This window comes from Cydia splendana, unplaced genomic scaffold (assembly GCF_910591565.1).
Source record: "Cydia splendana unplaced genomic scaffold, ilCydSple1.2 scaffold_94_ctg1, whole genome shotgun sequence".
Taxonomy (NCBI): domain Eukaryota; kingdom Metazoa; phylum Arthropoda; class Insecta; order Lepidoptera; family Tortricidae; genus Cydia; species Cydia splendana.
This window is the reverse complement of record NW_026946911.1, coordinates 283326-342305: the sequence shown is the minus strand read 5'-3', so window position 1 is coordinate 342305 and position 58980 is coordinate 283326. Positions and strand designations below refer to the sequence as shown.

The following is a 58980-nucleotide window of genomic DNA, read 5'->3' as shown; positions in this document are numbered from 1 at the left end:
AATATGTTTAATTCTTAAGAATGTTTGCTTTAGGGTCGGAAATGTTAAATGTATATGGGTAATGGTGCACGTTTTTAGAATGAGCTATTTAAAAATGATCAAGTCAGGTTGGGTCATCACGGTATCACAATCTTATATGAGAGTTTAAGTTATACAAGTCTACATGCTATGGCTTATTATCGTTGCCAACTTATATATATTTGTTTGTGGTATTAAAATAAAAATATAAGTGGCAGTTACGCCTTTTTAATAAGAAGAGTTTTTTTTTTTTATAATGAAAAATATATTTATATAACATTATATACGATTTCTTAAATCTATATTTCGAATAATAAATGATATTGACAAATAAACAAACATATCGACGCTCGTACGAAAGTACAAACGGACATTACTAAATTACAATTAGTCGTAGCCAAAATGATTTGCATTTCTACAAAATTATCATATAGGTGTTTTATCAATTATCGTTAGGCGCCTAGTCAACAAAAAGAGTATATATTATAATAATAAAGCATGTTATTCAACGCTGACGTTTAAAGTTCACGCTATAACTAATTGAATGATCTACAAAATAAATGCTAATTTTTTTTTACTATTCCAAAAAAATTCTGCCTGACCCTCGAATATACAGTGTGTGTCTGACTATGGGGCTTTAAATCCAGGGCTCGATTCTACTCGCTAAACTGAGCTTCTTTTACTATGGCACCAACCTCGAAATACCGATTTACGTTTTCATACATTTTGGCTGATCAGATGTCGACGTTTTCTATGGAAAAGCCAAAAAAAATTCCCCGATTTTAGGGTTGGTCCCATAGTTAAAGTAGCTCAGTTTAGCGAGTAAAATCAAGCCCTGGATTTAAAACCCCACACCATGTATAGATGGCAATCTTCAAAGCATAATCAAAATACGTATAAAGGTTGATCATGGTTAAAAAATATTTTCCATAACGTTACACCTAGACACATATAAAGTTAATGTGGCTAATTCCGTCATTAAAATACACGTAGAAACATTTAATATTTGACTGGAACAAATTTGTCGTGAAATACGATTAAAAGCGATTGTGGCGTACCTATTTGAAGGCGGATTATTTACTTACTTGGCGGATTACTTAGTTCAATTAACTAACAATAACATTATAGGTATACATAAGTATGTATACCTGTATGTATGTACAAGTAAGTACTTGATATTTAACTTACTATTCGATAATTAAAAGTCTCAGTAATATAAATAAGTACACAGAAGCCGGCAGAATGAAAGCCGGAACAACGGCTCGGCTAATACCTACTGCTGTTTTAAATGAACACATCATGTCTAAGAACTATCACACACATTTTCCACTCACATCACTGATAACAATTTGAACTTAATATACAATAAAAATACATATTGACAAGTCAAAACACGTGTCAGCCGTCGGACGTTTAATTTTATACTATGATTACTATGAGAATTTGCATTTCCTGCCACGGAGAGGTGGCGCGACTGTCGCGTAGACATAGCGGCAGCGGCGCAAGCGAATCGTTTGACCCGCGCAATTTGATTTAGTCGATGGTTATAATTATTATTAATACATAGTATACATACATTAATAGTTACATAAATCATTAATCAGTAATAGTGAAATGTGTTATATATTTAGGAAAGAGAAAACTTACCCGAAGCCACGCAGTGAAACTCGTCAGAAGACCGCTGTTGGCCTGAAATAGAAATAAAAATAAGTAATCAAATTTCAATAAGCGAATCGTGTGATGACATAACAATAAAGGCCATTAATGATACTTATGTTCTAACATATAAAAGTAACCTAAAGCGGGTTGAGGATGAGAATATTATTATGTACATAGGTACAAACATACTTTTAAATCTTTTAGTGTACATATAAGTATTCAGGTTGTCTTTTACGACGTTTTCTTTGACCAAATAGCTCATCAACTAACCTGAATCATCAGACATAAGCGAAGTTTTCGAAGCAATTCTTTTCGATCTTCTGCTAGCAGAAGTTGAATCTCCTTGACGTTTCATCTGAAAGCATTCAAATTTATGTAACAATTTGCAGAGACAAATGAATCGCGAAGCGACAAATTCGCACCAACGCAACAATTTGCTCCGTATCTTCGTCCGGAACTACGATGCACAACAAATCGTGTTTATGAACAAAACCGGGCAAGTGCGAGTCGGATTCGCGCACGAAGGGTTCCATACCATAATGCAAAAAACGGCAAAAAAAACGGTCACCCATCCAAGTACTGACCCCGCCCGACGTTGCTTAACTTCGGTCAAAAATCACGTTTGTTGTATGGGAGCCCCACTTAAATCTTTATTTTATTGTTTTTAGTATTTGTTGTTATAGCGGCAACAAAAATACATTATCTGTGAAAATTTCAACAGTCTAGCTATCACAGTTCGTGAGATACAGCTTGGTGACGGACAGACGGACGGACGGACGGACGGACGGACGGACGGACGGACGGACGGACAGCGGAGTCTTAGTAATAGGGTCCCGTTTTACCCTTTGGGTATGGAACCCTAAAAATTTGCATGGTATTTTGCGAGCCTTTCGCGATCGTGAAAGGCTTTCAAAAACGCAATCATTTTCACACGTGAAGGCGCAGCCAGTATGTGACTTTTACATAGGTAGGAATCAATATTCTACAGTACCTATACAAAGTAAAAAACTGCAACACCAGACACGAAGCACCTATGATAACCATCGTGGTATGGATGCACGCGTTCGGTGGCGCAGCAAATCACCAAATCAAGGTCATCGAGCGCAATGTATGAATTACCTTGATTTGTTGCTCTTTTAGTTTGCGGCCTACAGTTTTTAAACAACTTTTACCATAACTAAACATACGACAATCATTCATTATAATAGTTACCAACCAAAATATATATACATGTTACCTGGAAACGTACTTTAACATATAGATTATAGGTATCAAATACATAAACACGATTAGCTCACGCCTCACGCTAAATAACGTTCATAAGATCGCCGCGCCGTCATTGAAAAAATGATGAGGACTATACATAATTTAAGTAAGTAAATAAACACGATTATTTATATTAGAACTATATGGAGTAAAAGAAGGTTTCATAATCAAAACTACATAATTACTCTAATAAGTCGATACTTAGGACTCTTAGGAGGCACATACCATTCAGTGTTAGTATGGCAAACTAATGTTAAATCAAGCAAAGGTTATTTCATTTATAAGAAAATAGATAGGTAAGTATGTCGGCGTTTGAACGTAAGATCCGGCGGATCGTGAAAGTATTTATCTACGGTCATATCGTGAAATGTGAAAATCATCTTCTATGCTATGCGGAGCCCCTATTTCTAGGTAGTTAGTCCTTTGAGTATCTGAACACTCTCTCATAGGTAAGTAACTTTACGATTTGTCGAATCTTACGATCAACCGCGAATATATACATACCTATATCACACATACATGGGATACATGTTATCTACTTATTGATAAGATTTTAAATAAAAGTTTAACGTACCTTGACAGTGAAATAACAGCTTTCTGAAGTTATCCTGAAACAGTTTAGTTTTTATAGAATATATTTTCAAATAATTGTACCTACCCAAGTATTGTTTTGTGAAAAACAAAATGGCGATGGCGTCGAAAAACTTTTTTCAAATAAAATAAATTATAACTCTATCATGAAAGCTAACCCAAGAACACTATGTATTTCAATTTGTACTTCGTAATTGTAATAAACAGAATGTATTAATTATAACAACGAAATCAAGCTATTAATAATTATTAAAGATATTATTTTACAAATTGTTCGAAATTGATGATTTTCTTTTGTTTTTTCGTAACGATTAGTTTTAAACATGAAATTGCATTCAATATCTGTATATAAACTAACATCTATTGTATTTTTAATTCACCAAACAATACTGTAAATGAATTATTTGTAGTTTTTTCACGTTTAAAGCGTCACTATTAATATATATTAATTAATTTATAAATAAATGCAAGCTCACCTGCACAAATCGCCGCAAGAACTAAAGAAAAGTTTTTTTTTAACAAACTTTTCGACGCCTGGACTTGGGCTACAAGAAACAGCCCAAATTTAAAGCTTGCCATAAACGGTCACATGTGACAAAATAATTCGTATTGTGAATTTTTATGCTTTCTTTTACTATGTGAATATAGCTTGTCAAGCAAATCATGTCAGTAGAACAGGCGCGAAATTCAAATTTTCTATGGGACGATATCCCTTCGTGCCTACATTTTTCAAATTTGCCGCCTTTTTCTACTGACAAGATCTGCTTGACCAAGTATAAATATTCTAATTTCTTTAGTTTTTTAACATCAGACTAATTCCATCTAATTCGTTATTAACGAAAGTAAATGCCTGAGTTGCTTGAAAAACATATCTTTTGCTTTTAAAAATTGAACAGATTTCTTAATTATTTATGGATCGTATCATTAAGGCCCCTGTACACAATGGGCCAACGTGGGCCAGTCTGGGGGACGCATATATGCGTTATGGCTCCTCTACACGTTGGCCCAACCTATTGGTCCAATATGTTGGGACAACGTGTAGAGGGGGTATTGATGTCGGTTGGCTTATTGCTATCTCATTCTACCGCATGGCTGCCTCCCTTGGATTGGCCGGCGTTGGCCCATCGTGTAGAGGAGCCATTAGAGGGAGCAAGTGATATTGCTATCTCATTCTATCACATGGCTGCGTCCCTTGGACTGCCCGACGCTGTCCCATTGTGTACAGGAGCCTTTAGATTCAATCCAAATTTTCGTGTTGCATCTCTTTCCTTTAACATACAAAACAAAAGGGATACAACACGAATATTTACATTATACACTAAACACAGTCATGTAAAGTGTCGTCATCTGATAATATACGAATACGGGTATACATAAACAAAATAGCCACAACCCAAGTGTTTCAAGTGGGTATTAATGAAAAATTAAACAATGATATCGATTAACAATAATAACTCTCAAGACTATTCTGTTTAAATTTGGTATTTATTATGCTTGCAAGATTCAAATATGTCAAATGACAAAAGGCGTACATATTAAGGCCTCTGTACACAATGGGCCAGCGTGGGCCATTCTGGGGGACGCATTTATGCGTTGGAGGGAGCAGGTGATATTGCTATCTCATTCTACCGCATGGCTGCGTCCCTTGGACTGGCCGGCGATGGCCCATTGTGTACAGGGGCCTTTACATTTAACCGGTCGCCGGGCATTTTTTATACGAATGACGGACGGATTTCCGCCTCAATACGCAGGTTGTATTGAAGGATTTGAAAAGAGTTACAATATATATTTCTGGTAAACTTTTTTAAACTAAGTATATAATTAAAGCTGGTCAAGCAAATCTTGTCAGTAAAAAAAGGTGCGAAATTCCAATTCTCTATGCGACGATATCCCTTGGCACCTACATTTTTAAAATTTGCCGCCTTTTTCTACTGACAAGATCTGCTTGACCAACTATAATTTGTAGTAAACTTTTTCGAACGAATTATATATATTTTTTTGTTAATGAATGGGAAGCTTTCACTTTATCGATGGTGTTTCTACTTGAAAAAAAAAAAGTCACAGTGTGTTTACTAATACTAATACGTTTAAAAAAAAACTACATTTTACGAATATATTTTATTAATATTTCCCTAAATATAACTTTAAAAACGCATTATTTAGATTACATTATTATTTAGAAACAAATTTGCGTATCGATAAACGAATATAATCGATTATACTGGCAACACTGAAGGTATAATGTGTCAATGTCAATTGGTGTGAAGCTAAATAATTAACATGGAATTAACCGAACACTTGTTACATTAAAATATAGGATTGTTTCTCTGCTGTAAGTATAACAAAATGATTTAATGTTTGTAAATTTTATTGTTGTACGTTAAAATTATAACAAAACACTATATGCAAGTTTAAAACCTAACCTAACCTATTAGTGGTATTGTTTTTACAAAGTTATTTTGTGTCTTTTCAGGTATCTCGATGGATGATTGATGATGGACAGCGTCTTTCGTGACTATATAAACCAATACGGAAACGGAACCGACATTTGCGCCTGCATTTGTGACAGCAGAAGTACGAAGCCAGCAACTTCTGAAGATTGTGCCTTTTTTCTAGCTTTCGGGCTAGGTCTTAGATATCAGATGTTTATTTGATGATTGTGATATTAAAACCAAGACACAAGCTGAGCCCTCCAACACGTATATCCACAATTCAACTGGATAACCTCCACTTCGTGTCGTGTGACTGCAACCTTCAAAAAACAAAGTTTGGTTTTGCGAGCTTTTAACATTAAAATGTTCCATAGTCCGGACAACAATTGGAGTTGCCATTGCCAGACATGGCAAGGAAAGGAGAAGGACCAAAAGTGAAAGCCAACCTGCTAAATATATTTGCAATTGTCTTCAATTGCATTGCGGGCATTGCAGCCTAAATAAGCACATGCACACTATGTGGAAACGTGACATGGGGCGGTGCAGACTCTGTATGGAGACATAGGAGACGCCCTTGCATATCCTCACAGAGTGCCCTTGCCTAATGCGTACTCGTGACTTAATCCTAGGCGGACACATATTGCGCCCAAAGCAGTTAGAAGATCCTGTAGCTGTTTGAAGAAAAAGAAGAAGAATTCCCTTTAAATGACAGTTTATGACTACCATATGTGATATTTTCAATTAAAAGGTATCACATTGTTGGTTGTCGATAAGGTTTATTTCAAATTGAAGCTTTATGGAAATAGCGCTTTGTTGAGAACCGACAATAAGTATCCTTAAGATTCAAAATGGCATATATGTGTGTGCATAAGTGTGATTATTTTATATTACACCTCTCACAATGTAATGATGAGCTTAGCAATTAAACTCATAAAATTATGTAAATGGTTTATTGATGTCACAACTGATCACTGACATGCATTAAATATAAATTACTGTGTAAATGAAAAGGTCATAATAAATAAAAAAGTATGCCATAAGCAATTTGTTTCATTCATCATAATGGATATGAATGTTTTATTTTATATATTTAGTTTTATTGCCACAAATTAAAATTATATGTAAAATGTTATACTACAATAGTCAAGAAGTAGGTATATAAAAATGCTGTATTGATAAAATAAAGGATATAAAAAGTGATATATGTATACAATCAAATACATACATTAACTGATTTGTAACCGATCACAGAACCGATCACAAATCTTGCAAGTTAAATTTGATCCACTTCCCGGTTTCCGAATGAGCTGAAATTTTACATGCATATATAAATCGGATGACAATGCAATATCATAGTACCATTGAGCTGATCTGATGATGGAGACAGGAGGTGGCCATAGGAACTCTGTGATGAAACAACGCAACCTCATTGTGTTTGGGGTTTTTAGAATTGTCTCGATGAGTATTAGTTGTTTGTCGAAAGAAAAGTACAGTCAGCGATAAATAAAAAAATGTAATTTTTGCCAAAAACTTTTAATCAGTGTACTTAGTGCTAATGACGTAAATGAAAAAAGTTTTTCAATGGATCAGTATCGGGTTGTTTGATAGTACTTCCATCAAGTCTATATAGTGGATCGCCACAATTTTATTTTGCCAATTTTCACTTTTGATAAGAACTACCTATACATAGGCGTAACTATTCATTAAAATAAATTAAATTTACTTTAATGTAATTTTTATGCACATAAGTTTGTTTTACCTATAATTTATCAATTGTATGGGTTAAATCTTTTTTTTATGTGGAAATTTTCTAAACGCATGTTCTGTATATCATTTGATTTTTATTAAAACTAATGATAGGCGTGGCTCACTTCCGCCACGCGCGGAGTGCTGCGATTTCGTCGCGTCGCTATAAATACTACTACAAGTACACGCGGGTCATGCGGCCCACACCAATTTTGGTGTCTAGCCATAGTAGTTGCCGCGCTCCGACTCGGAACGGACGCCTAGCGCCTGGTCGCAGTGCTCGCGCTTGCGCCGCCTATCGGTCATATCTGTCGTAATAGACGCGTTTTGTTAGGGAGTGAATCTTCTGTACCTAGTACAGTCGGCGTCAAATACATGTTTACACTTTTGCACATTACTCCAATTTGTAATAAAGCGAAAAATGTAAACATATATTTGACGTAGAATGTACTATTATTTAATTTTATTCTGTGCTTATGATAACAATGTGTAATTTTCATATAACATTCTCATATATATTACTATCTACTTTTCCGATAGCAGTTTGATATTGTACGGCATTCAATTCTAACCTAACCTAACCCTCTTTTCAGGCACTAATACGTTTATGTGAGGGTCGCAGTTCTAACCTAACCTAACCCACTTTTTTGGTAGCAGTACGTATCTGTGAAAGTCGCAGTTCTAACTTAACCTAACCCACTTTTCTGGTAATAGTTCGTATTTGTGAGAGTCTCAATTCCAACCTAACCTAACCCACCTTTTTAATAGCAGTCTGTTTCTGTAAAGGTCGCAGTTCTAACCTAACCTAACCCACTTTTCTGGTAGCAGTTCGTTCCCGTAAGAGTCACAGTTCTAACCTAACCTAACCCACTTTTCTAGTAGCATTTCTTTTCTGTAACGGTTGCAGTTCTAACCTAACCTAACCCACTTTTCTGATTGCAAAACGATTTTGCAAGGATCGCAGTTCTACAGTGACCTAAACAATTATTCAGATACCAACACGTTTATCCAAAGATCGCAGTTCTAATCTTACCTACTTTTTGGTAAACCATTTTTGTGTAGGTCACAGTTTTAATTAGTATATTTTGTGAGTGTCGCAGTTTTAACCAAACCTAACCCACTTTTCAAATGAAAATTCAGTTTGCATGTATGTCGAAGGTCAACCTTCTATAGTTGTAAGTAGGGCTTGCAATTCGAATATTCGAATATTCGAATTTGTCGAATATTCGGCCTGTTTTGATATTCGAATATTCGGCCGCTCAGGTTTCGAATATTCGAATATTTTTTATTACTATAAAAAATCTATTTAATCCGCTGCAGTTACAGTTTCTGTGTGTTTTCCGGGTATTTACAGATAATGAGTAATGGTAGGTACCCAAATACGAAGGAAATAATATTTTTACTGTATTCCTCTCGATAGACTTCGTGAATACAGTGAAACCTAACTCAATTTGAAAGAAAACGAAATCAAAAAGTATGTTATTTTTACGGTGCATAAGTTTTAAGTTAAAGGGTCATTCTGTTTATTAAGACTAAACCTTGCCCTCACTTATCGCAATTCTCAAATTTGATCATACCAAACCTGCCCAAGTGCCCAACTAGGTAATCTAACTATGCACCTTTAGCTGACAAATAATCCAGTAGTCAACTAACTTTTTCCCTTAAATATTCCAATATTATATAATTAAGCCGACCATTAATTAAGGCCTCTGAGTGACTACAAGTTAATTTAAATCAGAAAATAATTACCTACTAAAAAAAATTTCTTACATACCTAGGTTTGGTTTAGATGATTAAAGTTATATTATTTCACTCAACGGCGCATTTATAATAAAAGTTTTATCTAGAAATATTGAATACGTCTTATTTTGGCGTTTTACTTGTTTTTATAAATGTGGGCATCTCATAGTAGGATGATAAAATCTAGTCAATTAAGTGGATTTCTGCAAAATATCATTAGTTTTAGCAATATGTGAAATAAGCTTTTGAATAAAACGATAATAAACCGATTTCTCGTTCTTTTTCTTATTTTTTATAATATTCGAATAATTATTCGAATATTCGAATATGTCGTCAGAAAAAGTCGAATATTCGAATACCTGAAAGTTTCGAATATTTGCAAGCCCTAATGAAGATACAAAACGGTACTTATTAGAAAACTCTTCTGACACTCTAGCGTGGAGTCATTATAAAATACCGCAATAATGAAAAAGTTTCAAAGTTGTAATATACACAGAACATTCGAATTCCAAATTATTGTTTGTACATTGTATATTTTTAAGGTATTACTTGTAAACATGTAAAAAAAATGTATGAATTTTATTTTATTGTATCTTTTAAGGTATTTTTGTAAATATGAAACAAAAAAAAAAAATGTTAAAAGTGTGATCATAAATAATAAAAAAATTTTTACGTAATCATTTTGTTTTTTTTTGTCTACTATATCTGAGTTGTTTAAATAGTAATCATCTTTCTGAATATTACCATTTAAAGTCCATCCGTTAACATATCAACACTCACCCACACACATACACACATACACATAGATTACGATATTTAATAATGATTCACTTTTATCATCCTTTCACCACCATTGTCGCAGGTCCTAGTGGGTGTGGTAAAACGCAATTTATTACAAACTTTTTGAATAACTCCAAAGAGATATGTAATGTTGAATTTGATGAAATTATTTGGTGTTATAATGAAATGCAACCTCTCTACGATCTGGAAAATTAAAATTATAGTCAAGGAATACCAGATTTTTCAATTTTTGATGGGAAGAAACCTAAACTTCTTATTATAGATGATTTGATGAGAGAATCAGATGGACGAATCGTTGACATTTTTACGAAAGGTAGTCATCATAGAAACTTAAGTGTTTTTTATATTACACAAAACGTATTTCATCAAGGTAGAGGTCAACGTGATATTTCATTGAATACAAGCTACATTGTATTTTTTAAAAATCCCAGGGATAAAACTCAAATACGCTACCTGTCACGACAAGTTTACCCAGAAAACTCAAAGTTTGTGGACGAAGCCTACAAAGATGCTACAAAGGAGGCTCATGGTTACCTCGTGATTGACCTGAAACAAAATACAAATGACATATGCCGTTTTAAAACAAAAATATTTCCGTTTGATGGGCATTGCACAGTGTATGTACCTAAAAAGGGGTTTAAATATGATAAAAATCACCATATTTTAGTCAGTTCTACATGACGCATGCAAGAGTAAACACATATAAACATTTACTTGAAGCATTGCAGTTGCTTAAACCCAAATATCGTACTGCGTTACTTAAATCTTGTGACGATGAAGAGATCAACATTATTTGTGAGTGCATTTATAACGTCCTAAATGGGAAAATTCCATTAGAAAAAAAAGAAAAGACGAAACTAAAAAAATATAAAGATATTTTAAGAAAATTAGTTTCGAAAGGGAAACATAAAATAAGAAAAACTGTTATAATTCAAAAAGGAGGTGCATTTCTACCTATTATTTTAGGTGCAGTTTTAAGTGCTTTAGTGAACTCTTTATCATAAACAAAATGGAAAACACAAAAAAAATGTTATTAGTTGAATCCGATTTTATTGAAAGGCTGAAACGGAATGAGAGTCCACTCGAAAATTCCTCATCTCGGCTAGATGGAGAGATGCAAAAAATCCTTAAAAGTAAAATGAATGATCGCGAAAAGTGGACGTTATATTCTCAAGCATTACAAAGATTTCTACATTTTATTGAAACAGATCGAAAACCGTTTAGAATACCCATCGTGATGGAGGGGGTAGATCAAGTCATCAACGAAAGTAATGATATTATAAAAACAAAAGTGAACAAAAAGGAGGAGATTGAAAATAATGAGTCAGTTACAGATAATGTAACTGAAGCAGCCACACCGTCATCGTTTAATACACCACCTGGCGAAATGAATCAAGAACTAATGCCAATTAGTCCGTCAAAAATTATAAACATATTACCTAAATCTTTTGAAAAAAAAGCTCGAACGTTGTTAGATTACATTGTTTCAAGTAAACCGAAAATTTGGTGGAAACAGACTGGTGAAGTTGTTATAAATAACCAAACCATTCAAAATAGTAATATTACTGATTTGGTAAGCGACACCGTTAGATGTCTTAAACGTCCTAAGCCAATTGGATGGGAAGTGTTTGCTTTACTTTTAAAAGATATCGAAGTTCCTAGGTCATGTTCCTAGGTAATCCTACAAATTTAGCATTTATTAATGGTACTCCTTTGATTGAACCCTTTACCCCCTCCACATCTGTGAAGACGAGAGCCTCAACAGATAAAGATAATAACACTTCTACGCCTCTTGCTACACGGGAGCAAAAGCGATCTGGAAAGAAAATAGAGTGGGAAAGATGGACTCCTTATTAGATATTAACAGAATCTATTATGACGTCTCTAATCCAGCTGGCTATAGCAGTTTAAATAATTTATCAAAGGAAATGAAAGGTCAAATGAACAAAGAGGAAGTGAAAAAATGGTTACAATCTCAAGATACGCACACGCTGCATAAACCTATTCATAGACGATTTACTAGAAATAAATACATTCTCTCGAACTTTAATGAACTTTGGCAAGCTGATTTAAGTGATATGAGTATTTATAGTCAATATAATGATGGGTACAAATATATTCTTTGTGTTATTGATGTGTTCAGTAAATATGCTTTTGCAAGAGCCATGAAGAAGAAGGATTCAGCAACTGTTAAACAATGTTTTGAAAGCATATTTACTGAAGCCAACTCTGTTCCCCGTCACATCCAATCTGATAAAGGTACAGAATTTGTTTCAAAGGCGGTTAGAGATTACTTTAAGAGCAAAAATATTAATTATTATACCACTAATAACCCCGACATTAAAGCAAGTATAGTAGAAAGGTTTCAAAGAACACTTAAAATGAAAATGTGGCGTTACTTCACTCATAAGAATACATATAACTACACAAATATATTACAAGATCTTCTACATTCTTAAAACCATAGCTATCATTCTAGCATTAAAATGCGCCCAGTTGATGTTAGCTCTAATAATATTATGACTGTTTGGTGTAATTTATATGATCGCAAAAAAGATAGGCAAATTTCGTTAGAAACTAAAAAACTAAATGTAGGTGATCATGTTAGAATCACTAAATATAAGCATGTGTTTCAAAAAGGTTATGAAAGTAATTGGAGTGATGAAATATTTATTATTGATTCGATTATTAACAGATCGCCACGAGTTGTTTATACAATAAAGGATTTAGAAGGTGAACCCATCATTGGTACATTTTATTCTAAAGAATTACAAAATGTAACTTACCTCCCCTCCAACGAGTATAAAATTGATAAAATAATACGCTCGCGTCGAGTTGCTGGCAGAAAGGAAATACTAGTTAAGTGGCAAGGTTATCCTAATAAATTTAATTCTTGGATACCTGAATCAAACTTAAAGAAAATATGAGTGAAAATAGTTTTTATCTAACTTTGTTAAGTAATAGTTCATCAGATTACTACACGGATAACACGACTGCACATTTCTTAACTAAATTACCAAAGACCATTAAATTGGATGGAGAATGGGTAGTTGGGTTGGTGGAATTTCAATATCCTTGTTCCATGTATAATGTTCAAGAGCACGAAAACATCATTTATTTAAAGAAAAAGGTGTTATCACCCACCGATAAAACTACAAAAATAGTGGATATAAAAACTCATATACCAGCCACTACATATGATAATATAAATCATTTTCTTCAAGCGTTTAATGAAAACCCACAGTTAAAAAATAACGTAAAATTTCGATATGATGGATTAACAAAACTGGTTGGAATAGCAACAACAAATAAAGAAATAACATCTATCATTACAACTCCGATACTAAGTCTGCAATTGGGTTTTAAACCGAAAACAAATTTAAAACAAAATACATTAGGAAAAAGCCCTGCAAATTTATATCTAGGTTTACCATCTCAAATATTTGTTTATACTGATATAATACATCCACAAGTAGTCGGAGATGTTATTACTTCATTACTCAGAATAATACCTTTAGATCCAACTAAGTTCATTTATGGAGCTTATAAAACTCACATCTTCTCACCCGCTCATTATGTACCAGTTTTACGAAGAGAGTTCGATACCATTGAAATAGATATAAGAACAACGACTGGTGTCAGAGTACCATTTCAATTTGGATCTTCTTGCGTGAAGCTACACTTTCAACGAGTAAAATGATTTACAACAGATCGTCAGTCTCTTGTCCTTACGAACATTATTATTCATACCAAGCCGGCTCTGGGATAGGTATTGTCTATAAGGGAGTTCCATATCAACGAGGACATGGTATAGGCAGTTTTTTGGGTGGACTATTTAGATCAGTGCTCCCTTTGTTATCTAGCGGTTTAAAAACCATTGGAAAAGAAACCTTAGGGGCAGGGGTTGGTTTGTTATCTGATATGGTAAATTCTCGTCCTATGGATAGTTCCATTCGATCACGATTTAAGGAAGCGAGCGCTAACCTAAAAAGAAAGGCTGATGAAAAAATTGATTCTCTCATGTCAGGATCTGGGTATAAAATGTCGAATAAAAGAAGAGAACCGCTCATTACTCGAAAAGCATCGCGACGAAGAGGAAGTAGAAATAATAATAAAAATAACGATATATTTTCAAGTTAAATAATGTAATTTCTACACAGTCATTCATGTGAATGTGCAAAATCTGAATTAGATATATTTGCCCTTCCATCAACTCAAACAAGTATTGAAAGCGGACATTGGATTCATTACAAACCAATTTCATCTTTAAGTGATGATGGCCCCATTGAATTTCAAGTACCTGGATCAGGAGATGACTACATTGATCTATCACACACAATGTTACATATTACTGCTAAAGTATTGAATCAAGATGGGACAAAATTAAAAGCAGATGCCGGAGTTGGACCCACCAATAACTGGCTACATTCCCTTTTCAACCAACTTGATGTATATTTAAATCAAAAACTCATATCACCCCCAAACAATACATATGCTTACCGTGCTTATATGGAAAATCTTCTCAACTATGGACCGGTAGCCAAAAAAAACCATCTTACTTGTGGGTTATGGTATGAGGATACCCCAGATTTTATGGATACCGTTAACGCCAACAACAAAGGATTTCAGAAAAGACTAGAATTTATCAAAGAGAGTAAGGAAGTGGAAATGATTGGACATTTGCATGGCGATATATTTAACCAAGAGAAATTCTTGATAAATGGTGTTGAATTGCGTATTAAGTTAGTCCGATCAAAAGAATCGTTTAATTTAATTTGTCATCAATATAAAAAACTTAAAGTACAAATAACAGATGCTAGTCTCATTGTTAGAAGAACAAAAATCAATCCTAGCGTTTTGTTAGCTCATCAAAAAGTATTGGCAACAACGACTGCTAAGTACCCCATTACGAGAGCAGAAGTTAAGGTTCTCACAATACCAACAGGGGTCCAGGGTAAAACATTGGATAATATATTTCTCGGACAAATTCCTAAACGCTGTATTATTGGATTTGTATCAAATTCAGGTTTTAATGGAAATTTAGCTTTGAATCCATTTAATTTTCAAAATTATAATATGAATTCATTTAGTTTGTTTGTAGATGGTCATGAAATTCCTTCTAAAACATTACAACCGTCATTTAGTTCTGGTTTAATAGCGGCGGCATATCACACCTTATTTTCTGGAACTGGTATTCATTTTCACAACGAAGGTAATGGAATAAGTAGAACAGATTATGGTGGAGGATATTGTTTGTTATGTTTTGATTTAACCCCTGATTTATCTGATAGTTCAACTTCACACTGGAATCTTGTTAGACATGGAAGTGTTCGGATAGAAGTACGCTTTGATTCGGCTCTAACTAGCACCATTAATTGTATCGTGTATGCAGAATTTGACAACATTATTGAAATAAACAAAAACCGTGATGTATCTGTAGATTATAATAGTTGAAAAACATAATTATATAAATACAATGTTTTCTTTCGTTTACTTTATTTTGTTGTAGTCATTGTTTGCAGCATCATCAAGACATAAATTGTTATTAATTAAGTAATTATGGATACTAATGAGATTCAATTTTGTATGAAGAAATTAAACCCACTTTTTGAATCAAATGTTTTTGCTGCTAACAAAATACCTATTTGGGTCGATCTACCTGTCTTTATTGTTAGTAATTTGGACCCTGACACGAAACCAGGCTCCCACTGGGTTGCCATACACATTGATGTTACTGGTATAGGAGAATATTTTGATTCCTTCGGACGGAAGCCTTCAGGTTACCATAACTTATTTTTAAAAAGAAACACCAGACAATGGTTTTATAACAATAAACCTCTTCAAAACCATTTTACTTCAGTTTGTGGTGAATATTGTCTAGTTTATTTGTATTTTAAATATCATGGAAAAACTATGACAGATATGCTAAGTTTGTTTTCTGATAATTCTGTATGTAATGACCTTATATTAAGGAATATGTTTAAAACATTTTTTGTGAAATAAAATAATACGTGTACTTAAATAAGATTTTTTATTTTTTCATATAATACAAAGACCTTTCTAAACCACACATTTTTTTTTAATTTTATTATTTACAAAATATTTCTTAACATTCTTTGTTACTTAAAAAACGAGACGACACAAAAAAATCTGTTACATGGAAAATGTACTTAAGGAGAGGTAAAAAATGAGAAATACGTTAACACAATCATTAAGCTACTACTATCATTAATAATTATAACTATCACTGTTTCTTATTATCTATAAAATATTTCACACTACTGTCCTTAGAAGCTAATTGCTTTGTTATGTTATAAATAATATTTCGCGTATTTTGTAGCTCCAAATCGTCTTCCAACGCAAAATATTTCAATCTGAAGTCCGCATGCTTCCAGTGTTCCATGGGTGGGACGTTTTTGACTTTATGCATATCATATATCTCGATTTTAATCAAATATGATGCATAGGCCCCGTCGTCTTGTCCGGATGACAAGTTTGCAACACCGTCTGGTGAACTTTTGCTCACATTTGAAGACCGTTTCACAACTTTAGACTGCTTTTTAGATCGTTCAAAGAAGCTATCGATATTGTTTCCTGAACGTTTCTTTGCGATGGCTTGTTTAACTTTGAGACCAAGCGTACCCTCTTCATCGCTTGATTCGTCTTTATTATCATCCGGGTAGTAATAGTTCTTGAAAGTATTTTCAGTGAACTGAAACAATATAAAACAATAATTTACACACTGTCTACAATCTTGATAATTAAAACACAAAGAACACAAGTGAAAACAAAACAAAGTAAGTTACGGTAATAAAAGACATACTTACATCCATTGTTGGGTCTTTCTATAAACACTTAAACACTTCACTGTTGAATTAACACTATATTTCTATATACTGCAGTAGATACAAGGAGCTCTGATACAGAGGACTGCCACGACAGTAATACTTACTCAAACCCATTTCTCTTCGGCTTTTATACTGTGATAGTGAGCAGGATACAGTATCGTCCAAATCATGTCTCAACAGGTTCATCTAATACAGACGCTCTCTTTACTAAAACCCAAATTCAAAAGCATAATAGGAAACAATAAATCCATTGTCAGTATAAAATATAATAGATGTCTACCAATAAAGAAATTATGCTGTTATAACAATGAATACCAACACACAAGAAATGCCGACGTATTAGACTAAATCATGTTGAAACCAGATGACACGTCTCGTTATTTTTTTAAAATCATACAAAGTAACATGTCTCAACAAGTTCATCTAAACAGACGCTCCCTGTACTCAAACCCAAATTATATCCACATAATAATCCATTGTCAGCATAAAATATAATAGACGTCTATCAATAAAGCAATTAAGCTGTTATAACAATGAAAACAAGTACACAAGAAATGCCTCACACGCCTCGTTATTATTTTAATAATACAAAGAAACAAGTAGCTACGAGTTTACTTTCTATCGTGTTACAAAGAACATAAATGGTGTACTGCCATCTCGCCGAAATATTTTTCGCCTAATTTCACTTCCCAACCAACTTATTGCAGTACTTTTAGTTGGCAAACCAATGCTTAGCATATTATTATTTAGCATAATTTTTATTTGAACACAATTTTATTTAGCAGATGTTCATTTTACCACGATTTATTTAGAAAAATAGTTACTAAGCAAATGTTTTATTATACCTAACTATTTATTGTTAAATAACGTTTGCCCAAATTGAAATTTCGCATACTTATTATTGGATCACAACTATATTTAGCATTTTTTTTATGACCCGTAAAACGAAACTGCTCCCAGAGATAGGTAGGTTATGGTTATTTTTTTTAAGACCCTAAAAACGAAATTGCTCCCAGAGATAGGTAGGTTATGGTTATTTTTTTTATGACCCGTAAAACGAAACTGCTCCCAGAGATAGGTAGGTTAGGGTTATTTTTTTTTGATGACCCTAAATACGAAACTGCTCCCAGAGATAGGTCGGTTAGGGTTTTTTTTTTGGTGACCCTAAAAACGAATCTGCTCCCAGAGATAGGTAGGTTAGGGTTATTTTTTTTTTGATGACCCTAAAAACGAATCTGCTCCCAGAGATAGGTAGGTTAGGGTTATTTTTTTTTGGTGACCCTAAAAACGAATCTGCTCCCAGAGATAGGTAGGTTATTCACAATATTAGGCGAAAAATAATTTATGCCTATCAATACATTCGACATAACAATAAAAGACATTTTGAAACATGACCAACTAAATATTTTGCCATACAATAATATTGTAAATAATCATTTGCGACATGTTATATATGCGAAACATTGGTCTGCCGTCTGATAGTTTTGCCAAATGATACTATGGGAAAAATAGTTTGGGTAGTGATAATTTGCCATACAATTTTCGGCCACATATTAGTAAACCAACATAAATATGTATGTGAAAACAAACTATATAGTATTAGATAATGAGACATACTTACATACTAAGTTTAAGAAGATAGAATAGTTTAAGAATAAAAAAGGCTACATTAGGTTGAATTGCATTTATCGCAGACAAAAATAATGAGTTAAAAAATAGGTAAAACTAAATAAAATAACACAATACAATATGCACAATATAGGTAAGTATGTATACGATATGTAGGATGCTTTAGTTTGGATAGGTAAGTTTAGGTATTTAGGTTAAAACATAACTTGAACGAAGACTAGGTGAAAGCAGGTTAGTTTGAAATGAGAAGTTAGGTTGATTTTAGTTAGGTTTGGTAAAAGAAGGCTTAGGTTAGTTTAGGCTACCGACGGATTACTTGTGTAAATTCTAATTAGGTTAGGTTAGGTTAGAACTGTATTCCTTATAAATCGAAATAGCTCCAAGAGGTTGTAAGATAATAAGATAATGCATCGCAAATAAGTACCTTTTGCAAATACCTATCGCTAATACCTATTGCAAATACCTATCGCTAATACGTATCTAGGGCTTGCAAATATTCGAAACTTTCAGGTATTCGAATATTCGACTTTTTCTGACGACATATTCGAATATTCGAATAATTATTCGAATATTATAAAAAATAAGAAAAAGAACGAGAAATCGGTTTATTATCGTTTTATTCAAAAGCTTATTTCACATATTGCTAAAACTAATGATATTTTGCAGAAATCCACTTAATTGACTAGATTTTATCATCCTACTATGAGATGCCCACATTTATAAAAACAAGTAAAACGCCAAAATAAGACGTATTCAATATTTCTAGATAAAACTTTTATTATAAATGCGCCGTTGAGTGAAATAATATAACTTTAATCATCTAAACCAAACCTAGGTATGTAAGATATTTTTTAATACAGTTGCTCACAAAGTGCTACTTTACGTAGCTGTTTAGCGTGCGGAAAGTTGGTTATGTCGAACTAGTGCTTTTTACTTTTCCAATTTTTTAAATTTATACTTGTTCCAATTCACGACTACTTATTGATGAGTGTTAATATTAGTTTCCTTTAAACGTCGTAATCAGCATAAAAACCTACTGTTAATGTAAGAATATGAAAAATATACATATTTCATATTTTAATACTTACCTCTTCATCATTATAACACGTTTATTTTTTAATATTGAATATTGAAAATTCCGTTCTTAATAAGGTGTCTGAATGGAACGGAATAGCTGCCAAACGCCCATAGATATAATATACTTAAAGACGACGTCTAAGCGAGCTGTCACTGTTACCACTTTTGTTTAGTGTACGATTAACAATGTTTTACTTATTTTTTCGCAACTGTATTAAAAAACGTCGTTCGATACACGTGCGGAAATGTCATTCTTCACTCGTCCCGAGTCTTCCCACTCGCCTGCGGCTCGTGGCAAGATATCTCGGTACTCGTGAAGTAATGACATACCTTCCGCACTAGCATCGAAATGTACTATTTTAATACAGTTGCTCACAAAGTGCTACTTTACGTAGCTGTTTAGCGTGCGGAAAGTTGGTTATGTCGAACTAGTGCTTTTTACTTTTCCAATTTTTTTAAATTTATACTTGTTCCAATTCACGACTACTTATTGATGAGTGTTAATATTAGTTTCCTTTAAACGTCGTAATCAGCATAAAAACCTACTGTTAATGTAAGAATATGAAAAATATACATATTTCATATTTTAATACTTACCTCTTCATCATTATAACACGTTTATTTTTTAATATTGAATATTGAAAATTCCGTTCTTAATAAGGTGTCTGAATGGAACGGAATAGCTGCCAAACGCCCATAGATATAATATACTTAAAGACGACGTCTAAGCGAGCTGTCACTGTTACCACTTTTGTTTAGTGTACGATTAACAATGTTTTACTTATTTTTTCGCAACTGTATTAAAAAACGTCGTTCGATACACGTGCGGAAATGTCATTCTTCACTCGTCCCGAGTCTTCCCACTCGCCTGCGGCTCGTGGCAAGATATCTCGGTACTCGTGAAGTAATGACATACCTTCCGCACTAGCATCGAAATGTACTATTTTTTAGTAGGTAATTATTTTCTGATTTAAATTAACTTGTAGTCACTCAGAGGCCTTAATTAATGGTCGGCTTAATTATATAATATTGGAATATTTAAGGGAAAAAGTTAGTTGACTACTGGATTATTCGTCAGCTAAAGGTGCATAGTTAGATTACCTAGTTGGGCAGGTTTGGTATGATCAAATTTGAGAATTGCGATAAGTGCGGGCAAGGTTTAGTCTTAATAAACAGAATGACCCTTTAACTTAAAACTTATGCACCGTAAAAATAACATACTTTTTGATTTCGTTTTCTTTCAAATTGAGTTAGGTTTCACTATATTCACGAAGTCTATCGAGAGGAATACAGTAAAAAATATTATTTCCTTCGTATTTGGGTACCTACCCATTACTCATTCACTGTAAATACCCGGAAAACACACAGAAACTGTAAGTACTGTAACTGCAGCGGATTAAATAGATTTTTTATAGTAATAAAAAATATTCGAATATTCGAAACCTGAGCGGCCGAATATTCGAATATCAAAACAGGCCGAATATTCGACAAATTCGAATATTCGAATATTCGAATTGCAAGCCCTATACGTATCACAAACACCCACAGTATACACACATAAAGAAGCCATGAATGGAGACGTCGGTGGGTGAAGGCAAGGAGGGTCCAGGTAGTATGCCCGGTAACACAATAACGCGCCCGAGTTGAGATCTAACAATAGAAAAGGGTCGATAAGATTTTTTTTTTTAGGTTCAGCAGGGGCGGTGGACCGGCCCTGGGGTGGTCAGGATCGGGGACCACTGAGAGGTGGGGCCAGAATCGGGGAATAGTTTCTACTGGTGGTCCATATCTTAATATAAAATTATTAACTAAACTACGTGCTACACTTACCGTATCTTTACTTCTAAGTGGGTAAGCTTCTACAAATTTGCTCAGCTCGCACTGAATACTTGAATAGTAAGTATATACTTATAATTTTCGTCGTCCTGATCGATCGGTCCCATTAAATCTAGAAATACCTTATCAAATGCCGACGAGGCTGTAGTCGTCACTACCATCGGCTCCACTGTGTGTCGAGAGTGTTTGTGCTTTTGACAAGACTCACACTTTCGCACGAATTCCCTGACATCTTTTTCTATTGATGGCCAGTAGAATCGTCTCTTAATATTGTTAACCATTCTACGTACCCCCGCGTGGCCACTTGTGGGCTACGTAAATGGTAGTCACTAATTATGAATTTTTTTTCGTCATCATCGTATATTCTTTTTACTCCTCTTAATACACATACGTGTGGGCCGGACCACTGTTTACGATTATTTATCTCTTGTATTATCCGTTTGATAAAAAGCTCGTTTTCATCATTTTTAATAATACATATTTAGGTCAGGAAATGAATTCCCAAAAAAGGTTGTAGAGGGAAATGCTAGGAACACAATTTTTGACTCCGTAACTTTGTTTGGAGTAGTTAGGAGGTGAACATATCAAAAGTCCCCGCCCTTAGCCCTGGTGCTGGGGGGGAGGGAGGGGTTTGAAGGTCCCGTTTTTCGGTTTTTTACTTATATCTCGGAAACTATGCGTCCTAGCGACATGATGTTTTCTACAAAATTAAAGCTTATTAAATTTGCTATAAGTTTTACTCATCAAGTTTTTCGATATCTTGTATAGTTTTCGAGATATCCGCTCTTGAATGTTTGTAATAGGCCGTGGCAGGAAGAGGGACCATCTTGTGGCTTAATAGCTTTTCAGCCTGATTTTTTTTGTGATGATGTGCTACATTATTAGTAAGGTCTATACTAAATTTCAGCTTTCAGCTATTCTTATTTTTGAAGAAAAAAATAAAATAAAATAAAAATTTATTCATGAATATTTTCGTTTCCATGGAACGAATTCTTTCGTGCTTTACACGTATGGTACACTTAATCAAGACCTACAATATGTCATTATAAACAAGTTAACACTTCATACAAAAAAGAAAAAAATACATGTGTCAATATTTTTAAATATTTTTTTTATAACTTATTAAACAGACACACCTCCAATTTTTTAATATATTGCATCTTGAGATGGTATGGGGCTCCAGCGAAAGAAGTCTCTCTCAATGCCTACAGGTACAAGTCATTCTTCAATCATCATGAAGCCTGATATCTCTTGTCTTCCTCCCATCGAGGGAGCAGTAAAACAGCATTCCCTCCGAACATTCCACCAAGTTCAGCTGTGGTTAGGAAATGACCTGCCTCCTCAGATGTATGGGTGGAAAATTGAGAACAACTGCCTGGTTCCAATGCACAGTGAGTTAGTAGCTGCACTGGAGGACATTCTGAAAATGATTTTCTGCCGATGCAAGAAAGAAAGACTGTGCCATCGCTAAGTGTGGCTGCAAAAAAGCAAACCTTAAATGTTCCCCAGCATGCCAAAATTGCCAGGGAACTACTTAATGGGTCCCTCAAGTTGACTACGAACATGAAGAAGTACAGGAGGATCCTCTGACCGTTTCGTTACAGGGGTTCGATGGAGAAGAGATAGAAAACGAGGACGATGATGAAGGTCATTCTCACCCCAAGAGAGCAATAACTTAACTCAATGGTGCATACCATACTTTTGTAATGATTAAATTTAAATTATATTGACATAGAAAAAATAATTTTTTCTATGCCAATATACTTTGTTTTCATTTCATGGTTGTGATTTATGAAACTATCCTAAAGCCTGCACGCCTGCCATGCATGTGTCAAAATGTGGCTTTCCATCGAGACGGGTCATTATGTTTCTTGTAGGTACTGGTACAGAAGAAGCATTTCCATCAGAGAAGGGTAAATGCATGCTCTATTTGAATAAGGGACGGTTCCATCAGAGTAGGATCCTTATGTACATGGAGCATAAATACCCTTTTCTGATAAAAGCCACAAATTATGATTTCGAGAAACGATATTATGAACCCGTCCATTATTGATACACATATGCAAGAAGGTTAAATATGACGGATTTGATTACATTTTAATTACATCAAGGGGACTCACCAAGTTTTTAAAATATTTTCGTCATGATGCACCATTATTAAAAGCTTGAATTAAATATATGTTATAGTTTATTAAAAGGGCTATTATTCGCAAAAAAAATTGGAGATGTGTCTGTTTAATAAGTTATAAAAAAAATATCTAAAATTATTGACACATGTATTTTTTTCTTTTTTTGTATTAAGTGTTAACTTGTTTATAATGACATATTGTAGGTCTTAATTAAGTGTACCATACGTGTAAAGCACGAAATAATTCGTTCCATGGAAACGAAAATATTCATGAATATATTTTTATTTTATTTTATTTTTTTCTTCAAAAATAAGAATAGGTGAAAGCTGAAATTTAGTATAGACCTTACTAATGATGTGGCACATCATCACAAAAAAAATCAGGCCGAAAAGCTTTTAAGTCACAAGATGGTCCCTCTTCCTGCCACGGCCTATTACAAACATTCAAGAGCGGATATCTCGAAAACTATACAAGATATCGAAAAACTTGATGAGTAGAACTTGTAGCAAATTTAATAAGCTTTAATTTTGTAGAAAACATCATGTCTCTAGGACGCATAGTTTCCGAGATATAAGTAAAAAACCGAAAAACGGGACCTTCAAACCCCTCCCTCCTCCCCAGCACCAGGGCTAAAGGCGGGGACTTTTGATATGTTCACCTCCTAACTACTCCAAACAAAGTTACGGAGTCAAAAATTGTGTTCCTAACATTTCCCTCTATAACTTCTTATTGCTTGGCCTAATTTGTTTGACGTCAATTTCTTTACAGTAATCACTCAATTCGACTCGCGTAAAGTGTAATCTAAAATCGAGATTTACATATAGTTATTTTTATTTTTATCATAACTGAAACATTCATTCTTGTTTATTATTAATTGTCCTTTCTTTTCTAACTTGCTTACTTCCTCGTCTTTTACTAACATCATTTCTACTGCATTTTCTGGTGGTGGTTCTCCTTATGCGAATTTCATACAATTTTATTGGTCAATTTTCTCTTAATACGTAGATTTACAGCACTTACAACCTTGATGTTTAGGTAGTGCATAATCGTCTGTCGTCGCCAAGTTAAAAATAATGACCAATTATTCAATATTTTTAATTAAAAACCATTTGAAAAATGCGAAGATTTTAGTTAAGCGCTTGTTTGTGTGAGTGATCTTTACACTATCCATGTAAAACAAGATGGCGAGATTCAGTTTAATAATAACCAACATAGATGTCACTTGAACACAGGTGACCTAACTAAGTAGTGTCTAATTTACTCAATAGATGGTAATAACGTAAGGGTATATAATTCACAAAATATGTTGTAATAGTTTAGCTTACAAACCATTTCCGTTAAAATTTGATCCCTACATTAGTACATGTAACTACCTAATCGGAGGTCAGGCCAGATTTGCTTTCTAAGGGTTTCTAGGAATTTTCGTTAATCAATTATCAGTTCAAAACTGGGATTGGTAGTAAGGTGATAATTTTTCAATGATTTTAAATAAAAATTATATATTCATAAATTATAAATGAATTTTCATTGATTTTACAAATTTATAAGATCATAACATTTATAATAAATTATTATTAAGTCCGCGAGAGTGTGAAGGCTACTTATTCCATAGATAAGCTGTGCGTTTTTCTGCATACGTTTTTTTAAACTACCTACCTACCGCTCTATTTTTTTCCCGTTCACCGTAAATTAGACTATTGTACGCAAGAGTATTGTGGTTGTGGTTTACTCGCTGGATTTATTTATACGGACGCCTAAACTAAAACTCATTAACAGGCTTTTATTAGGTCGACCTGTATGTAACTAACTATGTACTTAATGGAATCTAAGGTAACTAATTTAACCATCTTCCAAGGATTGTAGCGTCATGAAAATTGGCAGCTGTATGTAGTTCTGATGACAATACAATAATATGGTACTGTCGAACTGATCTGATGATGGAGACAGGAGGTGGCCATAGGAACTCTCGACCTGTATGTAACTAACTATGTAATGGAATCTAAGGTAACTAATTTAACCATCTTCCAAGGATCGTAGCGTCATGAAAATTTACAGCTGTATGTAGTTCTGCGGGCTCAGCACGGTTCCATTTTTATCGACTATCACTATGCGCGTCCCTTTCGCACTTACATACTTGTTAGAACGTGACAGGCATGGTGACAAGGGATAAAAACACGACCGTGCTAAGCCGCCTGATGACAATACAATAATATGGTACTGTCGAACTGATCTGATGATGGAGACAGGAGGTGGCCATAGGAACTCTGTGATGAAACAACGCAACCTAATTGTGTTAGGGGTTTTTAGAATTTATAATGAGTATTAGTTGTCTGTCGTAAGAAAAGTATAGTCAGCGATAAAAGCTTGTACCAAAAATGAAATTTTTGCCATAAACTTATTTTACATTTTCGGTAAGTACCTAATACATGTCAAGTCATTACGGTAATTAGTTTCTACGTAAGCATTTTTTGTCTTCGGTACCTACCTGCTCTGCTATTATTATTATTATTTTAAAAAGTTTAAGAGAACATGTCGACATTCGTACTTTTTTGGAAAGCTGAGGAACTCATTTCTGTATTTTGTACGCAAAGTGTCATACTTTTTTTTAAAGTAATGCCTTAAAATGTTACAAAGTTTGGGGAAAATTACAAAAACATTGTGACTTCAAATCCTTTTTTTTTGAAAATTTTGGAAAGTTTTGGCAATCTTTTTTTATTTCACGTAATCAGTAGTTTATTGGCTATTAGGTGAATGTTTTTTTACGTCCAAATTTGAGTAGTTTTTTCACAATTACCACTTTTTAGTCGAAAGGCGGGTTTTGTAAACAAAAAACTAAAAACTCATATAACTTGAAAACCAATGAGTTTTGACCCCTGGTTGACTGGACTTAAATCATTGCAAATGACCCATAGAATAACCCCTTTCAAGGAATACGGCGAAGACTAAGACTCCGCTGTCCGTTTGATCGTCCGTCCGTCTTCCGTTGTCGTCCGACAGTTGAAATTTTCATACAAATTATGTATTTAATATTATAGGACATTTATAGGACATTTTTACACAAATTGACTAAGCCCCACGGTAAGCTCAAGAAGGCTTGTGTTGTGGGTACCGACTCAGACAACGATATATATAATATATAAATACTTAAATACGTAGAAAACAACCATGACTCAGGAACAAATATCTGTATCATCATACAAATAAATGCCCTTACCAGGATTCGAACCCGGGACCATCGGCTTCATAGGCAGGGTCACTACCCACTAGGCCAGACCACACCACCATTCCGGGTATTTCTGTTGCCGTTATAACAACAAATACTAAAAACATAATATAATAAATACTTAAGTGGGTCCCATACAACAAACGTGATTCTTTTTCCGTTTTTTGCTTAAGGCCGGCGCCCCACTTCTGCGCACGCTACATCCACGGCCCACGTTTTAATACAAACCGTGGGCAAGCCCACGAAATTTTGTATATGGTCTAAGATCCCACATATATGGTCGACCTTCACCAATACGTCTGATGGATGAAACTTATATTTTATGAAAGAAAATATGTTCCAGAACATAAATAAATAGGGTTGCCTAAAGAAATATGGTCATGGCTATTTTTAATAAATTTTTGAAAAAACATTTTTTCGTCAAATTTCACCGATTTGTCTGACGATCGAGATAAGTTTCAATGGAAAGTATACAACTTGTACAACATAAATCAACTAGGTTGCCTATCTTTTTCCGATCACTATTATGTGGTTGCCGTGTTTAAAGAGGTGATTTTATATCGATAATTGCACTCATCTGTCTGAAGCTTGAATTATACATCAAAATGATGGTAATTTTATTGCAAATAGAATGGTATAGGGTTGCCTGCAAAAATCCGGTCAAAAATAAGGGTTGCCAGGCTTTTAAATAAAATAAGAAGGAAGGACTTTTAGCGATAACTCAAAAACGGCTTAACTAAGCAAGTTTGTTTTAATTTTATTTGAATGAGTTCTTTAGGCACTATTTTCATGATTTTTTTCATATTTTTTGGACCAATGGTTCAAAAGTTAGAAGGAAAAGCCATTTTTTTTCTTTCTAAACGATTGTTTCCGAAATGATTCACTTTATCAATGTTGTTTATATACCCCTATTTATTTTGAATGGTCTATCCAACGACATCCCACACTATAAGTTTGAAACGATAAAAAAATTGTCACACACATTTTGTTTCTTTCAAAGCGATTATTTCCGAAAATATTCACTTAATCAAAAAATGTTCTTCCAAAACCCCTATTAATTTTGGAAGACCTATCCAACGACACCCCACACCATAGGGTTGAAACGAAAAAAAAAATCCTCACATACATTTTGTTTCTTTCGAAGCGATTATTTCCAAAAATATTCACTTTAGCAAAAAAAAATTTTTGAAGAACCTTATTCATTTTAAAATTCATATCAAATGACATATCACAACATAGGTATCAACCGAAGAAAAATAAAAAAATGTATGTATCCATTTTTTTCGCTTCAATCCCATAGTGTGACATGTCGTTGGATAAATATGCAAACAATATAATATATATAAACAAAAAATATGAAAAAAATCATGAGAATAGTGCCTAAAAAACTCATTCAAATAAATTTAAAACAAACTTGATCAGTTAAGCCGTTTATGAGTTATCGATAAAGTCTTCCCTTCTTATTTTATTTAAAATCCTGGCAACCCTTATTTGTGACCGGATTTTCGCAGGCAACCCTATACCATTGTATTTGCAATAAAATTGCCATCATTTTGATGTATAATTCAAGCGTCAGATAGATGAGTGCAATTATCGATATAAAATCACCTCTTTAAACACGGCAACCACATAATAGTGACCGGAAAAAGATGGGCAACCTAGTTTATTTATGTTGTACAAGTTGTATACTTTCCATTGAAACTTATTTCGTTCGTCAGACAAATCGGTGAAATTTGACGAAAAAAAATTTTTTTTCAAAAGTTTATTAAAAATAGCCTTGACCATATTTCTTTAGGCAACCCTATTTACGGGTCATCCATTAATTACGTCACACGAATTTCTAGGTTTTTTTTACCCCTCCCCCCCTCCTTGTCACACTTGGTCACATTTGGCAAACCCCTCCCCCCTGGTGTGACGTCACATCAACGAAATCGGCAAATATTTATTTAATATTTTATCAAAATATTTTTGACAAAAGAAATATTAGTAATTTTATAACCCAAAACTGATTAAGAAATAAAATTAAACGAATAAAAACGATTATCGTTTCTAAGACTTGTTATTTAAATGTATATTGGCGTATAAAATAATTTAAATAAATTTTCGGTTACTGATGAAGTTAAAGTGACGTCACAAAGTTTGTGACTCCTCCCCCTTGTCACAACATGTCACATTTTCTTGACCCACTCCCTCCTCCTAAACGTGTGATGTAATTAATGGATGACCCCTTATTTATGTTCTGGAACATATTTTCTTTCATATTTTCATAGTTTCATCCGTCAGACAGGTTGGTGAAGGTCGACCATATATGTGGGATCTCCTACTAATAGGAACGTGGGTCGTGTACATAGCGTGCGCAGCAGTGGGGCGGCGGCCTAATGGTACGGAACCCTTCGTGCGCGAGTATAAATATGTATAGGAATATATAATATAATCGATAAACGTTTATGGTTTGTCACGATGTGTGACATTCGTATTTAATTCTTTATATTTTTTTGCACCTGGTCCTGTCCTGCAAACTGCATCATGCATATCTACTTCAGATTCTTTTTGACTAGGCTAGGCCGATCATCATTGTTTATTGTGTATTGCATTTCCATGTTGCTACATAAAGGTGTTACAATACAATTTCGAGTACAGTGACATGGACCCTGTAAGGGCACAGCAATTCTTATTCTAAAATAACAAATTAATTCTAGGCATGTCAAACAAATTAAAATAGGTAATAACAAACATTAAAATATATAATAATATGTACATACAGTCGACGTCAAAGATATGTTTACATGTTTGCACCTTACTCCCTTGTAATAAACCGAAAAATGTAAACATATCAAAGACGTCGACTGTACATAGAAAAATTCGCCCTTGCCGCCGTGACCTAGCAGAGGACGCTGGTTCGATTCCACCCCGGGGCACTGGAGGCCTTGGTCACTTTTTCTTAAGCCGCGTCTCGATATCGCGCGGCGGCCGCGCAAGCATTGTTCGACCGCGGCAAATCTGTATTTTGGCTCGCGAGCCATTTTTGGCACCATCTTGAATTATAGCGCGGCAGCCGCGCGCGGCAAGCAATCCGACGATCGACCAGTTTGTACTCAGGAACCATGGACGTACGTCGTCGTGCAGCTGCCGCTTTAATAATTATTTATCATATTGTTCACAAGAAACCAAAACGGAAAGTTCGATGGTGGTAACAACATGGTGGTAACTAGTGGGAATAACCTCCAAGTTACATATGAATGTAAAATTTCAGCTCAATCGGAAATCGGGAAGTAACAGGCCTATTCGGATTTCGAGATAATCACAAGATCTTGCAACGATTTAGAGATCAACTAGATCTACATTAGATATCGACCAGATGTGACTTGGATATCTAAGTCATAACTTGTCGAAATCGTTCAAGAGGACCTCCAGAATCGCGGAAACATCAAAGGTCATTGGGCGTTTTTGACCCGCTTTATGAACTTTCCCGTACAGAGACCAAACTAGTTTTAAAATAGAGAATTTAATCTCACTTTTTTAAATATGTAATTTTTTTTATGTATCAACCGGCAGAAAAAAGTTATTCAACAGTATGTGTACGAGATAGTGTTAGGGTCAGTTGCACCAAACTGTTCGTACCGTTAAAGAGTTCGCTAATTTTTGATGTATGGAAAGTTTCATAGTAAGGCGCCGGGGCGCGCCGGCTGACGTTGATCAGTCTGTCAAATGTGGTTGGTGCAACTGGCCCTTAGTGTTGTGTGTTGTTATTGGAAGAAATAGTATTCAAAACTATTACTGCTCGTGTATACAAGGCCATCGCACTACCGTCGGAAGGGTTTAGGCGGAGTATGTCACTTTCTTACGAGGTCACTTTCGAGCTAGGTCACTTTCTGAGGACGTCACTGTCTGAGGACGTCACATTCTGGGTTTGTCACTTTCTGTGGTCGTCACATTCTGAGTACGTCACTTTCTGAGAACGCCACTTTCTGAAGACGTCACATTCGGAGTTCGTCACTTTCTGAGTACGTCACTTTTTTAGCATGCACGTGCACCGTGCGCCTGCACGAACAATGGATACCAGAAATTATATTAGCGGTACGGTATAAGGCCACTTTTATGTATGACATACAGAATGTTTTTTCAGTGACCATTGAAGGGAAATACGAATCTATAGACGATAACAGGAAACTGTCGTTGCCGTTTGGATTCAGACGCCCGTTATCCTCTATAGATTCATATTTTCCTTCAATGGCGACTGAAAAAACAACCTGTATATGTCATACATAAAAGCGGCCGTATGCCGTACAGCTGATTGCTGGTATCCATTGTTCGTGTAAGTATACGCTTAAATCTTAGTATAAAAAAGTGACGTACTCAGAAAGTAACGCCCACGAAAAGTGGCGTTCTCAGAAAGTGACGTGCTCAGAATGTGACGACCTCAGAAAGTGACGAACTCAGAATGTGACGTCCTCAGAAAGTGACGTCCTTAGAACGTGACCTAACTCGAAAGTGCCCTCTTAAGAAAGTGACATACTCCGCCTAAACCGTCGGAAGCTGTGCACATGCTGCAAGCGTAGTCTATTTTTTATCATGGGCCAGGCATCAAGAAGTGATTGACGCGCCTGCTGCTGCCTTTTTAGACGAATTAACAATTGATTTTGATCAAGCAGAATAAAAATATTGTTTTTTTAGAACTGGATTTTATTTTTGTTCCTATTGATATTAAACAATATAACAACAGCAACGTAATCTAACAGCAGCTATTCAAAGTATATTTGAAATAATTCCAATAGTTCTGACTTAATTCATTGCAAAAATGCTATAATGATGAGAAATGATTTTTATTTTTTTCTCAATTCTCCCATGTCTTGCAAGAATGCGACTCATACCAGTGGGTAGCAGATACATTTACCTACATACCTAGCCCTATTTCGTTTGTGTACGCTGTGGGTCATATGTCCGAACAAAACGCCCAATGACCTTTGACATATCTACCTTACAAATATCTTTAAATTATCCGTATTGTAACTTGTTGAAGTCTAGTAGAAATCTAATTCATTTTCCGAATCGAGCCGTAAGCCTAAATTTAGCTTTCAAGATTTGACCTAGATACACTAACTAACATACATAGTAACAGGGCAAATTTAATTAATTGTTTTTTTTTATATAAGTTTTAGTGTTTTGTTATAAAGTTGTATAAATTGTAAGATTCATTAAAATTACTAATTATTAGAAACAGATTTAATGAAATAGAGTTGAATAATTTCTATAATTTAATAAATTTAAAAGTAACGTGATTGATAGTTGACCTTTGTAAATAGAAGGTAGTTGGAAGAAAGAATAAAAGACGACTGGCATGGCGGTTAACGGGCATTCGGTTACGGGCAGAGGTGAAGGGAGGACGATTGTGAAGTGAGGTGATTGGAGATTGAACTGTAACGGAATATTGTGATCAGGAAATATATTGCTGTTATGGAAGAAGGAATTTTTATTACAGATCAGAAGTGGTAAGTACCTACAAGTCAGTATGGTATTCCTGAATGTATTATATTATGTAGGTATTAATATTAGAACTGATTGATTTAAATCTTAATTGCCCAATTAAGTTGTTACAATAGTAACAGTGGTGTAAAATTATTATAATTATATACCTATACATATATTAGTAACACTTATATTGGTTGTTGTTTAGTTGAAATTAATTATCATTTCGTATATCCTATGTTAGGAAGTTTATGTTTAACGGGCGCTTAGAAACAAAGACACCGTTAATTTTATCAAGAACAAAATAATTGGGTAAACCCATTTCGGCCTAGTCGTTCACTCGAGAGCATTATACTGCAAGTTTTCTCTTCAAGACCAACAGTTAGGTTCTTTTAGTGTTTGCTGTAATGACTATCCATAATATAATTAAAGCATTCATTACATCGCGGGTAGCGTGAAACCTTTGGAACACCGTTTTATTTTGAATAGTTCGGATACCTTTATGATTATTTACAGGTGTAGATCGGATTCTTTTAGTCTATGTATGTACCGCTTATTTGGTTACAACTTTTACCATATTTTCAATATATTACTTATCAATACGTCAGTATTATATGTATAGCGGGGTTAAGTGTTTTCGAAATTATAAACTACTCAGACTGTAAATAAGTAGGAATGATACTTTTACTGGTAGTTACCGACCCGCCGACCTAGCCGGAGTTACAATCGCTGTCGCTTCGACAACGAAAAGCATTATGTATCTATATCACTCTTCCATATTAGCGCGACAGTGACAGTTGCGTTCCGATCGCTACGGAGCGTAAGCGATTGGCATCTTGGCTACGCGGCCCGTTTCGTATTCCGGATCCCGTTTCGAATATCGGATCCATCTCGCGTTCCTGGATTTGGGTCCGTGCCGGATACTGGAACCGTGCCGGATGCATACCTGATTTGTGCCGGATGAGTTCCGGATTTTTACCGGATCCGTCCCGGACTGGTGCCGGATCCGTGCCGGATTGGTACCGGATCTGTGCCGGATTAATACCGCATGTATATCATTTGCCGGATTCGTGCCGGATCTGAACCGGATGCGTGCCGGATTGGTATCGGATCAGTGCTGGATCCCAAATTTGTTCTAGATTCCGTTTCTGTACCAGTTTTAGAATTTTCTCGTTTCGAAAAGCCTGTGTTCCGGATCCGTACCGGGATACGGATCTGTTTTGGATTTAAGATCTGTTTTAAACGTCCCGCATTCTACCCCGGAAGCAGTAACGTAAATTAAATAAATAAATAAAACAGTTGAATTTAGCTTAATAAGAACAATTTATATTTGTCTACTATTAACAATCCAAAGATTTAGAACTCTTCCATTGTTGGTGTTGTTTTCGAGTTCCAGACTATGGACCATGAGGAAAAAAACATCCAGGCGGCGCTTGAAAACTCCTGAGCGTGACCGAAAATCGAAATCTGATGATGGACAAGAACGTCGAAGCCGAAGTCGCAACCGCCGCCAGTCCCCGAGGAACAACAGACGGAGTCGCAACCGGCGAAGCCGCAGCAGCGGCAGACACGGCCGAGGCAATGAGAGGTGGCCTCGAAGATCAACACGGAAGGACAACACGGCTAGGATTGCTTTCACGAGGAAGCCGCACAGAACAGGAACGGATGGCTTGTATATCTTTGTCGTCTTCAGTTGTAGATTTTAATAGATGTCGTTTATTGCTTAAACTGCGAATATTTTGGTACAGTACCTTAAAGTTATTTGTATTGACGAAAGTTGTCTCGAGGTACGGGTTCACAGATTATGGGGGTGGAATCGTTGTCCAGGCAATGCTGTGGTGTCCTGTAGTTCGCTCAAGTTAGTTGTATGGGGCTCGTTAGCCTAATTTATAAGTTTTGATCTTGGTTGTTTCCTCTTTTGGCAAAATGTGACGATAACGCTGGTAAAGGAAAGACTAAGTTACGTTTCTTCAGTATTTGTTCATAATTTAGTATATAAAAAAAAAAAAAAAAAAAACAATAACGATCGATGCGCTATACGCTATACACCGATATTAGTACTTACCTACGTAATAATGGGTTGAGCTAGGGCAATATAGGTTGATTGGCGCTGTGGTATATCCATGATATTTCGAAGATATTTAAATGAGTGTTAGGTTATTTCCTGACACTATTTAACTGTGATTTGAATATACGCTGTAAAGTTGAGTTTCTCATCTTCCTCTGTCGGTTGTCAGTCTGCTCATCCAGAATAACACCTAAGTACTTTATAGACGAAGTTTTTCTATTGTTTTACAATTACATGACGTCTGGTAGGTACCAGTGGTAACTAATATATGAATAAACTTTTGACACATTTAGAGACCACGAGGCGGAAGCAGCTGTTTTATACACGCACACATATCTCGTTTAGTCTGCGTTTAGAGTTACAAATTGTATTGAAGCCAGTTCGTCACCAAAGCTAGACCGCTTTCTGTGAAGGCGCTTACTGCATCCCAGGAAGCACCGTGAAATAGTATTGCCGTGTCATCTGCGTAGCACAACGTCTGCATTGGTCAGATCCAAGAAAGTCAAGTCGTTAATGTAGATTAGAAACAAAGTTAATCCAAGTATATGTAAAGTTGTTTGTTTAAAATTACCGACTTGTTCTTTAACCCTAACACAAGTGTGCGGCCTAACAGGACAGTTCCGCGTATCCGGGAAATCTACAATTTTCTAATTATTATTAGAATAATTTCAATCGACGGGAATTTTTTTTCAATCTTATAAATCTTATAATGTTGGCGGGATCATTTTGGCTGGTGTTGATTGAATAACCAAGGTTGGGCCTACACTAGTAAAGTATTCATTATAACCGTGTATTGATTCGCTTTCAGTATCCTTGGTTTTAAGAAGTTCGTTGCATTTTAAATATTTTAGCTTGGTTGTTGTAGCAAGCAAAGCTCTGCTGATTGCTGTTGATCAATTCGTCAATTGTGGTTGGTGCAACTGACGCTTTAAGTGGCAAGTAATATAACGATATGATGATAATACCTACATATGATGATAAGTATATTATCGAATTATAAAATTGCTGGATTATTTTAATTAATGAGTTACGGATTAATGGGTTACGGATTAATGAGTTACGGATTGATGAGTTACGGATTAATGAGTTACGGATTAATGAGTTACGTATTAATGAGTTACATATTAATAAGTTACGTATTAATGAGTTACGTATTAATGAGTTACGTATTAATGAGTTACGGATTGATGAGTTACGGATTGATGAGTTACGGATTAATGAGTTACGGATTAATGAGTTATAGATTAATGAGTTACGGATTAATGAGTTACTGGATTAGTGAGTTACTGGATTAATGAGTTACTGGATTGATCAGTTACTGGATTGTTCAGTTACTGGATTGTTCAGTTACTGGATTGATCAGTTACTGGATTGATCAGTTACTGGATTGATCGGGTACTGGATTGATCAGTTACTGGATTGGTCAGTTACTGGATTGATCAGTTACTGGAGTGATCAGTTACTGGATTGATCAGGTACTGGATTACTGGATTAATCAGTTAATGAATTATTGAGTTATTGGGTTATAGAGTTATTGGGTTATAGAGTTATTGGATTATAGAGTTATCGGATTATAGAGTTATCGGATTATAGAGTTATCGGATTATAGAGTTATCGGATTATAGAGTTATCGGATTATAGAGTTATCGGATTATAGAGTTATCGGATTATAGAGTTATCGGATTATAGAGTTATCGGATTATAGAGTTATCGGATTATAGAGTTATCGGATTATAGAGTTATCGGATTATAGAGTTATCGGATTATAGAGTTATCGGATTATAGAGTTATCGGATTATAGAGTTATCGGATTATAGAGTTATCGGATTATAGAGTTATCGCATTATAGAGTTATCGGATTATAGAGTTATCGGATTATAGAGTTATCGGATTATAGAGTTATCGGATTATAGAGTTATCGGATTATAGAGTTATCGGATTATAGAGTTATCGGATTATAGAGTTATCGGATTATAGAGTTATCGGATTATAGAGTTATCGGATTATAGAGTTATCGGATTATAGAGTTATCGGATTATAGAGTTATCGGATTATAGAGTTATCGGATTATAGAGTTTATTGGATTATCGAGTTGAGTTTATTGGATTATCGAGTTGAGTTTATTGGATTATCGAGTTGAGTTTATTGGATTATCGAGTTGAGTTTATTGGATTATCGAGTTGAGTTTATTGGATTATCGAGTTGAGTTTATTGGATTATCGAGTTGAGTTTATTGGATTATCGAGTTGAGTTTATTGGATTATCGAGTTGAGTTTATTGGATTATCGAGTTGAGTTTATTGGATTATCGAGATGAGTTTATTGGATTATTGAGATGAGTTTATTTAATTATTGAGTTGAGTTATTGGATTATTGAGTTGAGTTATTGGATTATCAAGTTGAGTTATTGGATTATTGAGTTGAGTTATTGGATCATTGAGTTGAGTTATTGGATTATTGAGTTGAGATATTGGATTATTGAGTTGAGTTATTGGATTATTGAGTTGAGTTATTGGATTATTGAGTTGAGTTATTGGATTATTGAGTTGAGTTATTGGATTATTGAGTTGAGTTATTGGTTTATTGAGTTGAGTTATTGGATTAATTAGTTGAATTATTGGATTAATTAGTTGAGTTATTGGATTATTGAGTTGAGTTATTAGATTATTGAGTTGAGTTATTGGATTATTGAGTTGAGTTATTAGATTATTGAGTTGAGTTATTGGATTATTGAGTTGAGTTATTGGATTATTGAGTTGAGTTATTGGATTATTGAGTTGAGTTAATGGATTATTGAGTTTAGTTATTGGATTATTGAGTTTAGTTATTGGATTATTGACTTATTGGATTATTGACTTATTGGATTATTGACTTATTGGATTATTGACTTATTGGATTATTGACTTATTGGATTATTGGGTTATTGGATTATTGGGTTATTGGATTATTGGGTTATTGGGTTATTGGGTTATTGGGTTATTGGATTATTGGATTATTGGATTTTAAAATTATTGGATTTTAAAATTATTGGATTTTAAAATTATTGGATTTTAAAATTATTGGATTATTGGATTATTAAATTATTGGATTATTAAATTATCGGATTATTGGATTATTGGATTATTGGATTATTGGATTATTGGATTATTAAATTATTGGATTATTTGATTATTAAATTATTGGATTATTGGATTATTAAATTATTGGATTATTGGATTATTAAATTATTGGATAATTGGATTATTAAATTATTGGATTATTGGATTATTAAATTATTGGATTATTAAATTATTGGATTATTGGATTATTAAATTATTGGATTATTGGATTATTGGATTATTGGATTATTGGATTATTGGATGAAAAAAAAGACGGAAATAGAGAATGTTATGTTGTGATGACACACGTTTGTGTCATGAGAGTGATTCAGTAAGTAGCACATTAAAAAAATAAGAATGGAATCAAAAAACAAGAGAAATAATGTGCTACACGTAAAATTTGATTAAAAAAATGGTATGTTGTGAGACACGTTTGTGTCATGAGAGTGATTAAAAAAAAAAAAGACGAGAAATAATGAGTAAAAAAAAAACATAGCAATCGAATATGTTAAGTAATGTACTTTATATGTATTGATGCATAAAAATTATTGTATATTGTTGTATAATTATTGAATAGAAACTTAAATATTTCGATGGATTTATTGGTGGAGATATAGATTAATTCAATAAATAATAAGAAAAATGTATATAGACAGACAAAGAAATTGTATTAAATGGGTAATGAAGGATTAATAACTTTCTTACTGAATGCCCGATGATTTGACATGCCGAGTGTAAGATTAGATGACAGACGCGATTAGTATGACTGTGCATGAGGACATGCACAATGTCAGGATGGGCGAGTGTAAGATTCATTAAAATTACTAATTATTAGAAACAGATTTAATGAAATAGAGTTGAATAATTTCTATAATTTAATAAATTTAAAAGTAACGTGATTGATAGTTGACCTTTGTAAATAGAAGGTAGTTGGAAGAAAGAATAAAAGACGACTGGCATGGCGGTTAACGGGCATTCGGTTACGGGCAGAGGTGAAGGGAGGACGATTGTGAAGTGAGGTGATTGGAGATTGAACTGTAACGGAATATTGTGATCAGGAAATATATTGCTGTTATGGAAGAAGGAATTTTTATTACAAAATGTTATTAAATAAATAAATAAGCTTATTAATTGTAAATAATATAAAAACTTAAGTATAGTAATTTCATTTTAAGTAACTTTAAAACTATTCCAGTCTCAACTAGATTTTCTTCAAATTTATTGTCCTCATTCCTTATTAGTTAATATTATCTATTTTGATCCTTTTTAGCTGATCATCAAACACAAACATCCGCTACCGATATCCTGCCTACGGGAGTGAACTCCTAAATATCACCTGGCCACAACAGAACCAGTGAAAATGAAAAAAATAAGTACCTATTTGTAAATATACTCAAATTTGGTAAAATCATATGTTGTTTTTTTTTTAATTTAATAGTACAATAAGAAAATACTTTTATTTTCTTTAGTTTACTGTGTTGTAATAGTTATGATTACTTAAACATTACCCAGGGCCTAAAATGAATAAAGTATGGAATAATGTTTCGCCCTGAAAAACTCTGAAATATACTTTGTAGCATGTGGTATGTATAATGAATGATTTATTTATTTGAAACAATATACCCTGTATTGTATTAATCCTTGGCAGTGCTTTTAACAATTTGTTCGAAAATGTGCGGCAATAATGACGTTTATTAAAAGTCAGAATCTTATTAGTGTCATAAATAAGAAAGATAATCAGAAAGGTCGAAGAAGGTTACCTCAGGAGCTACTAACACATACAGGCTGCTCCAAAGTAAAAAATCGTAATTAGTTAATTTCTTCGTAACCACTACCACTACACCGGTTGTTATGATACTGTCTACTGGCTCTAAATACCCTAATGCATGTGTACGTTTCCGTTTTGTCCCATGGCCATACATACAATATTGTCCATGGTATCAGTCAGTATGTGCCCTACATATACATATCCAAACCCAAACAGGCGACGCATGACATAATTATTTAAAAACAAGTATTTCGGTCTTAGCGGCCATTCACGCCATTTTTGAGGCAAATCTCAAGAGCTCGCGGAGTGCACTGAATACGCTTAGCCCGCACTTGATCAATCAACATTACGAAGTTTTTAATTTTTTCAAGATAAGTAAATATTTAAAAAAACTATGAAATTTAAGTGTAAAAAAATACCTAGTCAGCATACTATTATACAATAAATAAGTAGGTAGGTACTTATTTGGCGAAGCTAATGACAATTGTCACAAGAAACATGACAATTGTTACGAAGTTTCGACACAGAACTCATTTCCTGTTAAGAATTACCCAAAATTCTTTTAAATCTTGTGACAATTATATAAAATATATATGAATCAAAAAATATATAACCATTATACCATTGCGGTCGAGCGGAGTATCACATTATTATATTATAGTAGACAGTATTCACAGATTCTGCCCCTTTCCAACTTTCTTCCTCTGCTACACGTAAGGTTGGGCAGGGCCGGAACATGGGGCAGAATCTGTTAATACTGTCTACTATTATTATATAATATCGTAATGTGGTACCCCGGTCGACTACAAGGTACTATCGTTATGGTGCGGCACAAACTCATGCGGTATTATGAAGTAGCTACTAAATAGCACGTAAGAATTATAAATTTGTGCATTGACCAATTATTGAAACTTACTTAATATTAGGTCAGGCAACGAAAAGGTATACATACAGGGTGGATTTTCTTCTTGGGTCAGTGAGAGCAGCTACCATATCCCGTGCTGCTACGCGAAAACGCGGTCTTATTAGAAGACCTTCCCTATCACCCCTATCATCCCTATTCATCCCGGTTGACGGTATCTTCTCTTTTCCGCCTTTTATGTCTATAACTTTTGATTTTTTTTGTGTTCTAATAAACGCTTCGAATACATTTTTCTATACATCATCCGAATCCAGGTATCACACGTATTTTTAGTAGTATCTCTATTTTTCACCATTTTGAACTTGTCGACTAGACTACACTCTGCATGTATAAGTACTTCTAATATCTATTAGTGATATTAAGCTTTTTGTATCACTTTAGTAATTAACTTGAAATACTTATTCTTTGAAGAAGGAAAGTCGGATCAATCGTTAATTAATAAGCAGGCAGAGTAAAACAAATATCGGGCGAGTACTAGGGAATTGAGTTTCTCTCACCGCTGTCCAACGTAGTGTGAACTGAGTGCCTAGCCAAGATATCAATCGTTTGCGCCATAGCGAACGAAACTCTGACGTCTCTCTGTCGCAAATGATTGGCATCTTGGCTGAACCCTCTAGAGATCTAAGAACTGTGAATAATCGGAAAATACGACCATACTGGTTAGCCCAAGCGGTCATCCCATTCGACGCGCTCGGTAAGCGGATGGAATAGTAGCTTTAAAGCTTGCATTAGGTTAGGTAGGTACTTTCCCCTAAACTAAAACATGAATATTTCAGTTCTGCATTGAAATTTAACTTTGTGTCCATGCACATTTTTGGGCTCATTCTACACCGTCAGCATTCCGTACTACCACTTAAAAAAATGTCCCGAGATGTCCGTTCCATTACGTCACGTTTTAGTACTTCACTTGTACGTGTTTGACGCACGGACGTAGAGAGTAAACTGGATAGTGTACACTGGCCAAAAAGTGTGTCCACATGAGAGGTCAAACCTGAGCCCTCCATCTCTTTCTAATTTTTTTTTTTTTTTTTTTTTTTACATTTTAAATTTTATTTATTTGAATTAGCAATATTGGACACAATACATAATACATCTTAAATAATTACGAAAGTAACTATCCGTCAAAACCCGTTCCTTATCGCTTCCGGTGCAAAAGTGCCCATAACACTCACGGCATTACCCCGCTGGATGGCTATGGACAGCCTCTGCACCAGAAACGATTCGGAGCGGGGATCCTCTCCCTTTTGCCTGAGTCGACGGCCTATGTCACGCACAAATTGTTTCGCGTCAGCACCCCAGCAGCCCGCCGTTTCCACCGCAAAAGGGACGAAAATATAACCCGAGCCCAAGGGAACATACTTTTGGCGCTTCACCGCCGCCTGAGACTCGGCCGCCGCTCCGGCCGCGCGTGCCGTGCGACTGATATGAGAGGCGGCGAAGGTGCTGACGCACGTAGCGTCCCAGACCAGGCACCGCCCTCTCTCCCACGGCACTAAGGTTAGGCCATCAGGCCGCTTGCCGTCCGTGCGACTTAGACCCGGAGGCTCAAGCACGGATGGAACACCCGCTGATCTGAGCGCCCTCTGGACAATATCGTTCAAGGCATGGTGACGCGGATGCCTCCCGACGCATCGACGGCAACTCAATGCATGATGGCCGTCAGCCCCCACCGTGGAACCGCAGATGCATAAATGTGGTTGACATACATCGCAGCCCAGGCGGAGAGCGACGGACACCCGCAACGAGTCACCGTCGAGTAACGTACCCAGTTGAGGGGAGGGTAACGCCTGCAGCCAAGCCCCTGATTCTGGCCGCGCCACTGCCAGAAGCCTTGCGCGGTCCACACCCGAAGCGTTCCCAACCAGACCGTCCAAGGTGGCCTTACACCCTACCTCATCCCACGCGCGCTGGAGTCTTGGGTTCTCCGGGACGGACGCACCTGGGTTGATAGCCAACCACTGTCTCACAGCGTCGGCCACATACGGTATGCTCACCCCGTCGCCATTTAGTGATAACATTTTAGCAACTAGGTCAGCAACCCCATGGGCCGACGCCAAGAAGGCCGGCAGGCTAATGTCCCCCACACGCCGCACCCCAATGCCTCCGTGACGGATTGGCAAACCTGCTTGTGTCCACTGAATATCATCCAGGGACACATTGACCACCGACTCAATCGTCGACTTAATCGCCATATCAAAGGTCTCAATGTCACCCGGGAATAACCAAACAGGGGCCGTGCGCAACAGGTACGTGATCTTGGGAACGGCGAAACACTTTTGCAATAGAACTAAGGCCACGTGCGGGGTCAAACCCTTGAGACGTTCGCCCGCAAGGAGAAGGAGATTCCTACGAATTTGTAGTGCCTCAGGAACTGCGGAAGGAAAAATCGGTGCACCAAGTAGGCAAAAAGAATCAGTATGCAATTCCTTGAGGCCGGGAAGTAAACCCGAGAAAAAAGAGAAGAGAGAAGATGACTGCGGTCCACAGGGGAAAAACTCACATTTGGAGGTGTTCACTTCCAGCCCCATATCCTTCAGGCGCGGCAGCAAGACGAGCAAGTCTTGCTCCACCTCTTCCGGTTTGCCCCCAATGGTACCATCATCGAGGTACCAGATGTTAAGAGGGGACTTTAGATCGGTAATGACCTTCTGGATTGCGAGGCTAAAAGTGAGTGGACCCAGTGGATCCCCCTGCTGAGCCCCCACTTGTGACAAAATCCGGTCAGTTCCGTAAAAAAGGTTGGAAGGTGAATGATAGACCTGGTGAAGAAAAGAATAGAGCGCAGGAATTTTCTCCTTAGCCTCACCCAGCAAAACGTCCCTCTCCACTGAGTTAAAAGCGTTTTTTAGGTCGAGTTTTATAATGACGCTGCCGGCATTCTCCGGTTTTAATGCAAAGGCACGTACCGCATGTATCGCCGCTTCGCACCCCAATTGCGTCCCAAAACCCACCTGATGCGGCTGAAGATAAGAGGCCATCTCCCCTCTCACTGCACGGCACCCAAGCTTGGCCACGAGTCGACGGAAAGTGCTCCCCACGGCTATCGGTCTCAGTCCCCCTTCTTTCTTATTTAATGCACACAGAGTAGCCCCATACAAATAAGGACTTACCTGAGGGTTCAGCTTCCCACTAAGCAAAAAATTGCACAGGTTAGTCAGTGCTTCCATCAAGCGCACTCCACTGTCACCAGCCGTGCCTGATGTCAGCTCCTTTAAGTGGGCCGGACGGATTCCATCCAACCCCGCTGCTGACCCACTGTGGAAAGAACTAACTGCCAGAGATACATCCTCCACTTTGACTGACACGGCAGGGGCGTCAAGGTCTGGCTCTGTAGGGAAACTGAGAGGACGGGACGGACTCGGATGCTTAGACTGCAACGCAGCGAAAGTGTCCGGTCCTGCCGGAGCGATTGTGTCCTCGCTCATTAGAAGCCGGACAGCTCCTCTCAAATCTCCTTCGTGGACCTTGGCCTCAATCGTCCTATTGAGAGAGACTGACCGGGATGCCACCGCACAATCCTCCGGCGACAGGTACGAACAGGCTTCTATGTTTGCCTTGACCTTCGCAGTCAAAGACCCCGTACCCCCAGCCTCAGGAGTCCTCAGGGCCCTGTAAGAAAAAGATAAGAGATCACACCACTCGTCTACCCCATTAACAGCAATGCAACTCTCGATAGTGCCGCACAATTTTCTAGCTGCAACACTTCTCGCACCCCTCGGAATGTGCCGAAGAACCCGAACTGACTTCTTTAATGAGGCGAGTTGATCCAGGTTGCAACTGTGTCTCTGAACTGGTTGCGCGGCATCAGAGTGCACAGCGACACCGCTGGCGGGCTGCGACGCAGAAGGAAGGGAAACATCTTTGTGCATCCATGTTATGTGCGATTTAAGGCCCCGCGATGTAAATACTCGCGTCGAGTTCGGACAATAAGGGCACGTCGACTCCGACAGGGAACTCATTGTGGAAAATAATTGCTAGTAATTAATCTATGATAAATATAAATATGACACAACAACAACTAAAATTCCTTAAGTAAAAGCAGGCACACTAGCCAAATTCTAATGTCGTTAAGTATTACAATTTTATTAACAGGTCAAGAACACTTTTGTAAATAAAATAATAACGACAATAATCATAAACATTGAATTAATAAATTAAATTGCGAATTCATTAAAATATACAATACAAATTCTCAATTAGATCAATTACAATAAAAAAAATTCTAAAATTGTAAAAAATTGTAAAAAATGTAAAAAAAAAGTCAAATAAAAAAAAAAGAAAGAAACATTCATATACGTAAAAATAAAGTATTTGTTACAATTTATGTTAATGACAATCAACAATTAACAATAAATCTAAAATGTAGTCTGTAAAACACTGTAATACATAGGCTTAACTGCAAACACTAAAATTAAATAAATAGGTACCCAATTGGTCAATCACAGTAACTTAAAATCAAACAAAAATAAAGTTTATGAGGTTAAAATAACACATGAAAATACAATTCCACAAAATAAAATAAAAAAATTAAAACCAGAATAAATCACAATTTAAAACATAAAATAATGTTCATTGACTAGATTACTTAATGACGACTAATGCCCTCTACCAAGGAATCGGGGTCACAATAATGCAAAACCACGAGGTGAAGTTTTCGCCGTCGCTCCCAACCCAACCAAACCGTAGGTGCTCGACAGCTCCCTTACACAGCTACAGATGGCGCGTCGTTACGTGCTCCTGCGCAGGCAGGACGCGGGAAAAGATCCAGTGTGAGGTGACAGCTCGTTAGTTCGACCATAAGCTCCTAGATGGCGGTATATATGCAGGAATGGTACGTAGGGTAAACAAGTTTTTATATTAGGCGAATCAATCCTTGTAATGATTATTTATTTTTATCGTACACGCACATTAATCTGGCACTGCGCATTAACCTCCCGCAGGACTTGTCACTATTTCCGCGCCGCCATATCACAGATCTTGCACATTCACTGTTGATAACTTGTTGCAAATGTAAACAATGCTACGTCAAATCCAAAGATTCCATTTTACGGCACTCGATTGCCGACTATTGATAGAAAAACACTTGTGCACAGTCCGGCAATAAATCTGCAAGTGTTAAAATGTCTCTGGAGAAATTCTTTTCACTTTTTCACTATTAAAAAAGGCCAAATACGCGGACCCCGTAGTACCTGTTAGGGTAGTTCTACCCTCTTATCTAATTAGGGTGACCATAAGTCATATGAATGTGGGATATTAGCATAAGATGGAATGTATAGTTTGGCCAGGATCTTTTCTCATTCGTGCATAATCAGAGAGAATCATACTGTATTTACCCTATGCTAGTATAATTGCCCCAGAAAAGAGATGGATATAGTTTTTTTCTCTTCTGTAAAACGCTTCACACAACCTTACTTAATTTAGTCGTTATAAAGCTTTTAGTCGTTATAAAAGCTGTTACAGATGGGATGGGCGTATTGGATCGCGATCAATGCGATCGTGGTTTATTGTGAGGAAGGTGGTCCGCCGTACGTCCATCGTACGTATTGGGTGAAAACCAGCGTAGTGTCTTACAGACACTGCTTATGCTGAGCGGCATCCTATTTGGTGTATGTTTACTGTATTGTTAACTTTATGGTGTACTTACCGTAATGTAGGTATGTTTTTGTACGCCAAATAAATATTTTCTATTTCTATCAAAGACAGCTATAAGAGAGAGCGAGACAAATATCCAGGGTCGGGTAAAACGTTGTAGTTGTACTTGGTAATTCGCAAATCGTATCGATTAAAAACGCTGCCTTCGGTCGTGTTTTAATTTATCACCACTCGTTGCGAATTTAATTCCTACTTTCAACACTTGCAACGCAAATAAATTTATATTATTACTATGCCCACTGGTTATCGATACTAGTCATTTTGTGAAGCCCTAGCGTAGCGTAACAATTTATGTTTTTACACGAAATTATCTTGATTATTGACTAAAATGATAAAATATTAGCACACGACGAAATAAAAACTTACATTTAACTGTGTAAACCGGCATTCTACACTATTTATGCTCTTCATAATTCATAATTTAACAAAATACCTATCACTATCAATATCATACTCATGGTGTGTTCATATACGTGATGACTTCCCTTTTGCATACTTTAGCTATTCTTTAAGCGTTAGCGTCATCGTAGATCTGTAATTGAAACAACATTTTCAAATTTGCCGCTTTTGTATACTGACGGAAATGTCGGCCCAACCTATATAGAATCGATTACATATATATAAATAGTTAGAATTAACGTTCCAGTAATTAAATACTATGTATAAAAATATGAGTCTGTAATGTCCAATCTGTAATGTAAGGACTTCGGATTTAATTTTTGGCAATTATGTAGCTCTCATTACGTGAACCGAATAATTAAACATGCCAAAATAAGTATATCTTTATTTATTTATTAGTATACTATTTGGGTAAAGTTATTTTTACATTAAGTAGGAAATAACAATTTTGTAAGACCGATCCAAATCGTACCGACATCATGGTGACCCTAATCGTCATCAAGTTGGGGATACCAATTAATATTCAAAGTTACTACAATTTCTACCATATTCAATTTACTGTTTTTTTTGTTGCGCACATGCTTGGCTTAATCAGTTAATAATATTAACATCATAATAATTAACAAATTACTTAAAAGATATCAGAACTGTAATTAGAATATAGCACTAAAATAGTATAAGAAGGTAATGAATTTCAGTAGTATATTGATATAATTTCTATCACAATGGTATCTTTTTAACATTGGCAACATGTGCGAGTGAGACACAGGGCTCAGGTTTTTCTATCTCATGTGGACCGTTTTCTCTAGTCTGGTACGAACAACATTCTGTCTCGGTGATAAGGTTCAAATTAGTATGGCAAAAAAACTGACAACTCGCTCCAGTTTAAACAATATAACTTCATGGTTTGACGTACCTACTTAGTGGAATCTACAATTTCCGTACAAATGTGGCTTTCCATTCAGACAATGCAATGGTCCTTATGTTTCATGTGCAATAAGAACCTTTTTATAAGAATTTCAGTTGGAAAGGACCTTATTGCACTTGAAGTATAAGGACCCATTTGTAATGGAAAGCCACAAATATTTGGAGGATTTTTTTACTATCAGGATTGAATATGCCAGTGATTTTGAGCTGGAAGAACTAGATAAACAAATTATTATAATATATAGGGTCTGTGAGACTCAGGTCTATTTTTTTTTTGGAAAAAGCTCTTTTGGACCATTTGGAAACACTCATCATTCATTGCGGTGTGAAAACAAACATTGTAGAAAGTATGTAATCGTGACCTTTGAAATTTACAATTTGGAATGTAGGTAGCTTAAAATCGGACCAAGCTAACGCCTCGGCCAGGAGCCACGAAACGTACGCTACGTGCATATAATGTGGGTATTGCTTATGTAGGTAGTATAACAAATGTATGGCAGTCGAAGGCAGCGTCGAGCAAAAAATAATAATAAAGGTCTGCATACGGTCACGAATTTATTGTATGTACCTCTATATACCTCACCGATAATTGCATGTGATTTCCGTTCCATTCCGGTATTTGTAGCAAGGTCTGTCGAGGCCTTACAGAATATACCGTCCGTGACCAATTGACCATAGACAATCCGCCCATTCTGGTGCTAAATTCAGTTCGTCTGGATGCGCCTTTACCTTAAATTAATCTTGCAAAAAAATTCATCTCTTACACCGCGCCATCTAGTTTACACTTTTGTCCCTAGTTAGCTAATGAGAGTAATCAGAAAAGCCATCTTCTGTACTAGCGACCTCTAGTCTGTTTTGGCTTAATGGTCACAAGACTGACACTGGGGGATATGGTAGTGTGCGTGAATGCATGAAATTGCAATATTTTGCAGTTTTGTCAGATTTTGATGAAATGAGACACTGTTGAGTGGAATATATTTCGATTTAGACGTAATATTTTTTATTGTTTGCGCCAATATTAACACATCTTAGAAAATTGTTTGGGTTTTGAAAGAAATAGTGATAATCCGCAATTTGTGCACAATCACGCCATCTTTTGGTGGCTAGTCGGCAGGACAGCCCTACACATCCACCTTAATATCTCTACAACACGCGGTTGATCAGGCCGCTTGTTTGTGTCGATACTAGGAATATTATTTTGCACATTTTCCGATTGTATTCTTCTAGCCTGTGCTCTCGTCATCACTGTCATAATTTGATTACTCATCTCTTTTAATTCGTTAGAAGTAATTACTATACGTGATAATGCGTCTGCGACTACATTATCTTTTCCTTTCACATAACAGACGTTAAAATCATACTCTTCTAATAGTAGTCGAAATTTTAATAACCTACTTGATGGATCTTTCATTCCGAAAAGGTAAATAAGTGATGTTATGGTCTGTCATAATAGTGAATTTCCTTCCGAATAAATATGGTCTGAAATATTTTATAGTCCATACTACGGCTAGTAACTTACTCCAGTAAAGATACGCTTACGTTAAACATTAATTAGTAATAGGCAATTTTTTTTTTATTCCTGTTCTTTAGATCATTTTAAGATACTTTATTTTCGAATCCAAAAAACTTTCTGTCCGGAAGTAGGTAAAAAAAAATAGTTAAAAAAAAGAGCCGTTCTTGTTTGTTAAAAATAGTAATAGTATTTTTAGTTCGTAAACGTGACGAAAATAATATTTATAATGAGTCGACAATGGAATCAGTCAAAATATTAACACGGAAAATAACTCATTCAATAAATGGCGGGGCCTCACGGATATACGTCGTGACTTGATATAAAAAAAAAGTAATAATTAGGTCTTTGATTGAATTACCATAAAACTACCTCATTAAGCTATTTATCTGAGAATCCGACATCAATATTATTTGTATCACTTGTATATATATTTACGCCTTAAACATGCTAGAAAAAATGGTTATAGATATAATTTCTTGCAGACTTTGTTCTGATAACGTTCAAAGTGATATTCAATACATAATCACACAAAAATATGGTCAATGTAATAAATATGTGCATTTTATCAAATTCGCTAAATGAAACTACCAAATTTGAACTCTTTGCGCTAATGCTAAGGATTACATTTCCTTGCGGCGCGCGGGGACAGTTTCAATGCGGGCGGTGGCGGGAGTTCGTGCCAAGGACGCGTGGATAGTATGTAGGTAAGTATGTACTTACCTACAAGTTGCTACAAGTGACAGGCCAATTCGAACGTGCGCGGGCGTCTCGCTCGCACCAAATATTTGTGCGGCCAAGTCTGAGCAAAATGAACGCGCGCGTGAATGATAGCTGATTAAAAATAACTGATATCATATCCAATATTATTGGTTGATGTTCAAATTATATTCGTAATTATATACGTCAATTATGACCCACTACAAAAATAAAAATTGCGCATGACTATCTATCGTTCTTATTTAATTTCAGAATGGCATAGTGTGGAGTGGCATTATAAAAGGAATACTTATTATCGTAGTCATTTGACAGTTTTGGTGACACTTTCACATTCTGTCACAGCGAAGTGTGTAGGCCCACTCTTTAATTTGATATTAACGTCTATCCAACAACTTTGTCAGTAGAAAAAGGCGCGAAATTCAAATTTTCTATGAGACAATAACCCTTCGCGCCTAAGCGTCTGTAGACTTTTTTTTTCAACAAACGTATTATATTGACTATTTCGTGCTCTTTCAATTCATAGTTTACGTTCCATAATAAGTATAACATAGTAAGTTCCATAATAAGTATAACATAGTATAATAAGAGTCGACGTGAAATATATGTTTACACTTTTGCACCTTACTCCTTTGCAATAAGGCGAAAAGTACGGCTTTAAAATGACAGCGTTTTACACAAAAATAAAACGCTAATTAAATAACTTACCATATTCGGAACCTAAGAATAAATAATATTGAGAGTGGCAACACTGTCGTAGGGGGCTATTCATAAATTTAAGTCATTTCAAATTTGGGGGGGGGGGGGGTCTGGACATCGGATGATGGTAGCATGACGCAGGTGGAAACGGTGTCATTCGAAGCATGATTTTTTGATGATTTTATGGGGGGGGGGGGGCGACAAAAATCGTCAAAAATAGATGACGTCATGTATGGACAGCCCCTAGGTCGTATTGTCTTTTTCTAGCATATACCTCCCTCTCTACCCCACACTCCTACCACACAGGCAGGTTGCTTTGTCAGTTATACAAGACAAATTTTCAAGTCATTGTCTCAATATTATACATATTTGCACCATGCAGGATTAAAAATTTAGGTTCCGAATAGAGATGCACCGGATATTCGGTTACTATCCGGTATCCTATCTCGCCCTTATTTTAATATCCGGACGGATACCGGATACTAAAATAAGGGTACTAAATAACTATGCTTGAGATCGGAATATAATCGTACTCGATTATTATTTTAAAACAATTTAAACGTTCCATTCACTAGCTCGCGCACTAATTTCGTACCTAGTGATAGACCTATATACCGCGCGAAAGTTCATTACGAAACAGGCCAAAACTTCCACAATGCGCACCTGAAAAACCTGAATATTTCCGCCGGCCGAATATTCGGCGGCTGAATACTGAATATTCGGCCTATGGTCAGGCCGTACCTCCCGTATCCTGTATGCGGCCAAACAACTATCCGTTGCATCTGTAGTTCCGAATATGATAAGTTATTTAATTAGCGTTTTATTTTTGTGTAAATGCTGTCATTAAACAGCTGTACCGATATTCGGAACCTAAGAATAATATTGAAACATGTTTGTTATCGCCTGGTGGTGGGAAGACGCCAAACCAATGTGATTATACATATCCTATGATATACTTATTATGTGTATGTAATATAATTATATTATGAGTGTTTAATTAATAATGTAGTACGTACACCCTTTATTGTAACACCTGTGAGGAGAGAGATATTTAGTAAAGTATACAATTTGATAGGTACATTTTGTAAAATTAACATTTATTGTATTTATTTATTAATTCAAATAACAAATTGCACCTTACAGCTAATGCCAAAGCAGCACAATTTGGAACACATTAACAACATAAAGCATTTTTAACATTATTTATAACAATACAATATACAGCTAAGACACATGTATTCATTATGGTATGCTACTCTTAGGCATCTCTCTTTCTAATATCCTCTTGCACTTTCACATCACTATTCCGGATCGTTTTTATTTGCTAGATAATTTAACGGACAACTATAGTACATTGTAGGAGAGGACGGAAAACCGCTAAAAGATGGACGAGTGAGTTTGAGGGCCGACACGTTGGTGGAGGCCCTCGAATAATACGACTCCATCTTTAGCGTTTCCGGCCGAGGCATTACATAGTGCTTTTCACGACTACTGCGAGGAAATAAGGAAACATTTGGATAACTATAAGTACTAGCCCGCGATTTCTCTGGTAGCAAATTACGAGCCACTGCCTGTGCTGTCTCTTGAATTTCGGTAGGCGTCAGCGTAAGAATATCATTTTCTTCACTAGAAGAACTCATTTTTATAGCGAGCGTAGATACGTGTTTCTTATATTTTATAGTACTATCCAATTCAGTGAGAATTTTCCGATCCCGCCTTTTTTCTTTTTTATCACATTTAAGAGGCGTTTTTATGTTGTTTGCTTCAAGCGGACTCTAAACTTAGAAGCGTTTTTGCTAAAAAAACCACAAACAGCTACAAAAGTAAAAGACGCCTTAAGCGTGAATCGACTGAACTGACTGAATGAATGAATAGTTTGACATTTCGTTTTTTTTTAAACAAGAAATTGGTCCTATAAATAACCTAAATTTATTTTTGAAGGAAAAAATTGCGCCAAAAAAGACCTTTTATTGATTTTTATGTTTTAAATTATACTCATTGCTGTAGCGAACTGTCACCAATGACAGATGATGATAATAATGAAACATTGTACACTCGCGTGCAAAAGTATTGCATCACTTTGCATTTTTTCGTCCGCATCCAATATATTTGTAAACTGGTTAATTTCTCTAAATTATTTTAATGTAATCATGTTCCTTGAAGTTTTAGCTTTACGAAAAGTAAAAAAACATGGAAATCGGCCCAGTATTTTTCAAATTATCGGCATTTTCCCGATTTGTGAGCGGTTTCACGTTATCACGCGCACGAGTTGCGTTACCCTTGACCCTTATAAAACGGGGGTAGAGAAGGGGTTGTTATCAGTCACTTATCAGAAGTCGATCGTTACATATCTCCGCGTATTTTCCCGTGAAAAAGACCTGGAAAAATGGAAACCACTGAAGCTGAAGTCCGCCAAATCATCCAGCCCCTGCAAGCGGGGCGTAGCCAACGTTCAGTAGCTGCCGAGCTGAATTTAAGCCAATCTGCAGTTTGCAGAGTTTACCAGAGGTTCCAGGGGACTGGATCCTTTACTTCAAGACCAAGAAGCGGCCGCAGAGAGTGTACATCAGAGAGGGACGACCGCTTCTTTGTCACAACATCTCTCCGAGATCGACACCAGACCAGCATTGCCATCCAGCAGCGTCTGCGTGAGGTACGAGGAGTGGCTGCCAGTGAGTAGACAATAAGAAGAAGACTTAAGAAAGCGAACTTGACACCCAGGAGGCCCGCAGCGGTGCCCAGATTGCTGGCGCGACACCGTACAGCCTAAAGAGAGTTTACTGAAAATCACAAGGACTGGACCATTGAGCAATGAACCCCAGTTCTCTTCTTGAAAGAGTGCAGAATGTGTTTGAATGGATGTGACCGAAAAGGAAGAGTCTACAGAAGGCCAGAAGAACAGTTCGCTCAATGTTTCTTCTCCGAAAGGGTCGCCTATGGCGGTGGATCCGTAATGTTCTGGGGCGGCATTTCCTACGACGGGCGGACAGAACTGGTTTTCGTGCCTGGCGGGGGCCGTGACAGTGGATTGACCGCTGCCAAGTACATCACTGATATCCTGGAGGAACATGTTGTTCCTTATGCCGGTATTTTTGATGAGGGGTTCATCCTAATGCAGGATAATGTCCCGTGTCATACCGCTAGGGCCACCGCAGCCTACCTTCTCGAAGTGGGCATCGACACAATGGACTGGCCAGCGATGAGCCCGGACCTTAACCCCATTGAACACGTGTGGGACTACCTAAAAAGGAGGGTTCGAAAGCGGAATCCTGCCCTGGTCAATGTTGAGGAGTTGAAGGGAGCCTTGCTGGAGGAGTGGGACGCTATTCCTCATGATCACATTAGAAAATTAATTACGTCTATGAAAAACCACTTGGTTTGTGAAAGGAGGCCTGTAGGTGGCAATACCAAGTATTAATTTAATAATAATAAACGATATTGTATTAAAAAAATGACTTTTATTCTCAAGTTTCCGGATTTATTTTTGGAGCATTATGCGACTACTTTCAGTTTTATGATTTTTTATAGTCTTCAGATTCGAAATTTCATTGAATTTACCATTTTTCTAATGCGTTACATTATAATACTCTTATATTTTTATTCTCATAATTTTTTTCTTTTCTATATTTTTTTTTTGTGTTTTGTTTTTGCACGCACAAATAGCTCTGTTTTACTATGTAGAAACTACTTAATAAGCATGATGTTAAAATATTTTCATTAAGGAAACTGTAAGTCTAGTTTTAAGAAAAGTTCCAGTGTTATATATAACTATAAAAGACTGTTTGTTTCTTAAATAAATAAATAAATAAATTATAAGCTTTCAGTTGATACCAAAATTTTCAGAATCGGGTATAGAATTACAAAGATATTGGGTGCGGACGAAAAAATGCAAAGTGATGCAATACTTTTGCACGCGAGTGTAGTAGTGGTGGTTCAAGTGCTACAGCTATTGCCTACTTTCCAGCTTGGTTTTAGACCATCTATTGCCACATTTCCGAACAGTGGCGTGAAAAATTTAATTATTTATTTCACACCAGCTCGGAAAGGCTTACTTTGCACTTCAAAGACTGAGAGCAAAGTTTCATTTTATTCACAAGTGAGGCAAAGGAATCAAATGCAAATTTTGAGTTGTTTTCTTATGTTTGCTGGTAGAATTGACTTTTAAATCATAAATATTTAATAAAATTCATTTGTATTTGATTTTGTATGATATTTTTACATTTAATATTTGCTTCGGGTTGGTGTGGTGAAACATTTTGTGTTTCACTTGGGGCAAATTTTGTTTAACCCTCGTGCTTTGAAACCCTCGCAACGCTCAAGATTCCATGTTTCGAATGTTTTACTTGCTCAAGTATCAATATTAGCACGAGCGGTTAAACAACAACTTTGCCCCCTTGTAAAATAAATAACTATTTCAATATAGTCAGCTAAACTGAGGTACAAATTCAAAAACTCACCAGCAGTTTAGCTTCACGACCTTCCAGATGGAAAAACAGCATGCCAATTACTTGAAAATTTGCCTTGTATAACTGACAAAGCAACCTGCCTGTGTGGTGGGAGTGTAGGAGCGAGGGACGTATTTGCTAGAAAAGGGCAATACGACCTACGATAGTGTTGCCACTCTCAATTAGAAATGCAATGGATAGTTGTTAGGTCGGATACCGGATATTCGGCCCGACCGTCGGCCAAATATTCGGTATCCGACCGCCGAATCTTCGGCCGGCGGAACAATAAAAAAAATAAAAAATCATTTATTTCAGACCTTGGTTCATACACTTACACCAAAAAACTAATTAACTACAAACTAAATTTAACAATACCTACATTTCGGTTTTTAGGTGCGCATTGTGCAGGTTTTAACCTGTTTCGTGGTGAACATTGGCGCGGACTCATTTCTATGTTCGAAATGAGTAGGTACCTACGCGTGCAAGTGAGTGGATGTTTAAATTGTTTTGAAATAATAAACGAGTAATGTACAATATGACCGTGACTGTTTCTTAAATCCAATTTGTTTACTCTGAAATCAAGCAAAGTTACTATCCGGTATCCGGCCGGGTATATTATTCTGAGGTTCCAAATATCGGTACAGTTGTTTAATTGTTGCTTAATTTGGAGATTGACCCCAATTTCATTTCTGATCAAATCGGTCGATTTGATCATCCCGTCTGGACTTCACTTAACAGCCGTAACACATTACCGCGCCGTTCAGGGTCACGGTGCGCCAAACCATAGCCTGATGTCATGTAGGTATGTATAATGTACTTAGTCCAAAATTATGTTATTTACTAATTATGTTATTTACTAATTATGTTATTTATATGCATTAAACGTTAAATCTGAACCAATTCGATTACTATTCTATAGTGAAACACATTCAGCTTGACTAGAAAAAGCGCGGCAAATTTAAAACATGTATAGCGTTAGGTTTCAATAGCGCTCAGAGACCTGACTTTTATCTCGATATCGTAATTTTCTAGCGACAAATCCATTATCTATACAAAACTGTCGCAAAAATGTTATCGCTTGTATATCGTGGTACAGGATAGGATGGAGCCATATACTTTACTACTTGCTTGCAAGTATCGTAATTAAACAGTGCTAAGTAGTTAAATACGCGCAATGTATTTTTATGTCATAAATAATGTATTTATTTAATGTTAATTTAGTATTAATTATAGTATGTATATTGTTTTATCCACAAATATGAATAATTGTAGTTAATTTACCAATAAAACATGATTTATACGGCCACAAATAAAATATTAAATGCTTCTAAAGTCTGTTTGGTTATTTCTACATGGAAATGAAGTCATTTCAAATTATAAAAACATTAACTGAACACCTTATTGCCGCCTGCAGTCACCGCTCGCCGCTCAGCTATCCGCTGTCGTTAATACCACGGCCTTACGTTTTATGACACTGAGTCGCGTCAGGGGAGCGACACGGTTCGGTGCGCTTGCGTTCAGTCGAGTTTTGGAATATTACTGCAAATTTTTGTTGTTTGTTAATTTGTTGGTTATTGTTGTTTGTTAATTTGTTGGTTGTGGTGTCGACTTTTATTGCCCTAGTCGCCAAATGATGTTACTAGTGAAATTTTAACCGACACCACACGGTAAAAATAAGTTTAACAATAATTACTTAATTAAAAATCGAATAAAAACGGTATTTCTAATGCATAACTTATATTTTTTGCTATTCAATTAAAGAGTACTAACAAAATCCTAACTCAATTAATTAGTGCAAATATTTTAAGGTTTGCGATTCCTGCTCGGCCTTGCGTCGCAAGGTGCCCGGTACCACTGTATTGCAGCATTAACTAGAAATGCTTACTTTGGGGAACATTAGCAACTGTCGTTTTTGATAATTACATTTTAGTGGTGAGGGGTGGTACTTAAATGACCGCTATTGAAACCTAAAGTTTAAACTTATAGGCGCGAAGATTTGATTTCCCTAAGAAAATTTTAATTTCGCGTCTTTTTCTGCTATCAAATTGGGTGTGTGTCAGTATAATAGCCCTATATAATTGGCCTATTATTGTATTAAATTTAACGCGCACGCAAAGACGGAAAGCCTGCAATTACGTAAAATTTACTTTCTTATTAATTAGTTCGAATCTAGTCTCCCATATTTTTTACGTTCACTGGTACATATGTTTTGACCGAGTAAATAGTAAATATACTAAATACTTTTTTAAATATTCGCGCTCGGGGCGATGGAAGTTTCATCGTTCCGTCGCCCCGCTCCATGCAACGACCAATCGCGTTAGCTCGCTGGCTCGTGCGCGGCAACTTTAAAGCAACGATAACGTTTTTGATGGTTTTTTGTGTTACGAATCATATTTCAAGCCGATTTTTACAGTATTCGATGAAGGAGAACTCATAATAAAAATCCCATATGATATTGATCTATTACCATTTTTAACCAGGCAATTAATGCACAACCCCATAAAACCTCCCATACGGTATTATTTAGTGTACGATTAAATTGCAACGCTTGTACTTATTGTAATTTGGAAATAATGAGAGAAAAAATAGCCTATTACCATTTTTGAGGACGGAAATATACTGAATTTAATAATAACCGTAGGTTACTTACTTTAAATGTAGGATACAGAATTATTTTTTGTGTGATTCATGCTTAATGTCATAAAGCAAATATTTCTCTATGAGTATAAATTTAAAAAATGTTATTAATATTTTTTACAAACTTTCTGTGATTTTTTATATTTTTACATTTTTTTTTAAATACCTAAATGTAATATATTTATTTGGATTATGTGTCGACGTAATCACTAGATTTATTATCTGTCCCATACACCGAAAATTTCAGCTATTACTAATTATTTCCATTCCGCCATACTAGCCGAGCGTACCTTTCTTGGCCTAACTCTTTTTGTATCGTCGGGTAATTTTTCTCAGCTTTATTTAATGGCCGACTGGCGTAAGCCACCGGTCTCAAATCGTAATTACATAATACCGATCCTATAGCCGTACCTGACGCATCTGTTTGCAAAATAAGTTGTTTATCTTCGCTAAAATCCGGATATTGTAGTATAGGTGGGGAAATAAGTTTATTTTTTAAATGTTCAAAACTTTCATAACATTCTTGGGTGAAATTGAACGGTACATCCTTTTTACACAGATTAGTTAATGGCAACGTAATATCAGCAAAGTGTCTTAATAAACTTTCTATAGTAATTACAAAATGCTACGAACCGTCTAACTTCATCGGCATTTGTTGGTATCGGATAATTTTTTACGATTTTAATTTTTTCGGGATCCGGTAAAACACCTTTTGCTGAAACTACGTGACCCAAGTAAAGAAGCTCAGTTTTTAAGAATTGGCACTTAGTCGGATTTAATTTTAAATTTACTTGCCTTAGCCGTTCAAAAACATCTAAAAGGTTTTTGTTATGAATCTCTAAATTTCGTCCAAAAATTACAAGGTCGTCAAGGTACACGAAACATTTTTCAAAATTTAACCCAGACATAGCTACTGTCATTACTCTAGAAAAAGTACTAGCACTAGTGCGCAAACCCATTGGTAATCTTTTCATGGAATATTGGCCTGTATTTGTGGTGAAACTTGTGTATTTACGACAATCTGGGGTAAACTTGACTTGATAATATGATTGGCTGAGGTCTAAATGCGAAAAGTATATGGCACCAGAAAGTGAATCCAATATTTCCGTAATATTGGGTAACGGGAATTTATCGTCTTCTAATTTCTCATTTAGTTTACGGTAATCAATTACTAATCTCCACTCTTTTTTATCTTTATTTCTTCCTTTTTTTAGGTACTAATAGAATAGGACTAGACCATTCGCTTCGCGTTTCCTCAATTATGTCGTCATCGATCATTCGTTTAATTTGTTTTTGTATTTCCTGTTGTTGACTCTTAGGTACCCTATAAGGTTTTACATACACCGGACTACAATTCTCTTTAACCTTAATCGTATGTTCGCACACAGAAGTACTTGTAAGTTTATCACTCGGTAAATGAAATATGTCAGCATACTTAGAACAAATAGCTTCAATGTTTCCACGCTCATTATGTTGCAAGTGGTAAAGTTTCAATAACGATAACAACTCTTTAGCCCGAACGGAACTTGAGTCGCACTTGCTGAATTGACACATGTTGTATTCGTTTAATGCATACAATGTAGGTTGAAATGTAGGTATTGTTATGTTGTTATGGCTAGTGTTAAGAATTTTAATAGGGATTACATTGTTACGTGGTTTTACTATTAATCCTGCTAGA

The 58980-nt window shown here is 35.8% G+C and overlaps 1 long non-coding RNA gene across 1 annotated transcript; it reads right to left on the bottom strand.

Annotated features, from left to right (window-relative positions):
• Positions 1-24646: 24646 nt before the first annotated feature.
• Positions 24647-48804, bottom strand: LOC134805957 (uncharacterized). Its single transcript, XR_010146441.1, has 2 exons — positions 48420-48804; positions 24647-24711 (listed from the first exon to the last, which is right to left on the bottom strand). It is a non-coding gene; the product is annotated as an uncharacterized LOC134805957 (long non-coding RNA).
• Positions 48805-58980: the final 10176 nt, after the last annotated feature.